Raw genomic sequence first — 52,832 nt, 5'->3', positions numbered from 1 at the left:
TATTGTTAGTGTTTGCGTAATATCTGGTGACAAATCAGCGAGAGTAGAGACAAATTACAAAAATAACAGAGGACAATAAAAATGTAGAGGAATTAGAAGTCAAGTAATAATCTTAGAAGTTGAAATTCCTTTTGTACAGGATTAATAACCCTGAAGTGATAAGGGAAAAAACTGATAAATTTATCTTCACATTATTACAAGTTTTATGGAATAGTATCAAAGCATTTAAACAAACCAAATGTTGAAAGAAACATTTTGATGATAAATGTGCTACAAAGAAATGGTAGCATAAGGACAAATTGCTATTATGATGACACATAACAGTTTTAAATGAGCTTCATCAAAGTTTGAAAAGACAAATTATTGGAAAGTATATTTATGGTAAATGAAATAGAAGTGACCAATAAACTTATGATTTGTTAAATGCAATGAAGAAAAACAAGAAATTTTCTACTTAAGTAACAGAATTTATTACTGTAAATACTAAAGTTAAATAGACAGTGCTGAACAATGTTGGCTTTACACTATTCCCCAATATTAAAAATGTACCCTATTTATTTTTATACAGTTTTATTGAAGTATTATCATTCATACATGCAGAAATATAAACAATAAGTGTACAGTAAAAGTTGTGAACTTAGGAAATAAACATGCATATCATTATACACGGCTCCTATACACCACCCGACAACTACCACCTTGCATTATTGTGAAACATTTGTTACAATGTATGAAAGAGAATCATCAAAATAATACAACCAACTATAGTCCATATTTTACATTTGGTGTATTTTCCCCCAACCTAATTATTAACACCCTGTATTAGTATTATATATTTGTTATAGTTCATGAGTGAACATGCTCATATTCATTTTGTTAATCACAATTCATCTTCCTCCTCAGGATACCCTATGTTATACAGTCCCATGTTTTGTACAGTCCATTCAAAGTGTGCACTTTGTGACTCTCCTTGTCACCACAGAATGGTGCTCTCATCACTTCAGTGAATTGTAGAACATTGTCATCACTCCACAAGAAAAAATGCCGTACCCCTTACATTTCCTGTGGCACTCTGAGATTATGTTACGAATCGCAAGAGGAGAAAGATTATGTTTGTAAAGTAATCTCTTCCTCTGGGCCTATTACCCTTTGATTGCATTAATTCAGCTAACGTGTCTTTGATTAGATTATAAGATCACTTTAAGGCTTTTGATTTGTCTATGTTAGTAAGGCATAACTCAGGTTGGGTTTCTGCCCCCTTACTGGGTCTGACACAAATGGAAACACAGAGAAAGACTGAGACAGACACAGGAAGAGGAGCTCTGTCATCTTTGATCCAGCTTGTGAAAGAAAGGAGAAGGCTCGAAGACCTGAGGCCCAGAGAAAGGCTCAGCCATCTGCCTGATAACTTAGAGCAGAAATTGGGCAGAGAGTGGAACAGCGAAGACTGATACAGGAAGCCTTAAGAGAAAAGCCCTATGCCAGTTTGAAGCTTAAATCTGGAAGAAAGCAGAGCAGCTGAGCCACAGAGGAAAGACTGTAGGGGAAGGAGAAATCAGGCAGAGATTGCCTGCCATCTTGCTTCAACATGGAGCAGCTGACTTTGGTGAGACAGTGCCTCTTATGGTGCATTGAGCTGGAATTTTCACAGCCTTGGACCTGTAAGCTTTTACCCCACATAAACACCCATTATAAAAGACAACACATTTTCTTGTACTTTGCACTGTCAGGCCTTTGACAGACCAAATCATTCCCCTATTGTTGTCTTTTAGATTTGTTGTAATATATTCTTTGTCACTGCTGCAAAAATATTACAATATTACTATTAACTATCATCATAGGTTACATTAATTGTAACTTTCCAGTGTATCACCATAGTCTTAACACTTTGTAAAAGTAGAAAATTCCTATATTTATATACTCTTATCCATAGTCTGCATCCACCACCCAAATCACTGTTATACATTCCATAGATAGTTCTCTGGGTTCCTTTCAATCCACCTTTACAATCATAGACTACCTTTTCAGCCACAATCACATTTATAAATCAGCAGTGTTAGATCAAAGAACAGGTGACCAATGAACTTAGGATTTATTAAATGCAAAGCAAAAAACAAGAAGATATTTTCTACTAATGCTGATTACTCATATTAGTGAGATCATACAATATTTGTCTTTTTATGCCTGACTTTTTTCACTCAACATTTTGTCTTCATGGTTCATCCATGTTGTCACATGTATCAGAAAGTCATTACTTTTCACAGCTGAAAAATATTCCATTCCAAGCATATAGCATATTTTGTTTATTCATCAGCGAGGGACATTCAAGTTGCTTCCATGTTTTGGCAATTGTGAATTGCCGAAAACATGTTCAAATATCACTACAAACATGTGCAAATATCTGTTTGAGTCCCTGCTTTCAATTCTTTTGCATTTATACCTAATGGTAGGATTGCTGAGTCATATGGTAATTCTACAATTAACTTTCTGAGGAACTGCCAAACTGTCTTCCACAGTGTCTACACTATTTTCCATTGCCACCAGCAATGAATGAGAATTCCTATTTCTGCACATCTCCTCTAATGCTTGTAATTTTCAATTTTTACTTGCAGCCATTCCAGTGGGTGTTAAATTGTATCTCATTGTGGTTTTGATTTGTATTTTCCTTAAGGCTAATGATATTGAACATTTTTTAGATATTTTTTGGCCATTTTTGTATCTTCTTTGGAGAGCTGTCCATTCATGTCTTTGGCCTTCTTTGTATTAGGCTGCTTGTCATTTCTTGTTTGGTAAAGAATTTTTATATTTTCTGGATATTAAGCCTTTATTAGATATGTGGTTTTTGTTTCTTGATTTCTTCCTGAGCTTCCTCATTATTGGTGTACAGAAATGCTACTGATTTTTGCGCATTGATCCTATAACCTCCGACTTTACTAAACTCATTTATCAGTTCTAGAAGCTTTGTTGTAGACCTCTCAGGGTTTTCTATGTATAGGATCATGTCATCTGCAAATAATGAAATTTTGACTTCTTCCTTTCCAATTTGAATGCCTTTTATATCTGGTTCTTTCCTCGGTGCTTGAGCAAGTACTTCTAAATAGAAGGGGAGAGAGTGGGCATCTTTGTCTTGTTCCTGATCTTAGAGGGAAGGATTTTAGGATTTCACCATTGTAAATGATTTTGGCTGTGGATTTTTCATATATACTCTTTATCATGTTAAAAAAATTTCCTTGTATTCCGATCTTTTGGAGTGTTTTTATCAAGAAAGTGTGCTGTATTTTGTCAAATGCTTTTTCTGTATCGCTAGATAATAATCATGTGATTTTTTTCCTTCAATCTGTTTATATGGTGTATTATATTGATTGCTTTTCTTATGTTGAACCATCCTTCCATACCTGGAATGAATCCCACTTGGTCATGGTGCATAATTCGTTTAATGTGTTGTTGTATATGGTTAGCAAGTATTTTGTTGAGTATTTTTGCATCTAGGTTCATAGAGAAATTTGTCTGTAATTTTCCTTTCTTGGGGTGTCTTTGTTTGGCTTTGGTACTAGGGTAATGTTGGCATCATAGAATGATTTCGGTAATGTTCCTTCTGTTTTGATTTTTTGGAAGAGTTTTAGTAGGATTGGTGTTCTTTCTGGAATGTTTTGTAGAATTCACCTGTGAAACCATCTGGCCCTGGGCTCTTCTTAGTTGGGAGGTTTTTAATGACTGATTCTATCTCTACTTGTGATTGGTTTGTTGAGATCATCAATTTCTTCTTTCGTCAATATAGGCTGCTTATGTGTTTCTAGGAATTTGTCCATTTCCTCAGAATTGTCATTTTTGTTGGAATATAGTTTTTCAAAGTATCTTCTTATGATAGTCTTTATTTCTGTGGGGTCAGTGGTGATATCTCCTTTCTCATTTCTTATTTTATGTATTTGCATCTTCTCTCTTTTTAAGAACTGAAAATTTTAATACATCTGGTAAACAAGTGAAAGTAACTAAAATATACATGTATTTGTCTTGTTTGAGAGCTTTACATTTATAAGTATTTAATATACCAAATTCTTGGTCAAGCAGTCATAAATATTATAAAAACTTAGTAAAATGAAAATTAATTGATGAGTTTACTTTTGTAGAATATAGGGGCAAGAAAACAATATAATGATCTTAAATCAGAGTAGCTATTTCTTCTTTTTCTCACAGTTACTTATAACTTCGAAAATATATAGTGATTTTTAAATATAATGTCAAGATTTAAATCTAATTTTTCAGTTGACTGGTTGATGAAAAGTTCTATAACAGAAGTAAAATATTTGATGTATATTTATATTTTTTTCTCAGAATACTATATGTTCACTTTTAAGAAATTGGGGATATTTTCTCTCCCTGAGAAAAAGTAATAACTCATTGGTTCTCTTTGTTGTTTGAATGTAGTACCCAGAAATGTCTCTTGCACATATAGAGCTCACAAGAATATTTGTTAGCTAAAGACTGAAACATAGACCAGATAGTTGGGAAGTACTCCATGGAAGTATTATAAACCTCTCACACTGTGATGCTCTATTACAGTTATTACCTCTTCAAGCTTTAATTCTAGCAATATGTGACAAAGAGAAGTGCTTATTTTTATTTAAAAAAATGAAATCATTAATTTTCTCATAATAAGCTAATCTTTTATGATGTGTCCCTGATTTGTATGGTTCATAAGAATATTTTAATTTAGTCAACTCCATTACCTATATCTAGTAAATTCAGCTTACATATTTTGCATTCTCCAGGAGTCAGCATATTGCTACTCAGCATAATAGTTAAGATTAAAAAAATGAAAATATTGACTTTACCAATAGTACATCTTAAGTTCCCTATGTCGGGAAAGTGGGATGAGAAAGGAAAACATGCATGAAAAAAAAAGGGAAGAATAGGACTCTCTGACTAGATCATGATTTTATTCAATTTGGGTCCTTGCCACCAGGCTAAGGTCATGGAATAGGAAAACTGATAAAAGGAAGGAGATAAAATGTTCTCTCTAATCTTGTTGTACCTAGTATAAACAGAATTAAGCCACTTTGACTTTTGCCAAAATGGAAGGATTTATTCCCTCTTTCTCTTCTTTCTTATTTTACTAAGTTTTTGACAGCAAAACAAACAACATTTTGTGACCAAGAATAGAGCAGTTGCCACACAGGCCAGCAGGAACCCAATGACATCCAGAGAGTGGTACTGGAACCAGGTGAGGTCATGTACAGCTGGTCTAAGATGCTTGGCTCCTTTGTGGCGCATAACAAACTCAATCCAGAAGACCGCTCGATCCAGGGGCTTTACAGGCTGATCATGGTGAATTCTTGATAACCTCATAATGTTCTCTTTGTAACTGAAGGCAAATACATAAAATTTAGGGTTATTACTAAATTAATAAAGTAGAAAAAGCATACAATGCTCAAGCAAAAAAGGTTAATTTACCAATTCTTAGGAAAGACATAATAGAATCACTATTAATTACGAGGACAGAATTGTTTAGAACAATTACAGAGAAAATAAAAGAGGAGGGCTGAACAAAATACTTCAACAGAAGGAAACTGTGTCCTGATCTCCCTGAAGCAGAGAATAAAAACTAAAATAAAAAGCTCTTCTAATAAATAATAAACAAAAAGCAAATTTCTGAGAGGGAAAATTGAATTGTTTATTATCTTGATTTTTAGTGTTGTAAGGACACACTATAATTCAGGAGGAAATGAATGAGGTGATTCATAAGGACATATAATAACCCATTTTTGAATTAGAAAGATTACTTTTTTCCAGTCACAATATAAAAAATAAAAAACTTTAAAAAGTGGAAATGGTTGGACAGACACAAAATTCTAAAATAACATTGTAATGCAGAAGTCTATAATTAATACTGACAAGTTTCTGAAGGAAAGAAAGTGAGAACCAAGTTTATTATACTCAAAAAGTGGTCATTTTCACATAAATACAACAAAATGAACATTGCTAAACATCATCATAAAAAATTGAAATAATTTTTTAAAAACGTGTATAATAAATAGAGAAAAGAATCCAAATATAATTTGGTACAAAGAATCTCTAATTGAAAGAACGATGGTAAACATTGAATCCCTTCAAATATAGCAAAAAGACTCAACAAATGTAAGACTAATAAATGTAGCATATTAACAAATTAAAATAGTCATATCAGTAATCGAAATTGTGAATATTACTTCTATAGCAAAGATTTAAATGATAATGACTAAATTTAAAATGCATAAGTAAAAATAATGACCCAAAATATTACATTCATATATCATATTATTTCTCTTAGTGAACTCTTTAAGAGAAGAAATAAAGAATAAATATATGTATCTAATATTTAATAAGGCTAATAGTTTCATTTGACTTTATTTTTCAGTTAAATGACATTGTTTATTTAAAGATTCACATATAGTACCAATCAATATTTATTAAATTACTGATTCATCAACACCTCTTTCCCTGTATTATGCATATAGTGATGAATGGTTTGCACTCAGTGTTAGTGATCATCATTCCAGAATAGCTAATAAGAGGCAAATTATCATTTCCATTTCTGTCCATACTGAGTGGTTTATAATGTGTAAATTAGAGTACATATAACCTATACACATTTGAAAAAATGAACAAATCCTTCAGGAATAAACCTGAGAATTTATATAAGCCATAATATTAAATATTCATTTTGAAAAATATTTTGATGGGATATCTGAGGTCATCATTTTTATTTCGTTTTCAGTAAAGTACTTAGTTTAGGAAACAAAAAAACAAGAGAAACAAAAAGTTGATTTTTATGTTTGTCATATTATGGTGGTTATTTGAAAATGAACCATATATAGAAATTATATTTTGTTTTTAAGAACAGACTGAAAAATTCCCCTTTGCCTTGTTCATTCTTGCCAAGGGAGACTCTGATTATACATCGGGGCTTTGGGAGATCACTTTCAACTTCTTAGGGCAGTTTACTTTGGGGTTAGGCTTTGGGCAGAGCCTGGGGAACTGCAGGGGGAGGAGCCAGGTGAGCCAACAGAGCCTGCCTGCCGCTGTCCAGCTCAGCCTTATGCTTTCACACACTCTCCTTCCATGAGTCAGGAAGGTAGGGCTGAGGGGTGTGCAAACTCATTGAGGTGTTGCCCATTGCCCAGTTGGGGGACGTGGGACCCGTTCCTCCAACTCTCTGTCTATAGAGCAACCATCTGTTTTCTATGAATTACAGATATTTACTGCATCAGGTTTCTGAAGAAGTCTTTACTAAAGAGTGTTTCCATGGCTAGAGCACAAATCTGCAGCTTTCAGCTATGAGAAGCCAGCAGGCCTACAGAGAAGTGAAGTTTGAGTCAGGGGTCTTCCTGAGTCTGATCCCCATGGTCTGAGGTCCCTCCTTAGTGGCAGGAGAGGGTGGGGTGGGTAGGTTCTATCCTGTCTTCAGCCATTTCAAACACATCTCAGAAATTATTGTATAATTTTGAAAGCAGACAACAGTCCTGACGGGGCAGGCTTGGACTGAAGTGTGCTCAAGGATGCAGCATTTCCAGGCCCCAGTGTGGGATGGGGAATGGGGTGGAGGGAGAAGAAGGTGCTTCTGAACACCCTTTCAGGTTAACCCTGGGTGTTTTCTACTATGATGCTTAACACATCCGTGGTGACCCTTTAGAAAGCAGGAGTACTTACGAAGGTTCATTAATGACTGTTCTCAAAGCTCCGAGCAAATCTGCACTTGTCATTGTGTTGAGGTCCACGTCCACAGCTGCTCCTTTGGCCTTCATGTGAGCGATGTTATCAGGCTGATCAGCAAACATAGGAATTCCCACCACAGGGACCCCGTGATAAATAGCTTCATAGAGCCCATTCATTCCACCGTGAGTGACAAAAGCTTTAGTTTTGGGATGACCTAGTTTGGGGATGGGGTTAGAAGTGGGAGAAATTTTCATTATACTATATTAATATAATTTCAGAGACAGACAACAGGATTAATCACTTAAGAAAGAAACCTTTTCTGTACAAGCTAAGAATGTGGTGCTTTGCTAGCACAGAAAATGCAACCTAGGAAAGAATGGCTTAACACTTTGTATTGTCAGGGAAGGTTTTACAGGAAGTTGCTATCTGAACTGAGCCTGAAACTTGAAGGGTAAGGAGTCTGAACTGACTGAAGATGCACTTCTGTCAACCTTAGGAAGCGTAATTCTGCAAGTTTAGTGGGTAATTATTTTCCTCTGTCTGTTTTAAAACAGGGAGGAAAATATGAAGCCTTACAATTATTAAATAAGTCTTGAATTTCTTTGCTTTTGAACAGTTCCTCAACTTGTCACTCATGCAGCTCTATGCTGTTCTTACCCATAGCCTTACCAAGAAGGTCATTCTGAGGTATCCACTCATAGAGTCGAGTATTGGATCCTAATGTGGTTGGTTTCTTTCCTTGGTATTTCCATAAAACCTGTGGGAGAAAATGCATTTATTTCACAAGTAAAATACAAGGTGATGACATTTAGAACATTGACAAATCACATAATCACATTTTCATCCTACTTCAAGTGATAGATGAGAGGGGGTGAAAAATAGTTGCTTTGCAAACAGTGAAAGAAGTAGTAGGGTTGTTTGGTATTACTTTTGTTGTTGTTGTTAAATCAAATATGTTTTGAGAAATTTATTTTTAACTCTTTTGGTTCATTCCATTAAATATTTACTGAACCTTCATCAATTTTCAGAAATTTTACTAAGGTCCAAGGATACAAAAAACAACACATAAATCTTATCTTTGATAAGAAATAATATATGTAGGGCAAAAAGAACTTGTGATAAATAAAAACAATACAGGTGAATGCATGCTAAAATTTTCTCTTTTTAGTTGTTTTTACAATCAATGGTATTTGGTATAATCACATAGCTGGATGTCACTTCAAAAATCATTAAATAATTTTAATCATTTCAACAACAATAATAAATAAAAAATATAAATTTCTTCACCTCTCAATCTATGCTTCCCTGCCATACATAACTGCTATTTCTGGCTATTCTTGGACATTTATTTATTTATTTAAAGCAGTTTTATTGATATATATTCACATACCATATAATCTATACAAAATGTACAATCAGTGGCTTTTATTATAATCACAGTGATGTACTTCCATCACTACAAAAGATTCTAGAACAATTACTCCAAAAAGAAAATCCTCATATCCCTTAGCTGTCTCGTCTCAATCTTTCTATACTTCAACAGACTTACATAACCACTAATCTAATTTCATCTGTATAAATTGATTTATATTTACATTTATATAAATGGAATAATACAATATGTAGTACTTTAGAAGCACTACACTTCACTAAACATGTTTTTTGTGGATCTTTTTTTTGTCTGATAATAAAATCTTGCAGTGTTTACATATTATTTCAGTTTCAAAGAAAAATGATCTTATATATGCTTTGTACCCATTTTTTTTTTCTCAGTGCAGGCAAACATTTATTTGATGATTGTTCAGTGTTGTAGCTCAAATCTCCATTAGTGTTATAGCTCAAGCCTGGCGAAGGTGTCGGCAGAAGTGTACCTGGGATGATGATGGAGGCGTACGGCTCAGTGCAACACCTCAGCTCAGTATTGTAGTTTGGTGTTTGTCTGACCAGGGCAAAGATGGAAGTGCCCTACATGTATTCATATTCCACATGCTTTATTACTATGCTATGCATTCCTATGTTATATTTTTTAGCTTTCCTTTTAGTAATATATGTGACCTTAGACTTTTGCTTTAAACCACTGTCATATCCATATAATAGTACTTCTAGATATGAATATTACGTATTTTTTCTTTTAATTTCCAAAGATTAACATGCACTTTTTTTTTTTACCAATATGAACAATTTAACCCACAGATTTCAAATCCTAAACTTTGTTCTACTTTCTGGTGATTCATATTCGAGTTGGTAACTCCATGATATTACCGAAAATAATTAGATCATAGCAGCAGAATTACACAGTAGTTGTCCTTTTGTGTCTGACTTGCATCAGACAACAAAATGTCCTCCAGGTTCATCCATGTTGTCATATGCCTTACAACTTCATTTCTTCTTATAGCTGCATAATATTCCATTGTTTGTATACACCATAGATTGTTTACCCATTCATCAGTTGATGAACACCTGAGTTGCTTCCATCTATTAGCAATCGTGAATAACACTGCTGTGAATATTGGTGTGCAGATGTCTGTTCATGACACTGCTCTCAGTTCTTTTGGGTATATAGCCAGTAGGGTTTTTCTGGGTCACGTGGCAACTCTATATTCATCTTCCTCCACAGGGGTTGTACCATTCTACATTCTACATTCTACATTCTACATTCTACATTCCCACCAACAGTGAATAAGTATTCCTATCTCTCCATATCATCTCTAACCCTTGTAGTTCCATGTCTTTTAAAAACAGGCCATACTGATAGGTGTGAAATAATATCTCTTAGTTTTGCTTTACATTTCCCTTTTCACTAGTGATGTTGAACATTTTTTCATGTGTTTTTTTGCCATTTGTATTTCTTCTTTGGACAAATGTCTATTCTTTTGCCCATTTTTTAATCAGGTAAATTGTCTTTTAATTGTTGAGTTGTAGTATTTCTTTATATATCTTGGATATTTAACACTTATCAGATATGTGATTTCCAAGTATTTCTCTATTGGCTAGGCTGCCTTTTCTCCCTTTTGACAAAGTCCTTTGATGCAAAGTATTTAATTTTGAGGAGGTTCCATTTATCTATTTTTTCTTTTGTTGCTCATGCCTTGGGTGTAAGGTCCAAGAAACCACTACCTACCCCAAGGTCTTTATGATGTTTTCTTATATGTTCTTCTAGTAGTTTTATGGTCCTGGATTTCATATTTAGGACTTTGATCCATTTTGAGTTGATTCTTCTAAAGGGAATGAGATAGGGGTCCTCTTTCATTGTTTTGTTTATGTATATCCAGTTCTCACAGCACTATTTGTTGAAAAGACTGTTTCATCCCATTAACATGGCTTTTGTTTGTTGACAACCAATTGGCCATAGTGGTGAGTGTTTATTTCTGGACTCTTAATTCTATTCCACTGATCAATATGCCTTTCTTTATGCCTGTACTATGCTGGGTTTTTTTTCTATCAGATTGTATTTAATTCCCAGAACAATTAGCATCCCTCCCAGATCCTTCTTACTGTGATTTCTGTGTCTCAATTTAACATATCTTGATGCTGTAAGTTGTCAGTGGGAAAGCATATAGCATTTTTACCTTGAAATAATTGGTAGAAGTTTTGATCTACATGTTGCTTTACAAAAAGCTGTAACAGCACAATCCATGTTTGATTTTTGGTTAAAATATCTTGTTGTTGGTGTTGGTGCTGATAGAAAGCGGGCCACTAGGTTTCTGTTTTCTCATTTGAAATGAGATAAAAATCTGTGTAAGCCTTAACTTGTTTCTCTCATCCTCCTTCAGTACTATTACAAACTCAATTCTTTCTGAGCTCATTACTTCTTTTCTTAAAATATACTTTTTTATTTCTTAAAAAACTTAGATTACATAAATGTTACACACAGAAAAATAGGGGATTCCCATATGACCCACTACCTAGCCTTCCCACATTTCCCCATGTCAACAACATCCTTCATTAGTGAGGTATATTTGCCACAATTGATGAACACATCTTGGGGCATTGACAATAAACAATGATTATAGTTTACATTGTTGTTTACATACTCTCCTGCACATTTTTGCAAGTTTTTAAAAGATATACAGTGGCCTGTAACTGTCATTACAGTGTGAATCAGGATAATTCCCATGTCCTGAAAATGCCCTCAAATTATACCTGTTTTTCCCTCTCCCACCCCTAAGAAGCTCCAGTGGCCAATGCCTCCACATCCATCACAAATGTTCCTCCTTTGCTAGGATCTATCATGCTGTTTTGATCACTGTAGCTTTGTAATATGTTTCAAGGTCAGGCAGTGAAATTCCTCCCATGTCACTCTTCTTTTTTTATAATGTTTTTGGCTATTCAGGTGCATTTTCCCTTCCAAATGAATTTGGTGATTTCCTTTTATATTTCTGTAAAGTACGCTGTTGGAATTTTCATTGGTATTGCATTGAATGTATAAATCAGTTTGGGTAGGATTGACATCTTCAAGATATTTAGTGTTCCTTGAACATGGAATATCTTTCCATTTATTTAAGTCTTCTTTGATTTCTTTTAGAATAGTTTTGTTTTTTTGTGTGTGTATATAAGTGTCTTAGTCAGCCAAAGGGGTGCTGATGCAAAATAACAGAAAATGGTTTGTTTTTATAAAGGGTATTTATTTCGAATAGGAGCTTACAGATACTAGGCCATAAAGCATAAGTTACTTCCCTCAACAAAGTCTATTTTCATGTTTTGGAGCAAGATAGTTGCCAGCAGTTGTGAGGGTTCAGGCTTCCTGGGTTCTTCCCTTCCCTTTCAGGGTCTTGCTTCTCTCTGGGTTCAAGGTTCCTTTCTTCCCAGGGGTTGCTTCTTCCTGGTCTAAGAGTCCTTCTCTTCCTGGAGATGGCTTCTCTTTCCTCTCTGAGTTTACTTTCTGGGGCTCCAGCTTAAGGCTTCAAACTCCAACATCAAAAACACTTGCATCAAAAGATCCAACTCTGTCCTTTGCCATGTCTTTTATCTGTGAGTCCCCACCCACCAAAAGGTGGAGACTCAATGTTAAAGACGTGGCCCAAGGAAAGCCCTAACCATAACTCAATCATGCCCAGTAATAGACCAGATTACAAAGATAATCAAGTACCTATTTTTGGAATTCATAACTATATCAAACTGCTACAATAAGTCCTCTACTTCTTTAGCTAAATTGATTCCTAGGTATTTAAATCTTTTTGCTGCTATTGTAAATAGAAATTATCCCTGATTTCCTCCTCAGACTGTTCAATACTAGTGTACAAAAACATTACTGAATTTTGTGTGTTGATCTTGTATCCTGCCACTTTGTAGAACTCGTTTATTAGCTCTTGTAGCTTTGTCACAGTAATTTCAGAATTTTCTAAATATAGGATCATGTCATCCACAAAGCTGAGACTTATACTTCCTCTTTTCCTATCTCAGTGCCTTTTGTTTATTTTTCCTTGTTTAATTGCTCTAACTAGAACTTCTAGTACAACGTGGAATAACAGTGTTTGACAGTGGGCACCCTAGTCTTGTTCCTGATCTTAGAGGAAAAGCTTTCAATCTCTCCCCATGAGTATGATATTGACAGTGTTTTTTTTTTTCATTTTTTTTATGCCCTTTATCATAGTGAAGAATTTCCCTATCTATTCCTATCTTTCAGATTTTTTATCAAAAAAGAATACTGGATTTTGTCAAATGTCTTTTCTGCATTGATCGAGATGATTATGTGTTTTTTTCCTTCAATTTGTTAATGTGATGTCTTAAGTTAATTGATATTCTTATGTTGAACCACCCTTGCATGACAGGAAAAAATCTCACTTGCAACATCATGGTATATAAGTTTTGTGGTTTTGTGATACATTGTTGGATTCTATTTGCAAGTATTTCGTTGAGTTTGTTTGCAACTATGTTCATGAGAGGGATTGGTCTATAATTTTCTTTTCTTGTAATGTTCTTATCTGGCTTTGATATTAGGGTGATGTTAGCTTCATAAAATGCATTGGATAATTTTTTGAAAGATTTTTATTAGGATTGTTGTTATTCTTCTCAAAATGCTTGGTAGAATTTACCTGTGAAGCCATCTGGTCCTGGACTTCTTTTTGTTGGGAGTTTTTGATGCCTGCTGATTCAATCCCTTTAAATGTGATTGGTTTGTTATGTTCTTGTACTTCTTGTAGTGTCTGTGTAGGTTGCTTGTGCATTTCTAGGAATTTGTCCATTTCGTCTAGGTTGTCTAGTTTCTTGGCATATTGTTTCTCATGGTATTCTCTTATAATCCTTTTTATTTCTTTGGGGTCAGTCATAACCGTTAGAGGTATTTCCCTTACAAGGTTTATAATGATCAACTGATCACAAGGTTTACAATGGTTAAAAAAAGTAACTTTCATTTCTGTTACATAGAACAGCCCCCCCAGCCACAGCCTATGTTTAGATACAGTTCATTTCCTCACAAGAATAGACAAAGGAGTCACGTGACACCACCAACCTCTCCTGTATCTCCAGAATTCACTACCTCTAGCTCACAACACTCTAGTCATTCCTACTGGCCCTTGGGTTTTACCCAAGCCCCAACCCACTCCCACTGACTAAGCATGTTCCTGCCTATAGATGACCACTTCTGTGAGAGGTGGACTCAGTCTCTCTTCAGACCCCTTTTGTTAGGAGAGCTTCCCAATAAACTTTCTGCCTGCAATCATGTCAGCGTCCATGTCCAAGTGAGCACCATTTTTTTGCTAACATTTTGTGCTGGAAACCTGAGACTGGGGTCATGTTGAGACTGAATGATTAGTAAGGAATCTCCACCCTGCTGCTACTGAGAACCCATCCAACACCAGAAACTAAATCATAGCTGGGTAAGTCAAAGATTTCTCTACTGGAGGATCCTTCTCTCTCTCTCTCCTTTCTGCATTGTCCAAAATAACCCACTGCAAGAACCTAGTACTAGGTCAATGAACCTCACTGTCCACAAGGGCAGGAGGCCTGTGTTCTTGTGAGAAAAAACTCCTTGGCTCCAAAAGCATCTGACTCCAAGTGTAGGTTCTGTTTCCTTGGATATTTCTGAATGATTTGGAAACTCACTTGGAATATCACTTGGAATCTCTGCTGTTCTTTGCTTTATAGAGATCCTTATTGTCACCCAGGCCACCTGTATTAGTCATGCAAAGGGGTGCTGATGCAAAATACCAGAAAATGATTGGTTTTTATAAAGGGTATTTACTTGGGGTAGGAGCTTACAGATACCAGGCCATAAAGCATAAGTTATTTCTCTCACCAACGCCTATTTCATGTGTTGGAACAAGATGGCTGCCAATGTCTGTGATGGTTCAGGCTTCCTGGGTTCCTCTGGGTCAGCTTCTCTGTTTTCTCCACAAGGTCAGCTGTAGACTATCAAATCAATGGCTCTGTCTCTCTCCCTGGGGCTCCAGCTTCAGCATCAAACTCCAACATCAAAACTCTAACATTAAAAGCCCCAACTCTGTCCTTTGCCATGTCTGTTATCTCTGAGTCTCCACCCACCAAACGGTGGGGACTCAATGCCCTACTGGCACAAGAGGTTTATGTAATTACTTAATCAAGTAAACCTACAAATCCAATGCCCACAGGAAAAGATCAGTTTACAAACATAATCCAATATTTCTTTTGGGAATTCATCAATAATATCAAACTACTATACCACCTAAAATGAGGAATTCAATTTCAGCTCCCCCCAAAACCATGCCTCTAGGTTTTCACCTTCATAACCTTCAAACTCTGTACCCAGAAGGAGACATCAGACCTAAAAAATTCATTTTCTATTCAACCTCTGTGGAGCCAAATAATGAAAGTCAATGGCTGAAACATGGCATTTTCAATTTCCAAATTTTCCAAAACTTAGAAAACTACATCCAATGCAGCAGCTGGTAGATTGAAACTCCTTACATTCAGACTTTCCTTTTCCTTCATTTCTGCCCACAATTCCAGTGAGCAAACTGCCCCTCCCTCTGCCAGTCCTGTTCCTCCTACCAAATTCTTCTTTTACACCAGAAACCACCTCAAAAACTTTCATCTCCCTCTTACCCACCTCTGAAATCTCCTGAAAATCTCAACTTTGATCCAACAAACCAAGCTCATTCTGCACCCCTCCCTATGTGCCTCCAACTTTGTCTCTATTCTCAGTCTCACCATTGACTTCCACATCTCAGCCCTCTGCTGAGCCATTTTCTGCCCCTTCTTTCTCCCCTCCCCATACTCATTCGATTGGACTACATCCTCTCCCCTGTCTGCCATCCATCTCCACCTCCATAAACACAAAAGTTAACCCCTCTCCACCTCTTAATTCTACGAAAACATCAACATTCCTCCTACCTCTCAGAAAAATAGCATAGTTAAAATACACATTCCCTTCTTACTCTCAGATTTAAGTCAGAAAAAAAAACTGGTTAGGTTCATTATCTGAAAATCCTGCCACATACATCAAAGGATTCCAACACCTCACCCACTTATATAATCACACATATCAGAACACATTCATATCCTTACTTCTTTAACTACACCTGAAAAAACCACATTTGAATGGCTGCTACTGTTTTTGCAGATTCCATGTACACTCAAAACCCCAATGAACACCCAGCAAGCTCTACCACAATTCCAACCACTATTCCACACGGTCCACTTTTTAACCTATATAATAGAAGGCATGAAAAAGGCTGCCCTTAAGGCATTTAATTATCCGGCTGCTTTTATGAAACACCCACTTATCACACAATCTTATCCAAACATTAGAAAAAGTTACAAAACTTAAAAGATGACCCTCAAACCTCTCAGAAAAACATGATTAAATCATCCTTTAAGGTCTTTAATAATAGAGAAGAAGAAGCCAAATTAGAAAAGTAAATGAGGTCAGGCTAAAAATCCATGGCTATCCTAATTCTCATTCTTTCTTATTTCTCCTCACCCTTGAAATCAATCCTTTTACCTCTCATAACACTGCTACTGATAATATTGCCACTGCTTCTCTTTAGTCCTTGTCTCATACAGTTCTTCATCCAATTCATATGCCAAATTGTACAATCAACAACTCAAGAATATGTGAACAGTGTCTTTCTGCTCTGTAAATGTCAATGCTGGGCTGTAGAACCAGAAATCAGAACCCATGGGACAAGATGGAAGGGAATTCTCTCATCACCCTTTGACAGCAGAAAGTAGCTAAACAGCGTCAATGCCCCCAACCCCCTCACCTTTCTGTCCAGGTCAAAACTTTACACCCCTACTTAACACCCTTACCACATATATATGTTCCTAAATAGTTAGGAATGTTAGAGGTTCTCCCTTACAAGGTTTTTAATGATTAACTGAACACAGGGTTTACAGTGGTTAACAAAAAGTAACTTGTGTTCCTGTGACATAGAACAGCCCTCCATCCAGAGCCTACATGTTTTTTAATATAGGTATTTACAGAAATAAATTTCCCTTTCAGCATTGCCTTTGCTGTTTCCCGTAAGTTTTGTTCCTATTTTCATTTGTCTCAATATATATATACTAATTTCTCTTACGGTTCCTTCTTTGTCCCACTGATTATTTAGGAGTACATTGTTTTGTCTCTACATATTTGCAGATTTCCCCTTTCTCATCTTTTACTAATTTTCAGTTTCATTCTATTATGATCTGAGGAGGTGCTTTGTATAATTTCACTCATTTTATATTTATTGAGATATGCCTTGTGACCTAACAAGTGGCCTATCCTGGAGAAAGGTCCATGAGCACTTGAGAAGATTGTATAACATGCTGAGTTTGGGTGCAATAATCTGTATGTCTGTTAGGTCTGGATTGTTTATCACATTGTTCAATTCTGTTTCCTTGTTGATCTTTTGTCTAGTTGTTTGATTTAATCATGTGAGTAGTGTGTTGCTGAAGTCCCCAGTTATTATTGTAGAGATGTCTATTTGTCCCTTCAGTTTTCCCAGAGTTTGCTTCATGTATTTGGGGCAGCTGGTTCTTTGCATAGATATTTATGACTGTTATTATTTCCTGGTGGATTGTCCCTTTTTCAAACAAATGAAATAGTTATTATGACTGTTATTTCTTCCTGATGTGTTGTCCCTTTTTTAAAAATAAAAAATCAATTTAATTAATACATGTTAAAAAACAAACAATTCATCCAGAGTGTACAATTAAAGGTATTGGCTATAATCACATAGTTGTACAGTCATCATTTCAATCATTATTAAAACTTTTTCATTATTTCAATAATAATAATAAACACAAAAGAGACAAAAAAAAGTTAATACCTCAACTCTCGACACCTCTCAGCTTCCACCACTGTACATAGCTGCTATTGCTGGCTACTGAGAGTAGTATATTGAAGTCTCCAACTATTATTATAGAGACATCTATTTCTCCCTTCAGCTTTGCCTGTGTGTCTCTCATTGTACCTTGGGATGCTCAGGTTAAGTGCATAAATATTTAGGATAGTTAATTCTTCTTGATGAATTGCCTCTCTTATTAATATATAATGACCTTCTTCATTCCTTATAAAGTCTATTTTGTTCAAAATTGGTATTGCTGCTGTACTTTTTTTGTTACTATTTCTATGGAATATCTTTTTCCAACCCTTCACTTTTAATCTGTTTGTGTCTCTACATCTGAGGTGAGTCTCTTGTAGACAACATATGGAAGGCTCATATTTTTTAATCCATTCTATCAGTCTGTGTCTTTTGATTGGGTGGTTCAAGCCATTAACGTTCAATGTTATATAGGAACCTCTTATATATTTTTTTATAGTATAACATTCCTTGTGCTCTATTAACTTTAATTTAAAAAAAACATAGAAAAAATTAAAAACAAGACAAAAAAAATTCAATGTTATGACTGTAAAGGTAATTATTTAATCCATTTTGACCTTTGGCTTTCTGTTTTCATATCATATCATAGTTTATCTTTTTACGCTTTCTAATATTCTTCATTTCTTCACTCTTCTCCAGATTTTTCATCCTTGCTTTTCCCTTTCATGCTGCAGTACTACCTTTAGTATATGTTGTAATTCTGGTTGTTTTGTAACAAATTCTTTCAGTTTGGTTTGTCTGTGAAGATTTTGAACTCCTCTTCATTTTTGAAGGACAACTTCGCTGGATACAGAATTTTTGACTAGCAGTTTTTCTCTTTCAATACCTTAAATACATTGTACTTCTTCCTTCTTTCCTCTATGGTTTCCTATGAGAGGGCAGCACTTAATCTTATTGAGCTTCCCTTGTGTATAAAATGCTTGCTTTTCTCTTGCTACTTTCAAAAAATCTTCTCTTTATCTCTGATATTTGTCATTCTGAATAGTAGGTGTCTCAGGGTAAGTCTGTTCATGTTTATTCTGTTATGGGTGCATTGTACTTCTTGGATATTGATATTTATGTCTTTCATAAGGGTAGGGAACTTATCAGTCATTATTTCCTCAAATATTCTTTCTTCTCCTTATCCAGTCTTTTATCTTTCTGGGACACCAATAATGTATATGTTTGTTCGTGTTTTGCATTGTCATTCAATTTCCTGATACCCTGTTCCATTTTTTTTCCATTCTCTTCTCTTTCTACTCCTCTGTCTTTTCCAGTTCAGATGTTCTGCCTTCAAAGTGCTTATCGTGTTCCAGCATTTCAAATTTGCTTTTATGTGCCTCTAATATATTTTTAATCTCAAGCACCATGTCTTTCATTCCCATAAGGTCAGTTACTTTACTTTGCAGATTTTCAAATTGTTCTTTATGCTCACCCAGTGTCTTCTTAACACCCTTTATCTCTTTAGTCATATTTTCGTTCCATTTTAAAATGATTTAGGATAGTTGTGTGACCGTCATTGATTAATTGTCTCCAGGATGTTTACTTTTGTCATCTGTTCCTGTTTCCTAGTATGACTTGTAATTTTATGCTGATGACTAAGCATCTGATATTTTGGTGAATTTACTGTGATGATCAATTTCTCTCTTACCTATTGTTATTTTTTCACAGCTCTTCTTTGATATTTGGTTCAACTTATCCTAAGTCTTTAAAATGCCCCACTTAAGTTACCAAAATAATGCCAGGGACTCACAAATGAGTCACAGACTTTCTCCCAGGGAAAGGGTAAAGAGAACTCTAAAAGCAGTTCCTTACCATGTATTTTCCAGACCTGTGAGCAGATGGTGCTCACTGATGCATCTTTCTGTGGAGGTGTATTTCAATTGGTTTTTGTCTTTGTCTCGACAGAGCTGAAATTCAAACATGGCTCCACTGGCTGAATTCACTGAAGGAAAAACCCCCAAATTCCCCTCCCTTTTCCCTTGTTGCATCTGGCAGGGAGAAAGACATCTGCTCCCCTTTCAGTCAGCTGAAATGAGCAGGGGTTTTACCCCCACTGAATATACTGGGTTTTGGGGAGGTGAGCCCTTCCTACCTACCAGCCAGGAGGTTTAGTAACTCACAGTTTGTTGCTTTGGCTTCTTTGTCTCTATGTTCCTCAACCTCCTGGGAGTTGTGAAGCAGTGTCCTGGTCTGCTGACTCCCAAAGCAGATCCCTGAGACAGGCTTTGGCTGTTTATCTGCTGTTTTTGTGAGAGCTGTGCCTTTTATGCTTAATGCATTGTCATGTTCTCACAATTCCCCTGTTGTCCCTTTTATAATATCTAATGGTTGCCTGTGTCTCATAACTTTTTTGCATTTAACGTGCTTTTTTTCTCATATTAGTATAGCTACCCCTGCTTTTTTAAAACTTATTTTATTTGTTTCTCTGCCCTTCCCTTCCCCTCATTGTCTGCTCTTTGTGTCCACTTGCTGTTTGTTCTTCTGTGTCCACTTGCACCCATGGCTGTGCAGAGAAACTGTATCTCCTTTTTATGTTGCATCATCTTGCTGTGTCAGCTCTCTGTGTGTGCACTGCTACTCCTGCAGCCTACGCCTTTTTGACACAGGGTGGCTCTTTTTGAGGGGCACACTCCTTGTGCATGGCAGCTTTGAGTGTGGATCAGCTCACCACGTGGGTCAGGAGGTCCTGGGTATTGAACACTGGACCCTCCCATATGGTAGGTAGATGCGCTATCAGTTGAATCATGTCCTTTTCCTGCCCCTGCTTATTTTGTACAGTTTGTGTGGTATATCTTTTTCTAAACCTTCACTTTCAGCTCCTTTGTATCCGTGGGTCTAAGATGAGTCTCTTGTAAGCAACATATGGTTGGCTCATATTCTTTCTTTTTGAATCCATTCCTTCAGCCTATATCTTTTGATTGGGGAGTTTAGTCCATTCATATTCAATGATATTACTGTAAATGTGTTTTTCTCCTCCATCATTTTATTCTTTTGTTTTCATGTAGTATCTTATTTCTTTCTTTTTACTTTTGATATTCCTTTCTGCTGTTCTTTTTTTTTCTTTTTGAGGTACTGGGCTGGGAATCGAACCCTGGACATCATATATGAGAAGCTGGCACTCACCCACTGAGCTCCTTGGCTCCTCTTAGTTGTTTTTTCTTTTTCTTTACATTTGTTTGCTTGTTGTTTGATTTTTGTTTTCAGGAGGGACTGGTACCCAAACCTGAAATCTCCCATACAGGAACCACTTGTGGCTCAACTGCTTGAGCCACACCTGCTCCCCTTTCTGTTATTCTTGTCTTCTGTACTCTCCTCCAAGCCTCTGTTTCTTGTCTTTTCTCTTCAGCCTTCATTGCACTAGGGACCAATGAAATGAAAGAAAATACATATTTTTTCCTGATACTATTAAGATTTTACATGATTTTTGACTGTAGAAATTGCTATGTAGAAAGAATAAATTATTTTAGACTGCTATTTCTAGTTAAATACACTTGGAGAGAGATATGAGAATGCTTAGAGATGTAGAGTATATTCTTGATCATAATTACTTCTCCACTCTTAGTCATTTCAGCTCTCCCATGAGGACAAAATACTTCAGAACTTTTGGGAGTAATCTGTCCTGATCTTTGTTTTCAAACACTGAAATATTAGCATGAACCTAATGCTTCATGTCTATTGCCTTTAAAATACATGACTATAAAAATGTATTCCCTTGGGAATTCCAAGGCTGATCAGACAAATGTTCCAAAATATGCTATTTCAATATTTAATGAATTTTATTTAATGCTCTTGCTAACGTTGATAATTCTATAATGAGTTTCCTCCTTCATGTCAAAGGAGCATTTCTAACCACATTTCTTTCCAATTGTTATAGTAGCTGCCTATGGTGACATGGAGTTATACACCCTAGAACAACATGTTTTTAATCTTAATGCATTCTTGTGGGTGTGAACCCATTGTAAATAGGAATTTTTGATATGGTTTCATCATTTATGGTGCGGTCAAATTGAATCAGGATGGGTCTTATATCTATTACAGGTGTCCTTATAAAGCAGAATGAATTTCAGGCACAAAAAGTGAGAACCATGAGAAGATGTCAGGAGGAAACAGAATGCAGAGAATCAGGGTGATACCATCTATGTACATAACTATATGACAGAAAAACCAAGGACCAAGAATAGCTGATAGCTCACCCCAGATTGCCAATGACCTGAGTGCAAGCACCACTTGATGACTTCTATATTTGGAATTCTTACCTCAAAACTGTGAGCCAATAGAATTCATTAAGCCAAACCATTGCATGGTATTTGTTTTAACAGCTAGGAAAGTTAAATCATTTTTTGTAGCAGAAAATGGGGTGCAGCTATTTAAAATATCTAAAATGCAGAAATAGTTTTGGAATTGGGTAATGGGGAAAGGGTAGGAGAATTATGAAATATTTGATTAAAAAGCTTAGAATGCTTTGGAGAGACTTTTGGTATAAATGTGGGCAAAATATGTACTTCTGATGAATCCTTAGAAGGAAAGGACCAATATATATTGGATATTAGAAGAAAGACGGCCATTTTTTTTTGAAACTAAAACAGTGCTCCAAAAGTTAAGTGGTTGAACTAACCTTTTGTGGAATCTGGGCAAGGGCAGAGGCAATGAGATTGATCTTTTCCTCTGGAAGGTTTTGAACCATTGACCCCATACTAAACACCACAACACCATCTTCACCAGAGCTCTGGACAAATTCTTCCATTTCCTGCAGAGAGAAAAAAAATCCTCCATTACAAAATACAGCATCAAAGAGAAAAGAATAAAGGCCACCTGATTTTCTTCACTTGAAGAGTCAAGCAAAATATAAAAACCACTGTCAGAAAGCCTCCAGTAAAGGTAGAAGCACGTAGGTTCTTTAGGAGAAATATATCTCTGATACTATGGCTTAAATATATAATCAGTGATTATTAAGAAACACATTAAATCAAATCATTGTACAGAAGCAGAGCTAAGTGGATAGGTGTTTTTCTCCCCAGTGGACAGTTTTATACCCAGATTTAAACTTCCTGATCAAACCAGTTACTTGTAACCTTGTAAAACCATTACTTGGAAGCAAACCAAATAAGGGGTTCTGAAATGGGCTTCTAGAATTTTTTCCTGCAATAACTTATTACTAAATTGTTCATCTCTCCTATCAGAGCATTTTGGGATTTTTTTTCTTTTGTTTATACTTTTCCTGATTAATCAGGATAAGAAGAAACCTATTAGAAATGGAAAAATTGATAATATATATTAAAAAAGGGTAATATGGTTCCTGCTGCTACACCATGAAAAAAAATATTATAATACAGTGCTTATTTGCCATCCTGATGTATAAATCTCCACTCGAGTAAAACACTGGATTCACGCTTGTGACAATTTGAAATTATTTTATCAATCCCCAAGAGGGAAAATTATGTTTGTAAACTAATCTATCCCTCTGGGTGTGATACCTTTTGATTGTATTAAATTTAGTTGAGAGGATTTTATTAGAGTGCTTGAAAAGACTGCTTTAGGGCATTTGATTGTACCACTTCAGTGAGGCATGACTCAGATTGAGTCCCCAATCCCTTTGCTGGGTCTGATGTTGTAGAGAAATCGGGTGTGCGCGGTATCGAAGGCCAGGACACGAGAGTACCGAGAAGGAAGTTGGTTTATTTCCACCGGCTGGGCTCGGCGGACTCTCGTCCTAATAAAAACCGAGCCCGGAATAGAATTTTGGGTTCCCTTTTATACAGAAAAGATATAAGGGTAGGGAGTTAAATGGTGCTTTTGTGAAAGAAAATGAGTTTCCTTGTTAGTTAAGTGTTTGAGTACCAGATAAGTTTTTTATAGTACCCCCATATTTTAGGTGAGCTTGAATTAACATATCCCTCACATCTCCGGAGAGCTTTAATTAGCATATCGCTCACATCTCAGGTGAGCTTTAGCATATAGCTCACATCTCAGGTGAGCTTTAGCATATCCCTTACATCTCTGGTGAGCTTGAATTAGCATATCTTTCACATCTCGTCTGGAGGCAACCCTAAACACATTTGTCTTACATCCTTTTTGAACATTCAGAGACTATAGGGCCTATATTACTTATTTGGCCATCTTGGGGACTAGGTACTCTTGGAAACAATTTTGAATTTATGCACAGGCTATATCACTGATACAAATGGGCTTACATGGACAGAGAGAGGAAAATGGGAGCCAGCATACTTGAGCCTGTTGTCTAAGAGAGAAGATTGCTTAGCACGAAGCCCCAAGAGGCTGGTCCCATGGGGCAGCTCAAGAGGATACTGTTATTCCAGAGGGGAAGGCTGAAACTTCAGCAGTGATTGGTGCCCATCTTGCTTCACCACATGGCAAATGTACCAGGATCTACAGTATTTGACTGCGATGAGAAAGCATCTTCGATGGTGCCATGGTTTGGACTTTTTACAGCCTTGGAACTGTAAGCTCTTACTCCAAATAAACACCCTTTATTAAAGCCAGCACATTTCTGGTACTTTGCATTGACATCCCTTTGGCAAACTAAAACAATGTCTTAATTCGGGTCTTATCTCAGATTGACTTGTAATTCCCTAAGGCACTGCTTACACTTTTGTAGTTTGGCACAGCAGCCTCTGGGTTTGGGGTCACTCATATCATAATCTATATATTACACTCTAGAAATATGTCATATATTGTTTATAGCACTTCTGGAATTCCATGTTTCTCAGTTTACAGATATTAAAATTATATAATACAATACATGAGTTGAAAGTAGAATGCCATTTCTCAGCTTGGTAAATGTTAGGGAACATCTCTGAAACCCTAGAAATTGTTGTTTTACTATTTTGATTCATCTCTTCCAAACAGAGTTGTGTTTGTGTTTTTAGCTATAACTTCACTGGTAAAAAAAGGAAAAGCAGAACCTTGAAATGAAACTTCATACATCAGTATGCATCTGATCATAAAAAGAAATAAATAACTCTCCTGGGAAATTCATTAACCCTGATATATTCCTAAAGAATTTTTGCTCATTTTCCTACAACCCAAATAAAAGGGGTTTCTATTCTTACCACTTATTGATAACTAAGCACCATATTTTTATTATTCTCTTTGATTCTCAATACTATTACCTTCCAACATTCTTGGCACTCTACATTTATCCTTTGGTGTATGGTATATAATTATCTTTTCCCTACAAAAATGTAGCTCTGATAAAACCCAGTCCAACATTGTGTCTCTCATTTTTATAAATCCTACTATTTTTGCTGATGAATCTCAATCTATTTCTATTAGCTTCTGCTGAGAATGATGTCTTGTATTGTCCAAAGATTCCTTGATGCCACCTGAAAATTATATAGTCATCTTACAGTGACTAGTTCAATAATAAACTCAATGCAAACTCAAAACAGTTTTTCCTTCAATTGTTTTCTATCTGCAAAATTCACCAAAATCAACAATTTCTCTATGCAATTGTGGAATTCATATCCTCCCTCAATACTTGCTATTACTCAGCACATCTCTGATTCTAACCCAAAATTTTTTTGAAAGCAACTTTATCTCTTTCGTATAATGGTAAATATCCTTGTTCAGAACTGTCACGCTTGTTAGTCTCCTAGTGATATCTGTGGTTCTAGCTTCCTTGCCCTCAATACATCGCCTAAATGATAGCCACAAGGACATTAGTAAAGTGTGTTGAGGCCATTTGGATTTATTGAGGCCCAAAAAGAGATTATGTTTTTGAACTAATCTATTTCTGTGCACGTGTGGGCCTTTTGAGTGGAGTATGTTAGTCAGGTGTGGCTCAGGTTTCATCTCTGCCGTCTTACTGGAGCTTTATATAAATGGAGACACAGATAGAGAGACACAGAGAAAGAAAGCTGCCAATTTTGATCCTGCCATGTGGGGAAGGATTCTAGGATCACTAGCAGGCAATGCTTAAGCAAGAAACCCCCAAGAAGCTGAGCCCACAGAGCAGCTGAAGTATGAAAAGAAGAGCTACATGCCTGATAGACCACAGCTGGAATTGTGAAGAAAGCAGAGACGCTGAGACAGAGAGGGATGCCCAGAAAGAGATAAGCCCTATGCCTGGCTGCCCACAGCTGACCTCCAGGACAGAGAAGATTCTGGAGGGGAAGGCAGGGAACTCAGGAGAAATCTGCTGCCATCATTGCCAGATGGCAGGAGACCAAGATCACCGGTAGCTGACTTTGGTCAAAAATCATGCCTTATGGTGCTTTGATTTCAACATTTTACAGCCCTGGAACTGTAAGCTCTTACTCAAAATAAATTCCCATTATAAAAGCCAGCCCATTTCTGGTACTTCCCATTGGCAACCCAGTGGTAAGTAAGACAAGTGTGTATATAACATTCTTCTGCTTAGAACTTCCATGTAAAGGCCAACCTACTTAATAATACTCATAAGAGCACATTCGAACTGGAAAATAAAACTGGAAGGCAATCCAAATTTATCTAACACATGTGCCTGCTACTGAAACAGTGTTCTTCAAAAGCAATTAAGGATCGGGTATAGAGACATAAGATAAACAAAATCTTCCAATTTAATAGACTTACCTCAGGTAAGGGTTCCGCAGGCTTGCAGTGCAATCCTCCAACAAACTCAAAATTAGGTAAGTATGGGCGTGGATATTCAAAATCCCAATATGTTCGTATTAGCCACATTTCAGCTTTTCCCAAAGTCTCACATAATGTAGTGGGTCTTCCTAGAGAAAATGATAAATGTTGGATGGAAGAATTAGCATAAAGTATAAATGGGGGAATAGTAATGCTAAGTTTCTGAAAAACTATGAAAGGAAATTAAATTTATAATTCTCCAGAAATTCATGGATTCTAGAGATCACAAACAAGAGTGCATTAGAATCAGCCATTTGGGATCAAAGCCTCCTTCTCAATTGAGAGGTGGAGTTGGTATCGTCATCCCAGGATCCTCAGGATGGAGGATTAAAATATGCATTAGCATGGACTTAATGGTATTCTACTATAGAGTTATTGTGACTATAGCAATGGAAAAAATTGTATCACTGATGTAGAGACAGTGGCCACTGGAGTTGCTGAGGGCATGGAAAGAGAAAACAAGGTGTGATTAAGTGGCATTTTTGGGAGTTGGAGTCGTCCTGAATGATATTGCAGGGACAAATGCAGGACATTTTATATCCTGCCATAAACCACTGAATGGACTGTGTGACAGTGCTCTAAAATGTATTCATCAAATGCAATGAACGTACCACACTAATGAAAGAAATTGTTGATGTGGGAGGATTTGGGGGTGTGTGTGGGGAATGGAGTATATGGGAATCTCATATTTTTTAATGGAACATTTTGTATGATCTATATATCCTCAAAAAAAAAGATTAAAAAAATTGAATCTAGAGAATAAAAAAAGAAGAATGCATTAGAACTCTAATAAGGAAACTATGAAAGAAAAAATGTAAATTAGGTAGAAAGAAGATGGATGAAAAAGAGGTAATAAAGTTTTTAAAGATGATTGCAAAATTTATCACATACATACTTGCCTAAAGAAAGGAAAATGGAACCAAATTACTGTTTAAAAATTTGCTTTTAAATTAACAAGCATTGCCAGAATTTAAAAGTACCCTAAAAAATAGTAGAATATTTGCAGTTCACATGGAAGCTAATAGTTCTACAAGTGAATGCAGCTAATACCATAATTTCAATCCCTATAATGCAAACTGTGGCTTTTAAGGAAGATATTAAAATATCCACCTATATATATAGTTTAAAGAGGAGATCAAGCAATATCCTTCTTTTAAAATGCAATGAAAGATTATACATATTAGTTTATTCCCATTGCTTTGGAAAGAACTTAATTGGGAGAATAGGAGAGTTTTCCCCAGATACCCAGAAAGGTACTATGAATTACCTGAGAGATTAAAATTGTCACCCACTGAAATTCCCTCTACTCTGCTTCATCTACAGTAAAGAATTTGGTCATCATGCATTGATGCTGCCCTCAAGAATATACATATTGGATCACTTATGCTTCAGAAATTATCATATACATATATGTCCTGTCCAAAAAATTCAAAATTGTTATCATACAGACCATATTTCTGATCACAATCCAATTAATTTGGAAATTAATATAAAAAATAATTAGACAATTCTATGTGGTAGATGGATTGCTTTAATGGTCTGAAATTTTCATGCTTCTCAGCATCCATGTTCAAATTATGAATTAGTGCTTCAGTATTTCTCCTTTATCTTTGACCCCTGCCTTGTTATGAAGACATTCTAAAACTAGCCTGCTGAATGGATATAAGCGATACATTGAGAGAACCAGGCATAACCCAAAACAAGTAAATGTCTCAGGCAAGAGGAGAGATCATGAAGCAGATCCACAGTTGAGCTCTGTTGAATAAGTAAACCCATTACAGACAGAACTACCCTGTCAATTCACCGACTCTCATAATAAATGACCATTGTTTGAAGCCAGCCAGTTTTAGGCAGTTTGTTACAAAGTATTATTGTAACAATAGCTAATTGATATACTCCCTTATACCCTAAAATTGAAAGATGATTTCACCACTTCCTTGCCAAAAGAAGAAATTAGAAAATATTTAGACTTCAATGATCTAAAAATATTAAAAATAAGTTCTTGTGGAATACAGCAAATATGGGATTTAAAATAAGTTTGTAGTTGCAAATAATTTAGAATAAAAATAATGTACCTAATCAGCAAAAGAAGGTAAAACTAAAAAACAAGTTAGTTAAACTAAAAAAAGGTTCAGGAGAAAAGAGGGTATTCATAAAATTGAAAACCAAAATCAAGCCAATCTCATTCAGGAGTATATGTTCTAGTCCTTAAAAAATTTAGTTAACTGAATATGATAACTTATTAAAAGAAGGACAGAAGTTGGGTTCACTCTAAGAATGAAATGATAGTTTAATATATTAAAAATCAAAAGTGTAAATTACCTTCTTAATAGTCAAAGAGAGAATACAAAACATAGTTTTATCATGTAAAAAAAAAACCCTCAATATTTATTCATCATTTCCAATGTGATTGGGAATTGGAAAGAATTGGAAAGAATTCTCTTAGTCTTACGAAAGCTACCTACCAAAAGCCCTAATGGAATTTATTAATAATGTTGACCTATTGAAAGAATTCCCTTAATATGAGTACAAGTTAATGATATGTTGAAATGATTACTTTAATTCTATAGAGTCTTAATCCACTGCATTTAAAAAAGAAAAGGAAGACAATAGGAAGACAGCTATCTAGGGTTCTAAAATTTTTTTCTCATTTATCTGACTGCAATGTTGCAAAACCCACTATACATATATAAATAGTTAGTTTGAATGAGACAGTTTGGTAAGTTAGTTGAATACAGAAAGAGTGCAAGGGGATTGGATGTTGCTCATATTGGTTGAGTGCCTGCCTCCCATGTATGAGGTCCTGGGTCCATTCCCCAGTACCGTCTAAAAATATACATTAAAACCCAAAACATAAATACAAAATAAGAGTTTCAAATTCTTTGCACAGGAAGCAATCAGAATATTTAATAAAAATATATAATTTAACTTAAAATATTTCATTAACTTTATTAATGTTGTTTAAGGCCTTATGGTTGGAATTATAAAAATTTCATTGAAACTGTTACACAAATATTAAAAAGACAGATTTATAGTCATGCATGGTAAGACCAAATCCATAAAGATGTCCTTTCTTACCAAGTCAAACTACAGATTCTATGTAAATGTCTTTAAAATCTCAAATTTTTCAGTTTTATAAAACTTGAATATTTATAGAAATTAAGTGATATTTATCAAGGTACTCTGGAAAAAGACTCTCCAAATATAATGATGGGATAATAGTTTATTCAACTGCAAATGAAGGAAGAAAGAAAAATATGGAGGCAGAGAGGAAAAAAGAAGGAATGCAGTGAGGAAAATAGACAGGGGAAAGGGATGGAAGTAATGGAAAAAGAAAAGAAATTGACCTGGAAAGAATATACACACAAAAATTTCTGAGTACCAATAAACCTTTAAATTCATTATAATATATAAAGAAATATTTATGTTTTGGGGATAGAAGAGGATTTCCTCAAATCTATGAAGGGAAAATTTAAAGGAAATAATTGTTTGGACTATGTTTTATTTAAAAACTGTAATGCAATTAAATTTTGGTATTACAAAAATAGAGAAGACACACAAAATGGGAGAAGATATCTGCAGTCATAAAATTAACAAAGATTATCTAGAACATATAAAATATTTCTTGAATCAATATAATTTTATATCATGTACTTTTTGAAGCTATGGTATTTCGAAATCTGAAAATACAGTCATGCATTTAAAAGATGCAAAAATATTTTTAATATGCATCTTTTAAACACTCCAAAGGCAATTGGTAGACTGAAAAATATATTTGTATTATCTATCTCAGAAAGGCTTAATTTCCCTAAATGCCAGAACTTTAGATTAGCAAGTTAAAAGCCCAAAGAAAATTTTACAAATGATACCCACCATCAGGCAGGTATGAGGATAAAGCTTAAATGAAAGAACAATTTTGGATGACAACATGGCAGAGATACCTGTACAAAGAGTTCAAGGAAGCATATTTTGTAATAACAAAGAGATGGACAAGCCAAGAGGCATTATTAACTAGACCAGTTAAACAAATAGTTTCATCCATACAAGGTAATATGAAGTCAATTAAAAGAATAATGTTGATTTAAAGTGCTGATGTGAGAAGAGCATCAAATCTACATTTGGTTACAAAAAGATAGAATGTATATTTAGCAATCTCTTTGGTTTGGTATAAAGGAATATCAAAAGATATACATAATACCAATGTTTAATAAAGCATAGAAATGTCTTGATATGATTAAAAGAAGATTTAATAGTGCCAGTTTAGAAGAAAATGGAGATGAAATTGAATTTTGTAACATATACATTTGCCCCATTTGGATATAATTGTGTATTTACCAATTTATTATATCATCAAGAATTAAACTAAGCATATTCATTCAGATTTGCCTGGTGTAGAATATGAGAATTCATGGGAGTGAACAACCAATGAGTCAAAGAAAAAAAACTAAAGTTGTTAGAGTTAAAAAGTTGCCATATATCCTAAGGGTAAATTTAGCCCACTGCATTTTTATGTAGAAAAGCTTATCATTTTCCTCTATTTATGTATAATATGACAAACACAGTCTTTTCCCTTGGTAGATTTTCATTTAGAAGTTGAGTAGCATCCATAATTTTCTGAATAAAGAAAAAATGGAGAGCTGTTCCAGCAAAAATGAATTTGAAGATATATTGTTTCTTTAGAATTCCCATCCTTTTCTTACTGGATTGGAATATGTATTGGAAGGTCTTATGGTTAGAATTAACCATAATTCTATGGTTATTTCTATAGAAATGCATCAAGAAGATGAAACAAAATATGCACGAAGAGATAAAGGCTATTAAGACAAGAATGTGTGAGCTAAAAGAGAATTTGAATGTATAAATAGAAACATAATAGAAATTATGGGAATGAAGGGCATGAAAGCAGAAGTGAAAATACAGTGGAGGTATACAAAAACATTTGAACAGACAGAAGAAGAAAGAAGAATTGAAAAAGAGGACAAGAGAGTTGATTTTACGTTGACAGAAGAAAGATAAGAAAAGGACAAAGAATTGAGCAGAGTCCCAGGGACTTGAATGACAGCATGTACTGGTAAAACATATGTATAATGTGTTTCTCAGTTGTAAAAGAGAAGGAAGCTGTCTCTGCTTAGAGGAGCCCACACCAAATCTTGGTGTGTATTTCCATCCTTCTCTCCCATTTTTCAACATGCTCTGTTCTTTTGTCCCATTTTCCAATAAATTCTTTTTACTGATCTAACTAAATGGTTGTGTTCTTAAATTCTTTCATGTGACTTAGCTAAGAACTTAGAGGAATCCAATGCTTCTCTGGCTTCATTTGGCCAGCTATTGCCAGGAGACGGAAAGGTGAGTGGTGCTCTCTGAATCCACCAAAGACTAATGAGTTTTAATTAAGGCCTGTCTGTGCCTCTTTTGCTTCACTTTAAAGGGTTCCTGGATAGGTTCCCATAGGACATAAACTCGGTCTGCCTAGACTATGGTTCTCTCTCCAGGCTTGGTAAGGGTGAACCACCATGCTGTGTAGATCAAAGGAACTTCTGGGTGGTGGGTGATATTGCCCTTGAGATCTGACTGAGCATGGAGCCTGAGTCATGCAGGAGTCAGCTGGTTGTTTACCAGGTCCTCTCTGTGAGTTCAGCATGGATATCATGTGTTATAACATTTCCTTAGACTGCTAGTTAGCTCCTTTTAATTAAAAGTGACTTTAATCTTCCAACTACTAGTGCCTTCATTTTGTGTCTGTGAGATTATTTAGAATGACTTAGAAACTGAAATACATCTGTTAGTGAGGTATGAGCCCCATCCTCAGCAGTGCCCTGAGGCTTTACTCTTTCTCTGCCCTGGAGAGGTCTTGAGATTGTCTTAGGGGGTCCCTGAGGGTTTTTGCCAGCAAGTCACAGGACAATTATTCTCCAGTATTTCATGGGCTTTTAATGTCATGTTTAACTGCAGACCTTGGCCTCTGAGAACAGCCATAAAGTGAGCTCACTCATATCCAGCTCCTAAGACTGCTACAAAGTAGGCAGCCCCTTTCCTAAGGTCACTCCAGCTTGGGTGCTTGGTCTGTAACACCCCCAAGACTTTCTGGGGACACCCAGAGACAATGCTCCTGATCATTGGAACATTGAGACAGTGAGCCATGCTCCCTGACTTCCTGGACGCTGGCTCAGTGAACAACCCATTCAGTCAGATCTAGCACTAGGACACCCCCTGACTGATGAACCCATTTTATCCTCCCTTAGGATAACTGAGGTAAAGAAAAGAGACTAATCTCTTCCTGCCACACCACATGGCTGCAGTACAGCTGAGAGTGGGCTCTGTATGTGAACCTGAATTCCAGTTAAACCTGTATTGAGAGGAGAGGGCAGACAGATCTGAGGGCTAGAGACCCCATGGCCATATCTCTTTAAAAGGATGAGGAAATGCACTAAGATTAAAATGTTCCTGACTATTTCTAGCCCCCTACCTTTCCCTTGTAACATTCTAAACCTTCTAGGGAAGAAAATCTCTCACAGGGTTTTACCCCTTGCTGGGAGGTAACTAATGAGATTCAGCTCCCAGAACAGCCCCAATTCTTGTCTTGTCAGGGGCAGGGCTTCTCTGGACCCCTTAGCTCCATGCTTAGCAGCTCCCCAGGCTTTTTCCTAGAAGAACAAAGCTAGAGGGTCCTGACCTTGGGACCTTTGCATCTAGGTGATTGGAAAGTCATCTTTCCCTAAGCTAAGCTAAGTGTGTAAAGTTCTCTCTTCTGTTCTAATCAGTGCTTGCTTTAACTTTCTTAGTCTGCTTGTGCCTAGCAACTCATAAGTCAGATTTGGGGTTCATCTGTTACAAATTGGGTAACAGTGAAAGGTAATTTCAAAATGAGTCTTTAAATGTCAATACTACCATGCAGCTGAATTTGATGTGTAAAAGAAAATACAAGTAGAATTAATGCAGTGCTTAAAAAGCAGAAAAACATAGCAAAGTAGTTACTGGTAACATTGTTTTAGTTGTTTAGTTACTAAATGGACTATTTTTAAGTGGAAATTTACCAGGAACTATAATTAAGAGCTAAGATCATTGTATAGATGCTTTTATATGATAAAACAGCAGAAGGTTACATCTGAAATTGTTGTAACTGGGTGGATTTTGCATGGATTTCAGCTATTGTAATGGTAATTTTTGCCTAATTTACCTTTGTTTATGGCTACTTCAGATCTAGCTTGTGCTTGCAATACTAATGGTAATTATAAACTAAGCTTACCTTTGATTATGGTTATTTTGTTACTAGCTTCAGTTCTCCCTTAGACTCCCTTAGACTTAAGATATTGTGATGGTAATTATAAACTGAATTTGCCTTTGTTTATGGTTACTTCAGTTCTAGCCTCACCCCTTGCCTTTGCTCATGGTTATTTCATGACAACTTCTGTTCCCCATGGCTCAGGTGAAGGCAAAATTTAAGAAAACCTTATCTCCTGTGTTTCCACTTGATATTAGTGACCCTGCTTTCTCTCATGATTTCAAGTATGAACTAAATTGCTGCCTGGTGGAATTTCCAACCCTTAGTGTTGGATGTCCTTCCTACCAGTCCAGTGATCAAAGACTTGGAATGGGAGCCTCCCATCTAGAGTGTTGATGTTCTAAAAGCAGCAATGCATGAGAAAAACCAGTTTCCCTACAGCTCCAGTGACTCATGAGTATATACTGGAATTAGAGTTTCTCACCCAAGGTCTGTCCAAGTCAAAATGGGAAAGAAGCAAAGTTTTGAAGTAAAGGAAAGCTGTATTTTAAAGCATTGGGAAAATATGGTTATAAGCCAATACTTAAAATAAAATTTTTGTGCAAAAATGTATGGTCACAGGGCAAATTAAAGAAATTTGATGGGTATATAGATATGGTCAGATATTCATTGCATATTGCCACAGTGGGTAGAGATTCACGTGACAACTAAGGGAATGTTGGGTTCCCATCCTGGGGAACTCTGTTGCATTACCTAATGGAACAGCAACAATTCCCCAAGTGCAGGGGCAATGACCAGTGAAAAAGAATGGTCCAAAGATGGGTCTTTGACACTGATGACTATGCTTATATGCCTTTGATGTGGGCTATGGGTGGGAGGCTCTTTGTCTCTTTAGAGATGACCTAAGCTGTCTGACTTGTGGGTGTGAGACGGTAAGAGGCTGCAGTCCTGCCCTTGGTGACCATGGCAATGACTCCAGTCCCAGGAAACAGTTTAACAATGCAAAGTCTATAAACTTTAAGTATTCAAGGGAAATATAAACAAAATATGCTAAAAACTTATCTAGAATGTATGAAGTCCATGCTAAAAGCTTACCTAAGATGTGGAAGATATGTATGCTAATTCAAGCCTATTGAAAACTGAAACAAAGGGACCATTTAACCTTTCCTCTCTGTATAAAAAAAACTCGAAAGTCTTGTTCCGGGCTCGGGATTGAAACGGAAAGCTCCCGAGTCCGGCCGGCCGTCAATGAACCATTTTTCCTTCTCAAAATCATTCCTGAGTCCTGGCCTCTCTATACACAAATAATTGAAACTCTCTCAAATTCTACAACAATACAAATAGTACCCCAAAAGAGCTGGTGTAATTATATTAATATTGGACAAAATAGAATTTCAATTAAAATCTCTTTTAAGATATGAAGGTCACTACTATTATGTGGACAACCCCCAAAGAAGAAAGAGCAATTGTAAATATTTATGCTCTTAATCACAGTGCCCCCAAATGAGGCAAACAATGGCAAAACTGAAGAGTGAAATAGATACAGTTACAATAATAGTTGGAGAATACAATATAACACTTTCACCAAAAGAGAGAATACCTAAATGGAAGATCAATAAGGATACAAAGAACTTGAATAATATAATAAATGAGCTAGACCTAATAGACATATACAGAATATTGTATCCCATCACAGCAGAGTATACAATCTTCTCAAGCACATGTTAATCATTCTCAGGATAGTCCATGTGTTAGACCGCAAGTGAATTCTCATTCAATTTAGAAAGATTGAAATCATACAAGGAATCTTCTCTGACCATAATGGAATGAAACTGGTAAGCAATAACAGCAATAGAATGGGGAAATTCACAAATACATAGAAGTTAATTATTACTCTTAAAACAATAAGTTGGTCAAGGAAGAAATTGTAAGGGAAATCAGTAAATATCTTGAGATGAATAAAAATGAGAACACTAAATAGCAAAATTTTATCATACTCAGCAAATGCAGTGCTGTGAGGGGTATATATGTATCCCTAAACACTTTTAAAATGAAGCAAGAGCCTAAATCGAAGACATAAATGCACACCTGAACGAACTAGGAAAAACCTAGCAAACTAATCTCAAAGCAAGCAGAAAGAAAGAAATAACAAAGACTAGAGCAGAGATGAATGGAATTGAGATTAGAAAAACAATACAGAGAATTAACAAAATAAAAATTTAGTCCATTCAATTGGGAAAGAAGAATCTCTTTAAGGAATGGTTCTGGGAGAACTGAATATCCATAAGCAAATGAATTAGAGGATCTCTATTGCATACCCTTCCCAAATATTTACTCAACATGGATTAAAGACCTAAATATAAGAGCCAGAACCACAAAACATCCAGAAAAATGAAGGGAAGCATCATCAGGATTTTGCGTTAGGAATGGTTTTTAGACTTTATGCTTGAAGCATCAGCAATGAAATAACAATGAGATAAATGAGGCGTCCTCAAAATTAAAACTACTGTGCTTCTAAGGAATTTGTCAAGAAGCGAAAAGTCATTCTACTCAATGGGAGCAAATATTTGCAAATCACATATCCAAAAAGGGTTTCATATCCACAATATATGAAAAACCCTTACTCAACAATAAAAAGGGAAACAATGAAAAAAAAATAGGCAAAAGACTTGAACAGACATTTTTTCAAGGAGGAAATACAAATGTTTAAAAAGCACATGAAAAGATGCTCAACTTCACTAGCTATAAGGGAAATGCAAATCAAAACTGCAATGAGAGGTCTTTTCACACCTACTAGACAGGATTCTATTGAAAAAAAAAAAAACAGAAAAATCAAGTACTGCAGAGCATGTGAGAAAATAAGAATACTCATTCATTGCTGGTGGGACTGTAAAATGGTGCAGTCCCTGTGGAAGACAGTTTGGCAGTTCCTCAGGAAGCTATGTACAGAATTGCCAACTCTACAGGCGTGCCCTGGACAACTAACAAGATGATGATGATAGACCACATACTGAAAGCAAGGATTATCATCAACTGCAAGTAAAACTATTCCATTCCTCTGCCCTCTAATATCCATATCCCCACTGAATGGCCTGGGGAAGAGTTTAAACTACAATGTAAATTATAATCCGTGCAGTGTAGCAGTGCTTCAAAATGTTTCACTCAATGCAATGAATGTGCCACACTGATGAAAGAAGTTGTTTCGATGTGGGAGGAGTGGGTGGGGTAGGGCGTGGGTGTATAGGAACCTCTTATATTTTTTAATGTAATATTTTTAATGATTTATGTATCTCAAAAAAAGACAATTGTTTTAAAAAAATTGAAATAAAAGAAATAGGCAGAGAAAATAAAAATTAAGAAACTAGAGGTATCAAATATGTTATATTAAACATATATAATGGGAGACTAAGGTGAAAAGACAGGTTCAGTAAGGAACCTTATTCCAATAAGACTGAAAAACTGAGGAAAAGGAGAGCTATCCACATCTTTTCATCAATGGAATGATATTTGAATTTTAATGTAATAAGAGAATCCCAACAGCACAAGGAATGCTGTCAATTGCTTAGTGGAAAAAGATTTTCCCCATTCTCCCCAGTGATAATGATTCTGTTTCCTTTTGCTTTCAATTTTTGTCCTCCCTGAGGGATTTATTCATAACACTCAGTGACAGTTTGAAGCTGGGTAGATCCCAGAAAATCCTGTTCTTAAAGCTAATATATTCCTATACATGTAAACCTATTATAAATGGGACCTTTTGATTAGATTCAGTTATGGGAACTTTCTTTTGATTAGATCACTTCTGTCAGACCCATTAAGAAGGCCACAGAGACAGAGAAAAGCCCCCTGAAGTTTAAGAAACCAAGAGAGAGAAAAAAACCACAGACAGAGCAGGCTGAAGCTGAAATAACCATGCCCAGAGGAGAGGGGTGAGACAAGTGGGCAATACCATGTGCCTGGACACACACAGCTGAGCTGGGGGAGAAAGTGAGCCTAGAGAAGACAGAGACCAGAAGAGCTACCATTGTGCCTTGCCACATGGCAGGAGTCCAGGATCACCAGCAGCCAAACTTTGGAGAGAAAGCTTTGCCTAATTCCTTGATTTGGATACTTTCATAGCCTCAGAACTGTAAGATTTTAACCTAGCAAATTTCCATAATAAAAGCAAAACTATTGCTCCCAGAAGCTATTAGCAAACTAAACTACCTCATATGACAGACGATTCACAGTGTTATATTTATAATCCTGTCTCTTCAATTTACCTAGGAACACAGACTTGAGGGCAACATACTTGCCAAATTAATTCAAATCCATTGTGCCAAACAGTGCTCACACCTAGGTAGTGGCTTATTCATTGTAAAATTATTTACTGTGATATCAATGCAGTCTAAGTTCAAAATCATGACTAAATCTATGAATTTTTGATGTTGCTTCCTTTAATATTAGTTCTGTGAAACAATTTACCATATAGGAATCACTGAATAAAAATAGGTAATACTTTTATTCCCTAATATGATCTCTTCTTTGTTAGTTGTATTCCTAGGTCATTCTCAAAGATGCTGGAGTGAAAAACCTGCTTGAGTTGATGAATTCAGATGACAGTTGTGTGTATAAAAACTAAAAACCAAACACCCTTTAGGAGAAATCGTAATCAATTTAAAATAGGTAGAATAAGTAAATCACTGAAGGAAAAATCTTTCTTTTAACCCTTCCCAATGCAAATTCTTTTAATATTCTCTTCTTAAGTTTTGAAGGCTCTGCTTAACATTCTTTCAAGAAATATAATGTATCAAATAAACTCTTCAGTATGACCAGTCATGATCAAAGAGCTCACAAGATACTTTCTGAAATTTTACTCAAAAGTTAGGAAAAGGTTAATAAGAACAGGTACACTATTATAATAGAAATCGTTTAAAATCAAGAGTAATAATTAGTGATTCTCAAAAATTCTCTAAGTTTGTTAGGGAAAGCTTAGACAAAATAAAAAATGCACCAAGTTAAATCTCGTTGTTAGTGTAGATTACAAACTATTTAGTACTTTTGTCAGGCATGGAAGATCTCATTTTTACTAAAAGCATTACTCTGTCTTTCCAAATAGATGCACAACGTCATCCTATTTGAAAACTCAGTGTACTGGACTTATTTCTGATAGTCTTTATGTAACAAACAAAATCTCTTCATTATTTTAATATATACCTGTGTGTTTTACATCAGTTTTTTGACAACCATGTATTAAATATAAGCAAGGCACATACAGAGTTATTTAGATGATTATGAAGAAAGATTAAGTGTGATAAATCATTTCTTGCTTCCACTCTCAAAATTAGTTATTATTGATTAGTTCATTGGTATCACTTGAAGAGTTTTAGAGGGTAGGCAGATTTTGAAAAGGAATTTCTCTCATTATAGTGTAAGGGTAAGGCCCCATTGGGAAAATAGGAATAGAACTACATTGGGAGGTGGGAATTGCAAATGCCTTCAAATAGATAGATAAATGATGACTTAAAACAGTATGTAAAGAGAGTGCCAATAAATAACTTAGGACAGTCTGCAAAGAGAGTGCCAATAAATAACAGGATGGCCTGTAAGGAGAGTGCCAATAAATAATATGGGACTGCTTACAAGAAGAAGCCTTTCAAAAAGAAAAAAAAACATAGATACGCTATCTCCAGCTAACCACAGTGTTCTGCTTCTGTGCCTGCTTGCTTGCTTGCTTATTAGTAGACACACCCCTTCCCTGAGACTCCGGGCTGCTCTCTCCTATGCAGAGGAATGACACAGTCGCCGTGCGGCTAATAAAGCTCTCAATTGGAACTGTATTCAAAGTGTGAGTCTGGTCAATATCGCTGGTCTATAACAACAGTAGACTTTTTATACACTTTAGTAAAAAATTAAAAAGAAAAGCAGTCTCTTACCCAAAGCTTCAGTGTAAAACTGATCCCAAAATTGAACATCATAATGCTGGAGCCAGAAGTCTAGTAAAAGAGAAAACATTAGATTTTTCACCCTTTCCAGAAAAGTCATCTTGTCTTCTAGTCCTGACATGGAGACAGGCACATAGGATGGTGGAACTGGAAGTTTCCCACAGTGTTTCTCTAATACGCCACCTAAAGAAGTCCTTAACGTGTGCACGAAAGGGACTGCGAGCATCTCAGCTACCAGTTCTCCACAGGGCATTACAGGATCTATGATCATTACATTGTAGTTAGTTTCCTTGAGGTTCTTCATGAGTGTCTGATTGTACACTGTATTCTCACACAGGATTTTGAAATATCCAGTTGTTTGAAGCAAAAAGTTTAGTTGTTTAATCAATGATTGCCATTTTGACAATTTTGGCAACACATTAATAGCCAGATCCAAAAATTTGTTTACTGCATTTGTAAGTCTTTCTCCATCTGCTGGCACATGAATCACCTTGAAGTTCAGTGTGGAAGGCTTGCTGTGGTCAATGAAGTAATTGTGTGAAGGAGCCAGCACTGCCACCTCATGACCCCTTTCTGTGAGTTCCTCCAGAATGATCTTCATGTTGAGCCAATGACTCATGTCCCAGGGCCACACCAGGACCTTTCCGCAGAATCCACAGTCAACACAGCATAGCTGCAGAAGCAGAAGAGATATAAACCTTTTCTCACTCATCATGGCAGTAGCTCTCTTACTTGCTGCTCTGTAGTTTTTGTGCTGCTGGGTCCCCATATAAAATAACAATTAATAAAAGAACAAGTTAAAAATTAAGTTTCTGGAATTGTCAAGGTTATTTTTGCATTGAACTTTGTTCAGCATTGTTGATGACTATAGCATGATGTGATGTTTGCTCTGGAGGGGAGCCTAGATACAAAGATGACAGAAGGAGGATACTCAAAGTGAATCGAAGAGCATGAGAAAAACAGTGGTTACTTTAGCAGACAGGTATCAAAGCAGCATTTATGGAGTAGATTTTGACACAGGAGCAGAACAGAAAAGGAAAATTTGGAGAGCATCAAATTCTTTCCTTTAGGCCTAGTTTTAATATTCATAAAATGATGTCCACTCAAATTTAAAAAGCAGGTTTAGAAGTTGACATATTTGTTCTTTAATAAAAACATGGTATCTAAATAGGATTTGAGTAGTGGAGAAGAGAGCACAAAATGGTGTCATGTGTTAAACAAATATGTATCAGAAAAGCTAGACTTGATGAAAATGTGAGTATATAATGCTGGTGTGTGAATCAAAAGCATAGAATGAGAATTCTTTGATGAGAAGTAAGAGATGAGTAATATTTGAAAGATGAAATTAATGGTTCAGTCTCTAATTTGTGTAACCAGAGATTTAAAATGATTTGGGCAAAGATATCTTACAAGAAAGGAGAAATTGCTATGGGAAAATATTTTTGACCTGCAGTATATGAGTTAAAGATTAGATAAGTCACATCTGTAGATATATATATATATATTTGGCCCATTGTTTTAATTTCCTAACTGTTAATACTATGCAGTGGGTTGGCTTACAAAATGGAAATTTTTGGCTCTTGGTTTTGAGGTTAAACAAGTCAATAATTGATGTTTCAGCAGGGGATGGTTTCTTCCAGAAGAGTCTAGACTTTGGTTTTTCTGTCACGTGGTTATACTTAGGTTGGCATTTTTTCATTTTCTTCAGGTTCTGTGTACTTCCAGCTTCTGTTTGCTTCTGGTGTTTTCTTGCTTTTGGACATTCACTCTGTTTATGAAGGAGTCCAGTAAAATGGTTGAAAACCAAGACTGATTCAGCTGGGCCACATGCTCACTGTAATTAACATTTTGATGCTATCTCATTTAAAATGAGTTCACATCCACCAGAGTGCCAGCCAAGACCAATAACATGCCAAAACTGGGCTATACACTTGAATCCAGGAAAGCCATGAATACTTTCAGTTTTTTGAGTATTTAAAAATACAGATTTGCTTTAAAAATGGATATCTATTTATCAATCCAATTTAAATTTCTTTCCAAATACATTATCATTTCACACCTTCAAAAAGCAGTTTTTAGAAATTACTTACTATGTGAAATTTCTATACTACATATAAGATATAAAGTGACACAAAGTATGCCGTTCCAATTTAAAATGGAATTATAACTAACTATCATTATATTAACCAAAAACTACTCACAAATATAATGAGTAGTTATATTCAAAGACTTTGAAAATTATGAGGAGGGGCATATTCCATAGAAGTGTTTGCTTGGTGAAGGAAGGGAATGATGAAATAATTATTTAGCTGTGTCTTTAGGAAATGATATTTTAACAGGTTGAAAAGTATTATTTGGGAGTAAAAGAGTTTATCGATGCATCTGTGTTCCAAGAAACATGACATAAAATATATCAAGGCTCTTATTCAGCCACACAATTTTGTGGAAGAGAGAAACTATTGAAATTTCAAATCCTTGATATTTTTTCTGTTTTGCTAAAAATTAGATTTTTCACCAGTTGCAAAGATAAATCCAAGGTCAAGGATTGGAGAACTCTAATGTGTTGCATTATTGTTAGTGTTTGCATAATATCTGGTGACAAATCACCGAGAGTAGAGACAAATTACAAAAATAACAGAGGACAATAAAAATGTAGAGGAATTAGAAGTCAAGTAATAATCTTAGAAGTTGAAATTCCTTTTGTACAGGATTAATAAGCCTGAAGTGATAAGGGAAAAAACTGATAAATTTATCTTCACATTATTACAAGTTTTATGGAATAGTATCAAAGCATTTAAACAAACCAAATGTTGAAAGAAACATTTTGATGGTAAATGTGCTACAAAGAAATGGTAGCATAAGGATAACTTGCTATTATGATGACACATAACAGTTTTAAATGAGCTTCATCAAAGTTTGAAAAGACAAATTATTGGAAAGTATATTTATGGTAAATGAAATAGAAGTGACCAATAAACTTATGATTTGTTAAATGCAATGAAGAAAAACAAGAAATTTTCTACTTAAGTAACAGAATTTATTACTGTAAATACTAAAGTTAAATAGACAGTGCTGAACAATGTTGGCTTTACACTATTCCCCAATATTAAAAATGTACCATATTTATTTTTATACAGTTTTATTGAAGTATTATCATTCATACATGCAGAAATATAAACAATAAGTGTATAGTAAAAGTTGTGAACTTAGAAAATAAACATGCATATCATTATACACGGCTCCTATACACCACCCGACAACTACCACCTTGCATTATTGTGAAACATTTGTTACAAAGTATGAAAGAGAATCATCAAAATAATACAACCAACTATAGTCCATATTTTACATTTGGTGTATTTTCCCTCAACCTAATTATTAACACCCTGTATTAGTATTATATATTTGTTATAGTTCATGAGTGAACATGCTCATATTCATTTTGTTAATCACAATTCATCTTCCTCCTCAGGATACCCTATGTTATACAGTCCCATGTTTTGTACAGTCCATTCAAAGTGTGCACTTTGTGACTCTCCTTGTCACCACAGAATGGTGCTCTCATCACTTCAGTGAATTGTAGAACATTGTCATCACTCCACAAGAAAAAATGCCGTACCCCTTACATTTCCTGTGGCACTCTGAGATTATGTTATGAATCGCAAGAGGAGAAAGATTATGTTTGTAAAGTAAGCTATTCCTCTGGGCCTATTGCCCTTTGATTGCATTAATTCAGCTGAAGTGTCTTTGATTAGATTATAAGATCACTTTAAGGCTTTTGATTTGTCTATGTTAGTAAGGCATAACTCAGGTTGGGTTTCTGCCCCCTTACTGGGTCTGACACAAAGGGAAACACAGAGAAAGACTGAGACAGACACAGGAAGAGGAGCTCTGTCATCTTTGATCCAGCTTGTGAAAGAAAGGAGAGGGCTCGAAGACCTGAGGCCCAGAGAAAGGCTCAGCCATCTGCCTGATAACTTAGAGCAGAAATTGGGCAGAGAGTGGAACAGCGAAGACTGATACAGGAAGCCTTAAGAGAAAAGCCCTATGCCAGTTTGAAGCTTAAATCTGGAAGAAAGCAGAGCAGCTGAGCCGCAGAGGAAAGACTGTAGGGGAAGGAGAAATCAGGCAGAGATTGCCTGCCATCTTGCTTCAACATGGAGCGGCTGACTTTGGTGAGACAGTGCCTCTTATGGTGCATTGAGCTGGAATTTTCACAGCCTTGGACCTGTAAGCTTTTACCCCACATAAACACGCATTATAAAAGACAACACATTTTCTTGTACTTTGCACTGTCAGGCCTTTGACAGACCAAATCATTCCCCTATTGTTGTCTTTTAGATTTGTTGTAATATATTCTTTGTCACTGCTGCAAAAATATTACAATATTACTATTAACTATCATCATAGGTTACATTAATTGTAACTTTCCAGTGTATCACCATGTTCTTAACACTTTGTAAAAGTAGAAAATTCCTATATTTATATACTCTTATCCATAGTCTGCATCCACCACCCAAATCACTGTTATACATTCCATAGATAGTTCTCTGGGTTCCTTGCAATCCACCTTTACAATCATAGACTACCTTTTCAGCCACAATCACATTTATAAATCAGCAGTGTTAGATCAAAGAACAGGTGACCAATGAACTTAGGATTTATTAAATGCAAAGCAAAAAACAAGAAGATATTTTCTACTAATGCTGATTACTCATATTAGTGAGATCATACAATATTTGTCTTTTTATGCCTGACTTTTTTCACTCAACATTTTGTCTTCATGGTTCATCCATGTTGTCACATGTATCAGAAAGTCATTACTTTCACAGCTGAATAATATTCCATTCCAAGCATATAGCATATTTTGTTTATCTATTCATCAGTGAGGGACATTCAAGTTGCTTCCATGTTTTGGCAATTGTGAATTGCCGAAAACGTGTGCAAATATCACTACAAACATGTGAAAATATCTGTTTGAGTCCCTGCTTTCAATTCTTTTGCATTTATACCTAATGGTAGGATTGCTGGGTCATATGGTAATTCTATAATTAACTTTCTGAGGAACTGCCAAACTGTCTTCTACAGTGTCTACACCATTTTACATTTCCACCAGCAGTGAATGAGAATTCCTATTTCTGCACATCTCCTCTAATGCTTGTAATTTTCGATTTTTTACTTGCAGCCATTCCAGTGGGTGTTAAATTATATCTCATTGTGTTTTTGATTTGTATTTTCCTTAAGGCTAATGATATTAAACATTTTTTAGATATTTTTTTGGCCATTTTTGTATCTTCTTTGGAGAGATATCCATTCATGTCTTTGGCCTTCTTTGTATTAGGCTGCTTGTCATTTCTTGTTTGGTAAAGAATTTTTATATTTTCTGGATATTAAGCCATTATTAGATATGTGGTTTCCAAATATTTCTTCCAAATATTTTCATCCAGGCTGTGATTTTACTTTCATGATAATATCTTTTGAGGTGCAACGATTTTTAATTTTGAGAAAGTCACATTGATTTATTTGTCTTTTGTTGCTTGTGATTTGGGTGTAAAATCTAACAAACTCTTGCCTAATACAAGACTCTGAAGATGATTTCCTAGATTTTCTTCTAAGAGTTTGATAGTTCTGTCTCTTGTACAAGGCTTATGATCAATTTTGTGTTTATTTTTTAATAAGGTGTGTGTAAGGGTCCTCCTTTTTATTCAAAGTGTAGATTCAGTTTTTCAGTACCATTTGTTGAAGAGATTATTCTTTACAAATTGAGTGGATTTTACCCCTTGTCAAAAGCAGTTGGGTATAAATACAAAGGCTATTTTCTGAGTTTCAGTTATATTCCTTTGGTCTTTATGTCTGTCCTTTTGCCATTACTCTATTGATTTGATTACAGCGGCTTTGGAATAAGTTTTAAGATTGGGAGATATGAATCCTACCATTCATTTTACTTTTTAAACACGGCTTTGTTTGTTCTGGGTCCACTTAATCTTCCATATAAATCCAATGATTGATTTTTCCATTTCTGCAAAAGAGTTTTTAGAAATTTTGATTGGGATTGCATTAAATGTATAAATTTGTTTGGGCAGGATTGACATCATGACAATATTTAGTCTGCCAGTCTGTGAACTTGGCAAATCTTCTCATTTATTTACATCCTTTTTTGATTATTTTTTAGCAATATTTTGTAGTTTTCTGTGCAAAATTCATTAACATTCTTGGTTAGATTAATTCTTATATATTTGATTTAGTTGCTATTGCAAATGGAATTTCTTTTGACTAATTGCTTTTCTTTTAGTTTATCATCCCCCTTCCCCTAGGTGGTTTTTGGAAACTGAGGCACAGTGGCCTCTCAAGGAGAGATGTGCTGTCTGCATGCTAGTGCTGTCTCCATGGCTATGCTTGCAACCTAAGGAATGCGGTAATTAAGAGTTCCCAGCAAATAGGGAAAAGCTGTTAAAGGCTGAAAGAAAAGATGAGCACATACCTTTTGTAGTGAATAGAACACTTAGACTTTGTACCTTGAGATAAGATTTTTTAAAATTCCTTAGACTATGGGAATGCTGATAGTTAATAGTGTTGCTGCTTGATGACACGTAGGCTATGTATTTATGCTTATTGGCATGTAGGCTATATATGCCTGCTTCTTGGCATGTACACTGGGGTATATAAAGAGCCCCTTGAAAACAATAAAGTTGTCTGAGGAGCTATTACTCGCAGACCCCCTTATCCCAACTCTCTCGTTTTTTCTCTTTGTTTCCTTCTCCCTTTTCTCTTTCTTTCATTCCTGATACTCTTCGGGTCCAAATCTCCAGCATCTGGCACCCAACGTGGGGCCTGAAGAAGTTAGTGAGGCTTCCAAATCAGTATCGGGAACTGCAGAAAAGACCTCATTGAGGGTCATGTGATGTCCAAGGTAGAGTGACTCAAGTCTTCTTTTAAGTAAGTAACATTTTCCGCGAAGTCATCAGGGTAATGCGTAATCAAATGGGACATGTGGAAGCATATTCGCAAGCGTTAGGAACTTTACTGAAAGTTAATGGGGTGCCTGTAAAAAGGTATGAATTACTAGAATTGTTTGCTTTAGTACAAAAGTACTATTGCTGGCTTCAGCCTCAGGGGCGTAATGTTTTAAATTTAAAACAGTGGAGATGTGTAATAAAAGCTTTACAAAGAGCATATCAAAAGAGGGAATTTATGCCATTATCAGTATGGGCCTTATGCCACCAGATAGCGGCAGCTTTACATCCTCTACAGTCTGAAGGAGAGAAAGATGAAATTACTATATTTCCTAAGCCCATAAGTAAATTTGAAATGAAAGAAAGTAAATTGGAACGAGAACAGGAGCTTGAGGTGCCCAGTATAGTCTTAAAAGAGTAGTAACCCAAAAATGTGTGTTAATGGTCTGTCTAAACTTCTAAATAAGAGCTTAGCTACATTTATGCTGCTCAAGTTATCTTAACTGATTGCTGATAACTAATAAAAATGTTTCCAAGCACAAGCTTGCATGTTACAGGCAACATGGATTCCAGAAGAAATCTTAAGAAGCACAATCTAAGATGTGATATAACAGAGAATGTAAAAGCAGTTATACCAAGAAAGTAAGAATTATGAGTCAATTATAAACTGCATGTTTCTGTTAATGTGTTGTAATTGTTTTGTATTTGTCTGTTTGTTCAATGTCAGTGTATATTTTGATACCTCTGGATGGTAATATAAATTAATAAGTAAAAATTTTTAAAAGAGCTCTATTCAAATGGCCAAAAATTAAATAAATGCTTATATTAATACATAAGTTTAAATGTTAATATCTACAATGATAAAAATTGTAAGTTTTGATTAACAAAATTACTATAAGTCTTTTCATAAAAAATGGTTCTTACCTAGATTGAAATAAATAGTTTATTTTTCTTCACAGGTTAAAATGAAGGATGTAAAAGTTAAAATGAATATTAAAGAAAGTTAAAAGTTTGTAGGAATGCTGACTGAAATTTAATACATTTTTTCTAAAAGGTGTGTTTTGCCCTAAAGTAGGATGGCTAATTTTCATAAACTCTTGGAACTTAAATGCATGTAGTAAGTTGTAGAAGGTATTGTGGTAACTTTAAGTAAGGGAATGTGTTCTGTGAAGGTAAAATTTGTCTTAAAGTAATATAATTATAGTCTATATGGTTATAAATAATTTTAAGAAGTTTAATGAAGCATTGTTTAAATTAAGGTATTTAAATGGCTAATTCCAAAAAGTCATTATTAAATAAAACCTGAATGGATAATACTAATAAACAAAAGGTAATTTTATAACAGGAAAACTTGTTGGCAGCTAGTCTCCCCTGCCAACTTGCTTCTAGGGGACTGTTTCTAGTATTGCATGCTAAGTATTTAAAGTGAAGAAAAATTAATTATTTTAACAAGCTTATTTAGTGTTGATGGTAATTAAACATTGTAAGAAGTTTGCCTGGTAACATAGTATGTAGGATATATGGAATGTGTTTTTTGTTAAGGAAACAGGAGATAATTTTGTCCTACGATAAAATGATTGATTATTGGGAAAGAGTAAAATGTGGGTCAAAACCTGAATGAATACTGAAAGTGTAGAAGATTTGTGGAAAAGAAATTTTTATGATTTAAGTGGAGTAAGATCTGATGGGTCTGTCTATAAAGTTTTAAAAGGTTTAGTATCAAGTATATACTAATGCAAAGATAAAATCTTTGTCCTTTTTCAAAGTCTCTCAAGTCATTAGTCTGTTTTAGTAAGTTTCCTGAATAATCAGTATACAAAGAAAGTCTGTTTTATCAAAACAGCTTCTTGTGCTTTAACCTCATCATTTTCTCAGTGTTTGAAGAAGACAGGATCTTATCTCTTTTAAAGGAAAATAATGTTTAAACCTGCTTTCTTTTTATTCCAAACTGATTAAAGAGATTTGTTCTTTTACCTTGAAAGAAAAATAAGTAAAAATAAAAATAGTAAATAAGTAAAAATAAAAATATTTAAAAAAGTAACAGCTAAGTTCATTTAATACGTTATAAGTTAAGTAGAGAATGTTTAAAAATGTTATAAAATTAACAAGATTTTTTAACCCCCTGTTAATTAAAGTTGTATGGGTAAAAGTTATAAAAAGGTATGTGTCACAGAAACAACCTCTTGTCATAAATTAAAATAATAACACTGTAGTATGCAGCAGGCTCAAATATTGCTAGTTTGTTGCAAAAAAACTAATATCCAACTATGTCACCATCACTTTGTTTTAAAACATGGTAAGACTTTCTTTAGTATTTCCTTAGGCAAGTCAAGCCAGCCTGCATTCTCCTACCTGTAGAAAAGTCAACAGTGGACTTTTGCAGTGCTTCCCCAAGGTTGTGTGCATAGCCCAACCATCTGTCCTGGCATGGTGATAATAATTAAGCTGCATAGAAAAAATCAGTGGCTGAAACTCTCCTGATGACATTATGTTAACCAGTAATCCTTTTCTCAGAATTAAAAAAAAAAAACAAAACCAGAGACACTATCTTACCTTCACAGAGCCTGAGCTAAGCAAACAATTGGGGCAGGCTGCAGGGTCCCTGCTGCTCTATCATATTCTTCAATGATGTTTCGTTTGGTAGAACAAAACTATCACCTACTGTAATTGATAAAGTACAATGTTTTCTCATGTTAATGTAGTTTGTAATAATGTTGAAGTGCTAAAAATCTTTCATCCCTCATTTAGCTCAAATATTAAAACCATTGTATGTATTAACTGGGAAAGGTCCTTCATGGAAGTAGGAAAGCCTCCAGCAAGCTGCTTTTTAAATAATAATAAAAGGAAGGTAAATTGTGGACATTAACTTAGCCTGTGAGTTGGATGTAGCAAACAACCATATTGGCTTAGGGTGGAGTTTGTGGCATAGCCAAGAGAGCACATTGAAGAACAGTTAAATAGTCAGGTTACTGATTTAGAATCTGCTGTTTCGCATATTGGAGATTAATTGTATAATTTAAATTTGTTAAGGGGATTGAAATGTGATTGGAATGAAAGCAACTTTTGTATTACTCCTCTTGCCTATAATTCATCTGATATAGAATAGGGAAAAATTAAGAATCATTTTCTGGGCCATAAAAATAATCTCTCTGGAAATAATGGAATTACAAAGAAAAATATTAGAAATGTCTCAAAATCAAATTCATGTAGCCAATGATAAGAATATTTTCTCAAATATAATTTCACATATTACAAAATTTAACCCAGTTAATTCGTGGAAATCACAGCATTTCCTGTCAGCTTTAGGAATAGGGCTAATCATATTTGTTCTGTTGCTCATGATTCTCGCCTGTGTCGGACAGTGATTTCAAAGAAAATTGCAAAGCATAACAGCCATGGGACATGCAAATAATCTGGTGCTAGCAAAAGCACTTCAATAATTTCCCCAAGTCGAAGAGCTTGGCCAGTAGTCAATGACAGGTAAGACTCTCAGAGGAGGGCAACCTAAGACAAGCACGGTCACCTCGACTAAAACAAAAAGGGGGAGATGTTGGAAACTGAGGCACAGTGGCCTCTCAAGGAGAGACATGCTGTCTCCATGGCTATGCTTGCAACCTAAGGAATGCAGTAATTAAGAGTTCCCAGCAAATGGGATGAAGCTATTAAAGGCTGAAAGAAAAGATGGGCACATACCTTTTTTTTTTAAGAAATTCTTTTTTTAAAAATTAATTAATTAATTAATTTCTCTCCCCTCCTTCCCACCCCGGTTGTCTTTTCTCTGTCTACTTGCTGCATCTTTTTTGTCCGCTTCTGTTGTCAGTGGCATGGGAATCTGTTTCTTTTGTTGCGTCATCTTGTTGTGTCAGTTCTCCATGTGTGCGGTGCCATTCCTGGGCAGGCTCAACTTTCTTTTGCACTGGGCGGCTCTCCTTATGGGGTGCACTCCTTGTGTGTGGGGCTCCCCCATGCGGGGGACACCCCTGCATGGCAGGGCGCTCCTTGCATGCATCAGCACTGCACATGGGCCAGCTGCACACAGGTCAAGGAGGCCCGGGGTTTGAACCAGGGACCTCCCATGTGGTAGACAGATGCCCTAACTACCAGGCCAAGTCTGCAGCCTAAGAGCATACCTTTTGTAGTGAATAGAACACTTAGACTTTTTACTTTGAGATAAAGATTTTTTAAAATTCCTTAGACTGTGGGTAATGCTGATAGTTAATACGTGTTGCTGCTTGATGACACGTAGGCTATGTGTTTATGCTTATTGGCACATAGGCTACGTATGCCTGCTTCTTGGCACGTACCCTGGGGTATATAAAGAGCCCCTTGTAAACAATAAATTTGTCTGAGGAATTATTACTCACAGACTCCCTATCCCAACTCTCTCATTCTTTCTCTTCGTTTCCTTTTCCTTTTTCTCTTTCTTTCATTCCCGCTACCCTTCGGGTCCAAATCTCCAACAGGTGGCTCTCTTGTTTGTCTGCTCATTGTTTGCTTGCCTTTCTAGGAGGCCCTGGGAATTGAACCTGGGGCCTCCCATGTAGAAGGTGAGTGCCCTGAGCCACATTTGCACCTCATGCCTGTGAGATTGGCAGGCTGTGGCATCTGCTTGTTTAGGCATCTGCTCATTGCATTGGGTTTGGCATCTAGCTTGTTGTGGTGGGTATGGCATCTGGTCATTTTCCTTAGGAGGCATGGGTCCTGAACCCAGGAACTCACATGTGATAGGCAGAGGCCCAACTTGTTGAGGCACATCTGCTTCCCATGTAGATGGAATTTATTGTCCTGATTTCTTTTTCTGATTGTTTATTGTTTGTATTTAGAAACACAACTGATTTTTGGGTATTGATCTTGTACCTACCCACATTGCTGAAACCATTAATTAGCTGTTGGACCTCTGTGTTTTATCAGGATTTTCTGTATATAGGGTTATGTCATCTGCCAATAAGGAACATTTCACTACTTCCTTTTCAATATGGATTGCTTAAAATCATTTCCTGCATAACTTCTGTAGCTAAAACTTCCATTACACTGTTGAATAACAGTGATGATAGCAGGCATCCTTGTGTTGTTCCTGACTTTACAGGTATTCAAATGTAGGATGTTAGCTGTTGGTTTTTCATATATACCATTTTCAAGTTGAGGGAGTTTCATTCTATTCCTAGTGATGTAAGTGTCTTTATCAAGATAGTGTGCTGGATTTTTTTCAAAAGTTTTTTACCACATTAATCGAGATGTCCGTTTTTTTTCTCCCTTCATTCTGTTAAAGTAGTGAATTACATTGTTTGGTTTTCTTATGTTGACTATCCTTGCATAACAGGAATAACCCCAAATTGAGCATGTTGTATAATTTTTAAAAATGTACTGTTGGAGTTAGTTTGTTAGTATATTGTTGATGATGTTTGCATCTATATCCATAAGAGATTTTACTCTATAATTTTCTTTTCTTGTGATATCTTCATTTGGCTCTGGTATGAGGGTGATGTAGATCTTTTTGAATGAATTAAGGAGTGCTCCCTCCTCTTCATTATTTTGGAAGTGTTTGAGTAGAATTGGAGTTAAGTCTTCTTGGAATATTTGGTGAAATGTCATTGTGAACTTATCCAGTCTAGGGTTCTTCTTTGTTAGGAGGTGTTTGATTACTGATTCAATCCCTTTACTTATTATTGGTTTGTTAAGATCTTCAGTCTGTATATGTTGTTTGTGTATTTCTAAACTTTGTCCATTTCATCTAGTTTATCTAATTTATTTGTGTAATATTGTTCATAGTATACTCTTATAGTTCTTTTTATTTTTCTGGGGTTATTAGTAATGCCCCCTTCTTTATTTTTGATTTTCTTTCTTTTTTTAATTTTAGACTGGGTAAAGATTTTCAATTTTATTTCTCTTTTCAAATAACACATTTTCAGTTTTGTTGATACCTTTATTGTTTTCTGTACTCTGTCATTTATCTCTCCTTTATACTTGTTAGTTCCTTCTTTCTGCTACGTTTGGGTTTAGTTTACTCTTTTTCTAGTTTTTCCAGTTTTGAGGTTAGATTTCTTGTTTGATATCTGTCTTCTTTTTAATGTAATCATTTAGAGAAATAAATGATCAGTACTGGCTTTGCTGTATCCCATAAGTTTTGGTTTGTGGCATTTTCATT

The 52,832-nt window shown here is 35.6% G+C and overlaps 1 protein-coding gene across 1 annotated transcript; it reads right to left on the bottom strand.

Moving 5' to 3' along the window:
- Positions 1-4,916: 4,916 nt before the first annotated feature.
- Positions 4,917-40,491, bottom strand: LOC101430379 (UDP-glucuronosyltransferase 2A3-like). Its single transcript, XM_004478344.4, has 6 exons — positions 39,726-40,491; positions 26,532-26,680; positions 22,576-22,707; positions 8,362-8,449; positions 7,687-7,906; positions 4,917-5,362 (listed from the first exon to the last, which is right to left on the bottom strand). The coding sequence occupies exons 1-6, from the start codon at positions 40,447-40,449 to the stop codon at positions 5,083-5,085; spliced, it is 1,593 nt and encodes a 530-aa protein (XP_004478401.2). The 5' UTR covers positions 40,450-40,491; the 3' UTR covers positions 4,917-5,082.
- Positions 40,492-52,832: the final 12,341 nt, after the last annotated feature.

Source organism: Dasypus novemcinctus, chromosome 1 (assembly GCF_030445035.2).
Source record: "Dasypus novemcinctus isolate mDasNov1 chromosome 1, mDasNov1.1.hap2, whole genome shotgun sequence".
Taxonomy (NCBI): Eukaryota; Metazoa; Chordata; class Mammalia; order Cingulata; family Dasypodidae; genus Dasypus; species Dasypus novemcinctus.
The sequence above is the reverse complement of the archived record's forward strand: the minus strand, read 5'-3'. Positions and strand labels throughout refer to the sequence as shown.

Coding starts and splice junctions, on each gene's coding strand:
- LOC101430379 (XM_004478344.4), bottom strand. CDS start 40,449: ATGATGAGTGAGAAAAGGTTTATATCTCTTCTGCTTCTGCAGCTATGC. Junction 26,681..39,725: donor GTTTTACACTGAAGCTTTGG/GTAAGAGACTGC, acceptor CATTTTCTCTAG/GAAGACCCACTACATTATGT. Junction 22,708..26,531: donor CTGCGGAACCCTTACCTGAG/GTAAGTCTATTA, acceptor TTCTCTCTGCAG/GAAATGGAAGAATTTGTCCA.